Genomic DNA, 71,837 nt, shown 5'->3' on the forward strand with positions numbered 1-71,837 from the left:
ATACATAAGACTTGCATACATATGGCGTAGGGAGGGCTACATAAACATGAACATAGTGAGACGAAAGGAAGAAACATAAGCTGTCATGTGGGGATCGAGTTCAGTTGGAGTACCGCTTGGGGGAAGAAGGTACTCCAGCGTCTGGTGGTTCTGGTGGGGACAGCCCTGTAGCGGCGGCCCAGCGGAAGGAGCTTGAAAAAACGGCTGCCCGGGTGGGAGGGGTCGGTCGAGATATTGATGGCCCTCGTCCTCATTCTGGTCGTGTGGAGGAGATCGAGGGGTGGCAGTGGCAGACCGATGATCTTTTCTGCAGTGCTGATTACTCTGTGGAGTTTGTACTTGTCGCTAGCAGATGCCCCTGCGTACCAGACGATGAGGGATGAGCAAAGGATGGACTTCACGGTGGCAATGTAGAAGCTCCTAAGCAGCTCGCGTGGGATGCCAAATTTTTTCAGTTTACGCAAGAAAAATAACCTCTGCTGAGCCTTTTTCTGGGTTATGGTGGTGTTCTCCTACCATTTTAGGTCCTTGGTGATGGTTATGCCGAGGAACCGAACGCAGTAGAGTATTGTACCGTGTTAGCCATCAGTAAAAGCAAGAAGTTTTGAATCGGGATGATACCACCCATGTGCGGTGCAGAGCATGGGCGCAGCATCAGCGGTGCAGAGCATGGGCGCAGCATCAGCGGTGCAGAGCATGGGCGCAGCATCAGCGGTGTAGAGCCTGGGCGCAGCATCAGCGGTGCAGAGCATGGGCGCAGCATCAGCGGTGCAGAGCATGGGCGCAGCATCAGCTGTGCAGAGCATGGGCGCAGCATCAGCGGTGCAGAGCATGGGCGCAGCATCAGCGGTGCAGAGCATGGGCGCAGCATCAGTGGTGCAGAGCATGGGCGCAGCATCAGCGGTGCAGAGCATGGGCGCAGCATCAGAGGTGCAGAGCATGGACGCAGCATCAGCGGTGCAGAGCATGGGCGCAGCATCAGCTCTCACTTGCTGGGCTTTTAGGCTCTCCAAACTTACTGTCTACAGTATAAAGGCATGCATTTGATTGATCTGAGGAAGTGGACGGTGCTCCCCCAAACACGCTATCATTTAAAGTGTCTGGTGAATTATAAATCTTTTTGTTTGAAATTGGCATTGCCCCTTCTTTTAGAGGTAAGCCATTTTTATTATTATTTTTGTATTATTTTTAGTCACATAATATAGCTATATCTGTCATCCACTACCACCTATTTTGGGGCGCCTTCTCCCTCCCAGATGTTTATAGGGTTGCAATGGAGGGGATGGGGTTTCCAAAGGTTTGGAGCCCCATGGAATTTTTATTGGGGGCCACATGGTTTGTAGTTACAGTTCTGGTGAAAATTATGGTATTGTCAAAATAATCTGGATCCCCTCCCCTTTTTTGAATATATCCCTAATATTCGTACACAGATGTGACTACCTCTACACAGTGGTGTAGCAATTATGGATACAGAGGTGGCGGCCGCACTGGGGCTCCTGGACCAGAGGGACCCTCCTTCATCCATCTTATTAGCTTTTCATTGGTGTTATGCTGGTAATGAACACCTCTATATGTATATATTATATTACTGTACTATATTGAATAGTGGTAATCCTTAACAAACTGTTTCCTTACTTTAACCACTTGCCGACCGCACGCTTATACCGCGCGTCGGCAAAGTGGCAGCTGCAAGACCAGTATTGCGTCGCCAGCTGCAGGCTGATTAATCAGGAAGCAGCCGCTCGTGCGAGCGGCTGCTTCCTGTCAATTCACGGCGGGGGGCTCCGTGAATAGCCTGCGGGCCGCCGATGGCGGCTCGCAGGCTAAATGTAAACACAAGCGGAAATAATCCGCTTTGTTTACATTGTACGGCGCTGCTGCGCAGCAGCGCCGTAAGGCAGATCGGCGATCCCCGGCCAATCAGCGGCCGGGGATCGCCGCCATGTGACAGGAGACAGCCTGTCACTGGCTGCACAGGACGGATAGCCCGGATCTCCAGGGGGGGGGGCAGGTAGGAGAGGGAGGGGGAGGATTTCGCCGCGGAGGGGGGCTTTGAGGTGCCCCCCCCCCCCCCCCGCAACACCCGGCAGGCAGGAGCGATCAGACCCCCCCAGCACATCATCCCCCTAGTGGGGAAAAAAGGGAGGGCGATCTGGTCGCTCTGCCTGCACGCTGATCTGTGCTGGGGGCTGCAGAGCCCACCCAGCACAGATCAGCTAAAACAGCGCTGGTCCTTAAGGGGGGGTAAAGGGTGGGTCCTCAAGTGGTTAAATACACCTCTCTGACACTGTAGCTGTCCTTGGTAAGTTTTGAGGCTCCATATCATTAGAGTGCTTGAGGCCCCATGTAAAACTCGCACTAGGGCCCCAAGCTCCTTAGTTACGCCACTGCCTCTACACTATTTTACAAATAGAGTTTAAATGGGAAACTCCTAAACTGGAATATTGTACATTAACATAGATACAGTAGGTTGACCTATAGGGCTCGATACACAAAGCGGTGCTAACCCAGCAAAAGACTTTAGGCGTGATAACCATTGCACCACGCTGGTGAAAAGCCAGTTTAGGCGTGATAAGTTTAGATAAGTTTAAATCGCGTGCAAGGTCCCGCGCGCAGAGCAGCGCCATTCAATTCTATGCAAAGTGCACCAGACTTTGCTAGCGCAATACTTTTGATCAGCTGTGCACTGCGGTGCTAACCCAGTTGGTGCTTAAACTTATCATGCCTAAACTTATCACGCCTAAACTTATCAGGCCTAAACTGAGTTTAGGTGTGATAAGGGGCTTTTCACCAGGGTGCTAACTGTTAGCACCGCTTTGTGAATCAAGCCTATACACTAGTTATACAATAAATTAATATATTACAACACCTAATATCTGGTCAGGGTCTGTATGCAGTGACACTAAATCCCCCCCCCCCCCCAACACACACACACACACACACACACAGACACTTTTCCACACCACCAAATAGAGGTTGCGAAAACATGAATTAATACATCCTCAGAACAGATGGACAAAGCAGTGTGTATTGCCTGACAGCCGTTTCACAAGCCAGGCCAAAAGTACAGTTACATTTCCACACCACACAGATTCTGTAGCCTTCTAGTCATGAGCGAAACTGAGGGTCATCCTTAAAGGACGGATGCATCGATAAAGAAAAATATCTACTTACCCATGGCTTCCTCCAGCCCCTGGCAGCTGATATGAGCCTCGCCGCAGCTCCGCTTCCAGCCAGTGGCCCGGGGTCCCCTCCGTTGCAGGTGCCGACCAGCATCTACTGCGCATGTGCAAGCGAGCGATCGTGCTCACGTGGCTTGAAGCATTCTGCGCAGGTGCAGAACACTTCAGACCACTTGAGTGCGATTGCAAAGGGCGTGGCCGCACGCTCGCGCAGGCACATAAGATGCCGACTGGTGAGGTCAGGATTTGCAGTGAAGGGCCACCAGCTGGAAGTGGAGCTGCAGCAAGGGACATATCGGCTGCCGGGGCTGGAGGAAGCCCTGGGTAAGAAGAACTTTTTATTTTATTTTAAGTAAACCTGTACCTATCTGTTAATAGCCATAGGCCGCAGCAGAGAGGGTTTACGTGCCTCTGTTGCAACCTCTGACCACTTTAGTCCACGCTGCCCTCAGCATACATTTAAAAAAGTCGCAGTCAAATTTGGGCGCGATTTACAGACAAAAATAAAAATATTGGTAATTTAGAATTATCAATAAATAACAGTATTTGTAATGTAAAATCGTTAATTCCGATTATTACCGGTACGTTAACGAAATTGATTAATGAAATATACCATTTTAAAACAGATTGGAGTTGATAACGAAAAAATATTAATGTTAAATATCGTAATGTAATTCAATAATACAGCTTAACCCAACTATACTCTCACACAGAACCATCCCTTGGTGATGCCTAACCCCAACTACCCCCCTGGTGGTGCCTAACCCTAACTACCCACCTGGTGGTGCCTAACCTCCTATGGTGGTGCCTAACCCTAACCAACCCTCATTTTGGTGCCTAACCCTAACTATACCTAGCCCTACTCTCACACAGAACCCTCCCTGCACCTATCCCTGACCCCTAGACGTCCCTGGTGGTGCCTAACCCTAAAACTCCCCTGGTGGTGCCTAACCCTAAAACTCCCCTGGTGATGTCTAACCCTAAAACCCCCCCGGTGATTCCTAACCCTAACCACCCCCTGGTGGTGCCTAACCCTTACCACCTCCCTTGTGGTGCCTAAACCCTAAGGCTCCTTTTACACTTGATCCACTGCGTTGGGCATGCGTTTGCGTTAGTGCGTGTTTTTTCCTGAAATGTAACAAAAACCTATTTGTTACAATCCCCACATGCTGGCATCCGCAAAAAAAGAGTGCTGCACTCTTTTTTGCGGATGCCAGCATGTGGGGATTGTAACAAATAGGTTTTTTATACATTTCAGGGAACAACGCTCACTAACGCGTACCAACGCGCGCTAACACAAACGCATGATCAACGCAGCGGATCAAGTGTAAAAGGAGCCTAGCCACCCCCATGGTGGTGTCTAACCCTAACCACCCACCCGGTGGTGCCTAACACTAACCACTTCCCCTGCATAAACACCCTTTTACACATAGAAAAAATAATATCGTAATAACACATATCGTAAATAAATCATTACATATAAGGACCTATTATTGTAATTACATCATTACACATCTTTATTTATCGTAATGTCACATATATCGATATCATTTACATATATCGATATAATAGCCAAATATTGTAATAAACATACACAATATCAGACACTGAAAGTCTAGTTTTAGTTTCACAAACCTCTATTTATCAATCGTACGTTATCGTTTTACATAAAAATTTCGATATTTCGCAACGGCGCTCAAATATTTGCAATGTTGAGCAAAAATTTACAAAAACCTATAATTAACATTAAAAAGATAACTGCGCCCAAATCTATTAAGCGCTATAATTAGCTGATCCGCTGCCCTCCATCATCCTGACTCCCTGCCCTCCATCATCCTGATTCCCAGCTATGAAGATGAAAGTTTCAGAAAGAGAGCAGCGTGCAGCGCAGCAGTGAGAGGCGGCACAGAGGCGAGCTATCCCTCTCTGCAGCCTGTGGGCACTAAAAGGCCGATTCAGGTTCCATTCAGCCAACCTGAGAGACAAACCTAAAGTTTTGCTCATCCCTGCAGCCAACCACACATAGCACACCCCACAGACTTGTTGTTCTCTGCAATTTGAAAGGTTCCAAAAACATGTTTTTACTAAATAAGGAACAAATAATGTTCAGGCATTACAATGTTATGCCACTAGATGTCTCTGTTGTCCTATGATTAAATATGTTACTAAATCTATTGTTTCACTGAATAATGCTGGATCCAAACAATACAATGTTTTGTCAGATTTACCTGCCAGATCGATTATTTCCAGCACATTCAATCTGAGAATCAATCGTTTTTTGAATTTTCTGATAGATTTCCGCTGGTTTCTATGGAAATCGACCAGAAAATCGCAAAAAAAACTATCGATCCTCAGATTGGACATCCTGGAAATAATCGATCTGGCAGGTAAATTGGCCAAAAATTTGTGTGGTGTGGATCCAGCATAAGGCCTCTTTTCCACGGACCGTTACCAGGCAGTGAAATGCCTCTCAATTCCTCACAACTGCTCACTGTTGCCTGGTAACTGCTTGCTGAGAACACAGCTCAACAGTCCGTGTAAAAGAGGCCTAAGTCACAAAAATGGAATGGATTGAAATTTTCAAGATAGCAATGCTTAAAATAGCCCACAAGATGGCGCATGTGAGAGGCTACATAATACAATTTGAATAATGCGGAAATTAATATTCATGTGTTGATGACAATGAAAGCCCACAAGAGGACGCTCCAATGACAGATAATACACACGTTCAGCAGTCAATTGTTCGGACAATTTATAAAGCACCAACATATTCCGTGGAACTGTACAAAGTAAGAAACAAACATTATGGGGTAAATAATAATACAGACAATGTTATACACCGATATACTGTACAATCAGAGGCGTAACATTTATGGGGGCCCCCCAGCAGAACTTTTTTCACACCCAGTAGCGTAAGTAGCTAAAGAGCTAAGGGCGCCTGTACAAGTTTTACATTGGGGCCCTCCAATCACTATACATAGCAACAGGTGCAAGAAGGGGATCGGGAACAGTTTGTTAATGATTATTATTATTATTCAAAGCATCTATAGAAGTGATTATTACCAGCACAGGACCAATAAAGAGCTAATACTGTGGTTGAGGGAGGATCCCTTGTGGCCCCCTCTGGCTAAGGGCCGTGGTGCAGTCACAACCTCTGCATCCCTATTGCTACGCCACTGTTTACACCCATTCACTTGCCTACTCTTGGTGTCTTTCACGACATTGGGACCCATCTCACAAGGGTCATTAAACAAGTGTGGCCATCCTCCAATCACAGATGCTGTTTTCCTCTAGTTACATCCCTGTGTACAATAATGCAGAATTGGTACAAAATGTAGAAGTGGTACACAATACAGAATTGGTAATTACAGTGACAAAATGACTAAATATGAATAAATGTGTAACAAATTCCAAGAGACAAAAGGGTTATAAAGCACTGCCCTTGCTAGCTTACAATCTAAAGCAGGGGTAGGGAACCTATGGCTCTGGAGCCAGATGTGGCTCTTTTGATGGCTACATCTGGCTCACAGACAAATCAGTAAGGGTTTATTCACGAAGCTGCACTGCTCAAGCAGCACAGCTTTGTGTGGCAGCGCAAGTAACATTTTCCAAGTAGGCACGTTACTTAGGGTGACCATATTTTGATTTCCAAAAAAGAGAACGATCACAACAGCATGTGGGCATGGTCATGGGTGGGGCCAAATATACAAGACCTTAGCAGTGTGCTGTCCAACTTCGCGGGCATGGAGGCAGGCCGTTTTTTTTCCAGACCACATGGTGGAGGGCAGGCCTGACCACAAAATGCAATCAGCTTTGCAGATTTCCCCACAAAATGCAATGAGACTGGCAACAGATTTCCCCACAAATGGAATCAGATTGGCAGCATATTTCTATACAAACTTAATGAGATTGGCAGCATATTTCCCCACAAATGGAATCAGATTGGCAGCATACTTCCCACAAATGCTATGAGATTGGCAGCAGATTTCCCCACAAATGCTATGAGATTGGCAGCAGATTTCCCCACAAATGCTATGAGATTGGCAGCAGATTTCCCCACAAATGCTATGAGATTGCCAGCAGATTTCCCTACTAGACTGAGATGATATGACAGTTGTGTGAGCAGATACATGCTGCTGCTGCCCCTACCTCACACACTCGCTGCGCAGGTTGCCGACCAGCTCGGAGTGGCCGGCTCCCTCTGACTTCCAGGCCATGACTGCACACAGCGCATTGAGCAGGTACTCTGCTGCTTTCAGCGCGGCGACTGCGCCCAGCAGCTTGCCCAGGAAGCCCAGCACCTCCAACCAGGAGCCGTCATCCAGGGGCCCGCCAGAGGAGGGGGCGAGGCCACAAACTCAGGGGCGCTCGCAATGCCCAGCTCGCTCGCACATGACGTATTGGTAGCTACACCCAGCGCAGGCATTGGCTCACGTGACAGCGCCTCACGCACGCGCTGGGCGGCTAGTGCTGGGAGCGAATGTTGTTGGCAGCTGCTGGTAACAGGGCGCCAGGGGCGTTGCTAGGTTCCTTTAGGATCCGTGGCACTCTTGGGTACCCCTGCAGCGCACGCAGCGTGCCGCACCAAAAAATTGGTGTGGTCACGCACTTGAATGTGGAAGTGGACATGGGTGGAGCCAGTTAGGTACGCACACACCTCAGACACATGCACGCACCTCTGACACACACATACACCTCTGAGACACACACATGCACCCAGTGCTTCTAGGATTTAGTCAGGAAAATAATGGACACAGGACCCTGGAGTAGTGTTCACGGGTTCAAAAATTGTTGGAATTCAGAATGATGTTCTTAATCATATGAATCAGAACTTGAATCATACACATGCGGAACACGGCAAGGGGTTTGATTGTCCCTTGTTGCCGACTCCAGCTGCAGTGCTCTACATTGCGTTGCAGCTCTCCAATAGCTGGAATGTAACATAGAGTACAGCACCAAAGTCTGCAACAAGGGACAGTTAAACCCTGTAGTCCGCATGTGTATGATTCAAGTTCTGATCCATTTCATTCAGAACACCATTCTGAATGTGAATACTACAGTGGACACCATTTAGATATATGTTACAGCACATGGACTGGGCAATCTTTTTCACAGTTTTTTTCCCCATTATTAAAAGCAGTGCTGTTGAACTGTCTCCCCCTTCACTATGTGCTGAAACACTTCTCAGCTCTCCCAACTCCCTATCTTTATCAGATGACCCCAAGGAAAAATATGCAGGCTACAGCTATGGGGGGGGGGGGGGGGGGGGGGCAGAGAGTCATAAACTCATTAAGACTTTCCCCATGCTGTTCTGGCTAATATTGAACACGCTGAAAAGCACTGACCTGCGAAGGCAAAAGAAAGATCAAGCAGCTACCTGTCTGTTTACTGCAGCTGATAATGCTGAATACCAGGCAGCAGATCTTCTGTACTCAAGTGAATACTGCTAATGAGGATGGGGGCGGGACAACTGCGTGCACACCAGGAAGGTGACTCTATCTGTGGGGCTAGCAACGCGCCTGCAGGGCGCTATGGAGTCCTCGCATTGAGCCGATGCTCCAACAATCTAACCTACAGTGTCGACCTAGCCTACATCCCATAGACTTTTACTATCCCCTCCCCTCCCCCAACCCTAACCCTAACCCTCCTGGTATACATTTGATAGTGAATGTAGGCTGATTCGACGTGTAGGTTATTACGTCGGAACACCCGGCTCTTTGGGAGCCGAGCCAGAAGAGCCGATGCTTAAGAGCCGGAATTCCCATCACTAGACTCTCAGTCTAGTGATTGGAACTCCGGCTCTTTAAAGCATCGGCTCTTCTGGCTTGTGCTTGGCCGCTTGGCTCCCAAAGAGTCGGCTCGTGTTCGGCTCTCTTCACCTGCTATCCGGACATTTCAAAAACCCCTGAGGACACCCCGGACAGGTCGGAAAAAGTGGACCTGTCCGGGCAAAAGAGGATGCCTGGTCACCCTAACGTTACTGCTGTAGCATGCACTACTAACTTACTCACACCACCCCAAAATGAACCCAACGGCTGCTCCAATAGTCCCACTCTGTATCCAGTCAGGTCCAGTGACTTTGTGGGAAGAGATCCCCGCACTTTGATTGGGCCAATAGGTACACTGACCAGACGTCCCATTTTACCTGGGACACGTCCCAGGTTCAGGGTCCCCTGTCCCAGGCTGCAGTGTGTCCCAGGTTATGTCCCACTTTTGGCCGCTGGGTGTCCCAGGCATGAGACTCTGTGGCCGCATGAGGTAATGTTTGCCTCATTTACCGTTTGCGGAGTCAGAGTAATCGTTTTCTGCTGCATTTCATGGGTCAGAGATAAAGCTAGTTGCATTTCATGTGTCAGAGGTTGCTGCAGTTATTATTTGATGGCCATAGAGACTGCATTTGCTTTTGGGGTTATTGTTTCAGCATTTGGCATTTTGGGGGCTCAAAATTATTAAATGGCATGCTAATACTGTAGCATTACCAGTTTCTGCAGATTTTGCAGACAATTCAATCCCACTATAGTCATAGTCTAATGTCCAACAATATTATTATGTATTTATATAGCACTGGCATCTAAGGCAGCACTTTACAGAGAATGTAGTCATGTCCTTGGCAGAGCTAACAATCTAATCCCGGCCATAGCCAAAGTGTAATGTCCCGCCATATCATTATTATGTATTTATGTAGCACTTGCATCTTCTACAGCACTTTACAGAGTACACAGTCATGTCATGGACTGACATCTAAGATGCAAATCTCCCATTTCACCACATCATTGTGGCAACACTGCTTTCTTATGTGTTTTGGGAACATTGCATTTGGGAACATTACATTACAGCTCGCTCCACCCACATCATGTCATGGACATGCCCATTTTTTTCACGCGGCACGCTTCATGCGCCGCTCTAGCACCCCCCCTCCGTCCCAGGTTGAGCCAAGAAAAATCTGGTCACTGTACAATAGGCTGGCTGTCACTTGACAGGCAGCTTATTGGGCCAAGGTGCCAGGATCTCGGCCTACAAAGTGAATCAACCTCCAAATATGCTAGCTAATTGTATAAGCTGTTAGTCGGTATATCTCCTCTCTGGCTCTCGGGAAAATTGCTGAGAAGCTGAAGACGTTTTTGACACTGCCGCTGCCTGTCGGATCAACTGTATACACATCACCATGGCAACAGGGACGTGAGCCCTACTGTCTCAGTTTGAAACATAATGTATGGCTCTCACAGAATTACATTTTAAAGAGAACCAGAGATGAAGCAACCTCATGTATTTTACCTTATAAATCAGTGGGAACATGACAGTAAACACCTAATCTGCTCTTTGTTACATTGTTCTCTGTTTAATTTGCCTGGTATCACCTCTAAGATAAGAATCCCGACTAAGCAGTCGGCTGGCTTTGCTACAGAATAATTATAGCTGAGACTGTGTTCTTTTGTGTCTTTTCAAGTCCAAGCCTGCCCCCTGCTGGCTTTGCTCAGGAATCATTATAGCTGAGTCATTATAGCAAAGCCAGACTCAATGCTCAGTCCGGGATTCTTATCTCAGCTAGATAACAGACACTTTTAGCAGTGAGGATGGAACAGAGAGCAGGGTAAATGTTTTCTCTAATGTTCCCACTGATTTCTATGGTAAAATACACAAGGGTGCTTCGTCTCTGGTTCACTTTAAAATAGGTGGCGTTTATGGCTCTCTCAGCCGAAAAAGTTCCTGACCCCTGATCTAAAGGAATGGGGGGAACAAGAGGTTGGGTAGTATACAATTATTGATACCTAGACTCAGTGTATTTTAGGTTATCTAGTAGGAGCACAACTGAACAGATGTCAAAGGGGAAATGGCCTAAGGTAGAACATATGCTCGATGGAAAAAGTCAGTTTCAAGGGAAAATTTAAAGATCTCAGAGGTTGGAGAGTGACGGATGTGTTGTGGCAGGGGTTTCCAGAGAAGGGGGAAGCACGTGCAAAATTTTGTATACATGAATGCGAGGTGATTCTAGAGGAGGACAAAAGAAAGTCATGTGTAGGTCTGAAACTGAGGTTGGGTTGGTATCTGGAAACTAGTGAGGAGATGTACAAAGGAGAGAGATTGTGGAGAGCTTTGTAAGTTAGAGTCAGAACCGGGACAAGGTCCTCCAGCATCCAAGGCTGATACACCAAAGTGCGCCCCTTCATCCCTCCCACCCAGCCGTCACACACTGATTGCTATTAGACTAAGAGGCACCCCAGGGCCCCCAACACTTTAATCTCTAGTTATCTGGCTTGCAGTCACTGCCGTGTATCCCCTTTTCTTGTTTCTCTCTGCTTCAAACACAATAGGGGAATGATAGCTGAATGAGTTGTGTACCCCCTCCTACACTGTGCCCTGAGGCTGGGGCCTCTCTCGCCTCTGCCCGACCCTGGTTAGAGTTAAGAGTTTGAACTAGAGCCTCTGGTTAATTGGTAGCCAATGAAGAGCTTGACAGAGAGGAGCAGCAGAGGAAGAGCAATAAGAAAGATGAATGAGACAAGCAGCCGAGTTCAGTACAGATTGGAGCAGTGACAGTCTGTTAGTTGGAAGTCCACAAAGTAGTATGTTACAATAGTCCAGACAAGAATTTATAAGTGCATGTATTAACATTTTAGTTGTGTCCTGAAGTCAGCGGCGCCTCTAGCCATTTTGTCACTCCAGGCGAGAAAACCTGTGGTGCCTATGCCTAGAGGCTCCCCTGCCTGAAGTAAATTTGATAGTATTATAACACAATAGCCTCCTGGATACCATTTTGCCACACTCCCTTTGTTCTATACATTTTTATTTATTTACTCTTCTTTCACACAGTTTCTTGGGTTTGGAATGTGTTACTAGGGATGACTTGTGTTGTCATGTAGATAAGAGATGGCGCCGTGCCTGCATCTCACCAGTCAAACTAACCTTAAAGAGACTCTGAACCGACTTTTAAAACAGCTTTTTACCTTAAATTCTACATGGGCATGTTTGTCCCTGCTAAAACGCCGCTCTCCCGCGGCAGAATGAGGGGTCTTTACCCCCCAAATCCCCCCTTGCAAAATCCACAACCAACTTGGTCGTAGATTTTGCTGCTCCTGGAGGCAGAGCTTTCGGCTGTAGCTCTGCCTCCATGCGCGTCTATCAGCCGCGGATCTCCGCCTCTCCCCCGCCCCTCTCAGTAAAGGAAGACTGAGAGGGGCGGGGAGAGGCGGCGATCAGCGCTAATAGATGCGCTGAGAGGCAGGGCTGTGGCCGTTAGCCCTGCCTCAAGCAGGAAGCGATCCCCAGGCACTATGGAGGGGATTTGGGGGATAAAGACCCCTCGTTCTGCCGCGGGAGACCGGCATTTTAGCAGGGGCAAACATGCCCATGTAGAATATAAGGTAAAAAGCTGTTTTAAAAGTCGCTTCAGAGTCTCTTTAAATTAAACAAGCTACTGCTGAAGCAAATACGTTTAATAATAATTAACGACTAACCAATCTCATCTACTTAAGTATTAATATGTATTCATTTATGCAGTGATTGTGTGTTCCAATAATTTTCTTAGATATTTTGTAAAGACCTAATCAGAGTCAAGGTAGGAGGAATGATTGAAATGTGCAATTTGGAGTATATAACTTCTGTTCCTTTCTGAGTGAGAAAAGGTCGGATGCGAGATATATTTTTGAGTTGGAGATGACAGAAGCTGGTTAGGGAGTGAATGTGAGGAATAAAAGAAAGAGAAGAGTCGAATATTACCTAAGCACCATGCTTCGAGAACTGAAGTTATAGGGGTGTTAACATTTATTGTTATATCATGCAGTGAAGTTGACAGAGACAGAGGAAAAATGATTAATTCTGTTCTACTCATATTAAGTTTTAAGATGCGAGAGGTCATGAAAGAGGATATAGCAGACAAGCAGTCAGGAACACGTGTGAGGATGAAGTTAAGGGGCCGAGAGGTACAGACTGTTCTATGTCCTAAGGAGAGCTAAAGAGAGGAAATATCTTGGAACCATTAAGTTATTGATCTTTTAGCCTTGTTTGGAAAATAAATTGCTCAGTATTGGAGCATAAGTGTATGCGGTGCATAATATTCATAACAATCCAAGACCAGGAACGTTGAATCAGGACCAGTACACTCCATGTCTCATGTTTGATAGGTGGGGAAGGTGCAATAATGGTGCTGCTTGTTGAATAAAAAAGGTGTATTTGATGAGATGGTTGAAAACACTAAAATATTAAGTGCAATTTAAGTCGTGCCTGTTTTTTTATTTTTTTCTGTAGTGTGTCCCAAGGTTTGTAATGCCCAATAACTATCACTGACTGATGAGTGGAGGGTTGCACTAACTGTTGATCAGTCCTGTGCTTTGACGTAGAGGAATTTTAGCCTATTCCTAAGTACAGAATAGCTTCAGTTCTTGGATGTTGTTGGTGAGTTTTCTCATATGAGCCCCTCATTTTAGGTCTCTCAACAACAGTTCAATTTTACTAAGGTCATAACTTTGACTTGGTTACTCCAGAACATTCATGTTATTGTTCTTTAAAGTAAATCTGAGATGGGGCAGGAGAAAAAAATTCGACATACTTGGGGCTTCCTCCAGCCCCCTCCAGGCTGTAATCTGCGCTGCCTAGATCCTCCGCAGTTGGCCCTGTGAAGTCCTCCAGTCAAGAGCATACTGCGCATGCGCAGACTGGCCACACTCCCGTCGCTGGGAGTGTTCTGCACCTGCGCAGTACTTTCGCAGGCCCTGACTGAGTGCTCTTGGTGACGGGAGCGTGACATGGAGCGTGCGGCCGGACTACGCCTGCACCGACTGGCTTCGACTAGAGGATTTTCCAGTGCCAATTGTGGAAGATCCAGGGTGCAGAGGAGGACAGCAAGGGAGCAATCAGCCTAAGGTATATATAATTTTTTTTCTTTACCATCTCAGGTACACTTTAACTATTCTTTGGTAGAACAACATATGCATTTAGGATCATTGTGTGTGGGCAGTGTTTGCGAGGTTAAATACATTAGGGATGGCCCTGCTTAGGAGAACTCATGGAGAAGCATGTAATCAGTTTGATCAGCTGATAGATTTGTAAGGTTCTGATTTGCTGGTCCTGATCATGTGTTAAATCAGGAAGTCATCACAGCAAATCAGGACCTTACAAATATATCAGCTGATCAAACTTATCACATGCTTCTCCATGAGTTCTCCTAATAAGGGCTATTCCTAAAATACATACCTGTTGTGACGTCTTCAAAACACAGATGAAACGCATACTTAAAGAACAAGCGACACCCATGCTAACCTAGAAATAAAAAACACATATATAAGTAGATAAATACTACTTCTACTTACATAACAGATGTATTGTGCTATCCACGTAATGATTCCTGTGAATTTTATAAAGGAAAAGCAGAAAATCCTATTTTAGGCAGTGGCCATCTTGCCAAGCTAATGCTGACATCATATCCTCCCTGACTCTTTGTTTTCCCCCCTCCCTTTACTTGCTCATTGTGTATTAAAGGTAACCTTAAGCCCAAAAAAATGAGTTTTACTCACCTGGGGCTTCCAATAGCCCCCTGCAGCTGTCCGGTGCCCTTGCAGCCTCGCTCCGATCCTCCTGTGCCCGCCGGCGACCACTTCCAGTTTCGCCGTCAGGAGCCGACAGGCTGGAAACGCGAGTGATTCTTCGCGTTCCCAGCCACAATAGCTCCCGCTACGCTACTATAGCAGCCCTCTATGCTGCTATAGCAGCCCTCTATGCTGCTATAGCAGCATAGAGGGAGCTATTGTGGCTGGGAACGCGAAGAATCACTCGCGTTCCCAGCCTGTCGGCTCCTGGCGGCGAAACCGGAAGTGGTCGCCGGCGGGGACATGAGGATCGGAGCGAGGCTGCGAGGACACCAGACGGCTGCAGGGGGCTATTGGAAGTAAAACTTATTTTTTTTTTTTTGGCTTAAGGTTACCTTTAATTAGCTGCCCTCCTCCCAGAGTCTTCAGACACTCCCACTGAGGTGTATACTGACAACTGCACTATCTTATCCTCCAATCCTTGAGTCACCTCAGCCTTGCTTGTAAACACAAGTAATCAGAGGGTGTTTCTGATAAGGAGCTAGGCAGGGAAATAAATGGAAGAGGAGGAATATATTATAGATAAAAAGTACTCCCAGCATTCAACTCTTTGGCACTGTTTGGCAATAGGGCCAGTGCTCCTAAAGTATCCGATAACTACAAACCATAACAGCAGAAAAAGTTTTGCAAGTTTTGAATGCAGGATTAGCATCTTTATCACTTAATACACTCAGACCAGTTGCTGTTGAAATGTGATTTTTATGGTGACAATACCGCTTTAAAGAGAAACCGTGACCAAGAATTGAACTACATCCCAATCAGTAGCTGATGCCCCATGTGACGCCAGGCAACGCCCAGTCGGCCAAAACGCAATTGTGCTCGGTTTGCGACACAAATCGTTAAACCAAGATGTGATGTGTAGTCTCCCTCTGACTAGGAACAGCTGGGGGATTTGTCTTAGCTGAGAGAATCCCTGTAAAATCCTGGGGGAAGGTGTTAATTAGCTTGGACATATTCCCTGTGGAAGGCAGAATAACATGGAGGCATTAATTCAATTTTCTGTTCTGGGAACCTGGTGACACCTAGCTGATTTCACGCTTAGATGTTAATTAGCCAGAGGTGTAAAACACCAAAAGTTTGTTCAGCTAGAGGAGGCTTCCCCAGGAGCCAGCAAAGAGCTCACTCTGCCTTTTGGGAAAAGACAGGATGAGCTCACAGCAGGAGATCAGACTACCCAGCCAAGCCGTCTCCATGATTTAAAATGGTGATGCATGTGATTTATGATTTCTGCTTATTAAAGGAAAACCGAGTATCATCCAGAGGTGGGAGGAGTGTATTCGGATTCGTTGAAATTGGACCAACGTCTCGGTATACAAATCATGATCATACCTCATTCGGTTAAGGAGTTATGGACCCCTCGGTAACCATACGCCCTAACACCCGCATCCAAGGTATCATATTAATCAGTAGGTTCTAGGGATCGAGAATATGTAATTATTATTTGTGTGACGGTCGCGTAGGTCGGTCTAGAGAAATGTCAGGGTTATGGGTCATTGTATTTTGGGAAATAGCTGTTTACAGCTGTGTCCAACTGCCAAAAAAGCAAGCAGACATCACCGGCCAGCAGTAAAAATGTCACCATGTGATAAATGTCAGCAGGGCCGGATTTGTATTCTTTACCACCCTAGGCCACTGTCACCAGCTGCCCCCCCTTCAGTAGGTAGCGAGATGACCTTTCCCTCTAGTATATGTAGCTTGATGACCCCCCCCCCCCCCCCCCCCAGTATAGGTAGCCAAATGACTCCTCCCCCCTTTCCCTCCAGTATAGGTAGCCAGATAACCCTTTCCCCTTCCCTCTAGTATATGTAGCCAGATGACTCCTCCCCCTTTCCCTCCAGTACAGTATGGGTAGCCAGGTAACTCCCTTAATCCCTCCTCCCCCCCCACACACACCTTTCTGTATAGGTAGCCAGCTCACCTTCACACCGCAGCAGCCATTTGTGTCACTCATTTCTCCGCTCGTCTCCAGTGCAGAAGCTTCCTCTTCCTTTCCGTCTCCAATGCTGCCCAAGTGCATAGCCGCCAGCCACAATGCAAACGTGCAGCAAAGTGGCTGCTGCACAGGTGGCTAACAGCGGCTAGCAGCATAGTACCGCGGTCAGGTGTTCGCATGATCTCCCTGCATTTGCAAGCTTGCAAATGCTGCACCAGTTTAGCCTGCTGTTTTGGTGCTCCTCCTGTGGTGCCATAGACCATGACCTAGGTGGCCTAGGCCTAAATCCGGCTGTAAATCAAAGAGAGAAAAGCTTTTACAATGGGCAAACTCTGACTAAATCCTTTATACATAATTATTGTAAAAATAAAGCACTTTTTTATTACATAATTTTCACTGGAGTTCCTCTTCAAGGATCCTTTTACACTTAATGCGCTGGTATTCGTTGGTATGCGTTAGTGTGCGTTAGTATGTGTTTTTTCCATAGCAGTGCATTGTGAAAAAGCTTTCAATAAAGACGCATATAGTGGGAACTGAGCGATAGGAAAACATGGCTCAGTTTTCTATCGGTTATAACTGAGAGCAACTGATTAAGTGTAAAAGGGCCCTAAGTGACACAGTACTCATGAACTGGATTAAATAATAATAAGAGTAATCTATTTGGTGACATTGCTGAAGATCAGTGAAATAGCTGTTGCTTGTTTATGGTTTAAATACTTGCAATGAAATAAAATGGCAAGATCTAGGCTGATTATGTAACAAGAATGTTTCCTTTAAAAACAGAAATGAGAACCTCTGATCTAATAGACTGATGGGAGTCATCCAGCTTCATGTTAGCAGGACTAGTTGGATCTGGACCTCCGAATGCCAGAATTTTCCACTGCAATGGAATGTGTTGTTCAGAAGAGGATGTCAGACTACAGATCTGACGTTTACTGACCGCTGAGCTACTCAGGACGACCCAGACTTCACACACAGCGTTAGTCTGACTCATTTTTTTCTCAGGAAAATCTGCATAACTGGAACTCCTTATCATAGCACCTGGCAAAGTCTCAGAAATTAAGACAGATTCATTTTTATTTTTTTTGCTTGGGCACTTCCAACTGCCTCACTTCTGCTGTAATTATTGTGCTCTAGTTTTTTTTCTTTTTCTACATATTCCCAAATGGGGCCCCTAACCCCTCACTCTCAGTTTGGCTCTAAGTATTGCACAGGTTAATTAATAAACATTATTTCAGCTTCTTTACTGGGTTTTTATGTGCTTTTATCTATCTATATAATAGAGTAAGTGCCTCAACCTTCAAGCAAGAAGAAGAAGTAGTGCCCTGCCCCCAGGGCCGGTCCAAGCAAGAAGAAGGGGCTGATCCAAGCAAGAAGAAGAAGTAGTGTCATATCAAACCAAGGGCAAAAAGGGATAATTTGCATATTCAGTAGCAGTGCATTGTGGGTAACCACAAATGTTCACTTATAACTGAATTATTGCAGATTTGCTTCTGTTTTAAGAAGGAAATTTACACCAAGCTTTGCTTTTTTTAGTAGGAGGGCTTTTTGGTCTCTTTTTTTTATCCTCCTATACATTCTTAGTAGTTTGGGTCACCCTGAGCTGCTTGGTTAGTCTGTTGTACTGGTCCAAGCCCTATCTCATACAGCCTTATCAATCCCTGCTATGTACTGATGAGGACCAAATGTCTGAAATAGGCTGGTGCATGTGGGTTTGATATGACTGTGTAAAACTTAAAGCTATAGGCATGCTTGACTTACCATGGGTGAAAAGGAATTATTTGCATATTTAGTAGCAGTGCATTGTGGGTAACCACAAATGTTCACTTATAGCTGAATTATTGCATATTTCCTTCTGTTTTAGGAAGGCAAATTACACCAAGCTTTGCTTTTTTTAGTAGGAGGTCTTTTTGGTCCCTTTTATCCCCCTATACATTCCGAGTGGTTTGGGTCACCCTGAGCTGCTTGGTTACTCTGTTGTACTGGCCCTATCTCATACAGCCATATCAATCCCTGCCATGTACTGATGAGGACCAAAAGTCTGAAACAGGCTGTCTACATGTGGGTTTGATATGACTGTGTAACATTTAAAGCTATATGCTTGCTATACACCAGCAGCTCTGGATGCTTGCTTGACTTACCAAGGGGGGAAAGGGGTAATTTGCATATTTAGTAGCAGTGCATTGTGGGTAACCACAAATATTCACTTATAGCTGAATTATTGCAGATTTCCTTCTGTTTTAAAAAGGCAAATTACACCAATACAGTGTGCGGCATTGCAGGAAGTGACGACAGTGGAACGCACAATGGAACACGGAAGAGGCGAGTCATCCCCACCCGCTGCCCCTTACTAATAGTGGCGGCTGCTACTGTGCTTAAGCAGGAGGGGGAGCGCACATGAGGGACCCAGGTGAGGGGAGGGGGGGGGAGGGTTCCTGCTGAGCTTAAGCTGGAGGTAGAGCACACATGGGGGACACAGTTGAGGGGGGGTCCAATCCCCTCCCCGCCGCTGTGCCCAATACCCCCTTCCTGCTCTCTACCCTCTTATGCGGCGTATGCTACGCCGCGGGTCGGCTAGTAACATAATAATTTCACATAGCTACTACCAAAACAGAAAAGAGAGACATAATGTGCTGCCAGTCAATATATTTATTTTTATTTATTTATTTAAGTATTTCTATAGCACCGACTTATTACGCAGCGTTGTACAGAGTATATTGTCTTGTCACTAACTGTCCCTCTGAGGGGCTCACAATCTAGTCCCTACTATAGTCATATTAGTTAGACTGAAATCTTGCTCGGAGCACATCCGTCACATTGCAGACAGGGTGTCATGTCCCATTGCTTGTAATGGCCATTGCGACAAGCTGCGGTAGGAGAGAGTACCGAATGTGGTAAGGGCCCGTTCTCACTGGGGCGATTAGCGGGCGATTCCCGCTAATCGCCAAAGCGCTAGTACGATATTAACTAATGGCAGTGATTCAACTCAGTCAAAAACTTAAGAATTTAGAGCAGGGGTCCCCATACTTTTTTGGTCAAGGACCAGGTCAACATATTTCAGACTGCTCTGGGGCCAGGGTATACATAAAATGATGTAGAAAAACATTACATTAAACCTAAGTATTGTAGACGCGTTGTCACGTGCAGCCCTCATGTCTCCAATTTAACCAGAGCAGATGCTATACCCCCAACTCAGAAAGTGCAGTTATTATGCCATCAACAAAGCAAATGCAGATATCGTGACCCTAACATAGCAAGTCATATGTGAGCCATAATGACATGCAACCCCCCACATGCAAAGTAATCAAAAGTATTGAATTATTATTAAGTATTAAAGTATTTTCAAAAGTGTCCACCCCCCTCCAAAGCTACCCCCTTTCCCTAGTAATTACATGAACTGCAAATTATCCACCCCTACACATGCACACACGCTTCCTTTACATTACATTACCTCTAGTCCCAAGTATGCCCAGCAGCAGCCATTTATTTACGCAATGCCTAAAGAAGTCTTTGAGTGCCAGACAGTAAAGGATACCCAGATGACAACCTGCCGTCCAATTGGATAGCAGTGGCAACTTATGTACAATTGGATTGGAAGCAGGGGCGTAGCTATAAATGACTGGGCCCCATAGCAACATTTTTTTTATGCCCCCCCCCCATGACCTTCCAACCCCATGGACTTCGAACCTCCCACCCAAACATTCCTCCAGGACCCTCCACCCCAACATTCCCACACCCCTGTAAGTACAGTTTAAGTAGCCAGGTCTATAGGTGTCCCCAGAATAGGTGGCCGGGGGTATAGATGTCCCCAGAACAGGTAGCCAGGGGTATATGTGCCCAGTATATGTAGTCAGGGGTATATGTGCCCAGTATATGTAGTCAGGGGTATATGTGCCCAGTATATGTAGTCAGGGGTATATGTAGTCAGGGGTATATGTGCCCAGTATATGTAGCCAGAGGTATATATGCCCAGTATATGTAGCCAGAGGTATATATGCCCAGGATATGTAGTCAGGGGGGTATATGTGCCCAGTATATGTAGTCAGGGGGGTATATGTGCCCAGTATATGTAGCCAGGGGTATATGTGCCCAGTATATGTAGCCAAGGGTTTATGTGCCCAGTATATATAGCCAGGGGTATATGTGCCCAGTATATGTAGCCAGGGGTATATGCGCCCAGTATATGTAGCCAGAGGTATATATGCCCAGTATATGTAGCCAGAGGTATATATGCCCAGTATATGTAGTCAGGGGGGTATATGTGCCCAGTATATGTAGTCACGGGGGGTATATGTGCCCAGTATATGAAGTCAGGGGGGTATATGTGCCCAGTATATGTAGCCAGGGGGTATATGTGCCCAGTATATGTAGCCAGGGGTATATATGCCCAGTATATGTAGTCAGGGGGGTATATGTGCCTAGTATATGTAGTCAGGGAGGAATATGTGCCCAGTATATGTAGCCAGGCGGTAAATGTGCCCAGTATATGTAGCCAGGGGGTATATGTGCCCAGTATATGTAGTCAGGGGGGTATATGTCCCCAGTATATGTAGCCAGGGGTATATGTGCCCAGTATATGTAGCCAGGGGTATATGTGCCCAGTACATGTAGCCAGGGGTATATGTGCCAGTATATGTAGCCAGGGGGGCCCACCCACCCACCTCCGTCCACAGCAGCCATCAAGTCCCCCGGCCAGACCATTCCCCAACCACCTCCATCCACACAGCAGCCATCAAGTCCAGGATGTTCCCCAGCCCCCACCCACCCTCCACAGCAGCCAGCAGCATTAGACAGGCAGGCACATTTAGTATTACTTACAAATGGCTGGCAGCTTGCGTGGGGTCGGGTCGCTCCGCTCTCCTAGGCTCCTCTCCGCTCCGGCCTCCAGTCCAGACAGGCACAGGTCAGCAGTGCAGCACAGCACACTACTAGGCAGGCGCCGCACTGTCTGCAGCCGGTCCGCTCCCTCCCTCGCACACACGCACGTGACGTCAGTGACATCACTCCTCCCTGGCTGGCCGGGCCGGAAGCCGGAACTATAGAGTAACTGTCGGGCCCGGCCGCCAGGAGTATATTGCGCCGTCAAGTAGTCCCCCTCCTCACCAGCCACCTTATCAGAGGAGGGCCCCACAGTTGTAAAATTATCGGGGGGGGGGGGGGTGGGCGGACCGAACCTAAACTAAAAAAAAAAAAAGTTAACAAAGAAAAAAGGTTCTGATGTACGGGCGGGCCCCCTGTGGCGTAGGACCCCATAGCAGCGCTATAGCTGCTGTACTTATTGCTATGCCACTGATTGGAAGCCAGCAAATGACTGCTTTCTGGCTTTCATGTGGAAGGGTGGTGCCAGCACTGCTATTTTATGTGTGGGCAGCATCTATAACTAATACATTTTGTGTGGGGGTGGGGAAGATGATAAAAAAGCCTCAGGGGGCCACATTCGGCCCAGGGGCCTTAGTGTGAGAACCACTGATGTAGACTGTGTACAGCGGCCCCCTGATGCCCCTGGCATGTCAGAGTGTGATCAGCCAGGCAGATACTCAGCCAAACACTGGCCAAGAGTAATGATCTCCCGACTCAACCCGCTCCCTCTGAGATGCTCCTTTGGACCTCCCCACATAGCAACTAGGGATGATCAAGGATATGCAAATATGTCTGTGTTTATGCAAATGTATGTAAAATGTATGCAAATATATGCTTGAAAATGGACCAATCAAGTCTCACCCAGCTTTAACTGCTTGAGGACCACAGGCTTACACACCCCTAGTGACCAGGCCATATTTTACAATTCAGCACACAGTGCGCTGCACACCCACACAACTTAGCACACAAATGAGTCTTGCCTCCTTTTCTTGCCACCAACAGAGCTTTCTGATTTGGCATCCTGGGGGCAGAGATTGCAGGGGAGCTCCGATCTGATCGCCGCTAGGAGACTGCTAGACGGCAAAATCATGTCCATTTACATCGTACAGCGCTGCGATCTACGGCAGCGCTGTACTGGGGACAGCCATGTCACTCGGCTATCCCCTGGGGAGGCACAAGAGCGATTGGCTCTCATAGGCTGATGCCTATGACAGCCGAACGCTGTCATTGGCTGGTGGGAGGAGGGAGGGAGTAAACAAAAAAAATAGGTAAATTTATTTAAAAAAATAATAACAATTTAACAAGCTGACACATCATTGCAATCCAGCGGTTCTGGAGGTGTGTTTAGCTTCTAAGGGTACAATGGTTAATTTGCATATATTCAGCAGTGGTGCTCTGGGAGACATCTCGAGCTCACTCCAACCTGAATTATCGCAAATTCTTTCTGTTTTAGGAAAGCAAATTTTTGTTTTTATTTAAAAAAAATAAACAAATAAATCAATAAAAAAAATAAACATTGTGGGAGAAATCAGAGCCCACCAATAGAAAGCTTTCTGTTGGTGGCCAGAAAAGTTGTATAGCCCTGCAGCAAGCCCTTAAAGCTGCAGTGGTGTAAATTGTGAAAAATAGCCTGGTCACTAGGGGGGTGTCACGGAACAGCCGTGAGAAACGAGAACGCAAACGCAATCGGTTTATTGCACCGATTGCCAGTGACGTGTTATATGTGGATTGATTGTGTAGGAGCATCTGCAGTCTTTTCTCAGCAGAGAGATAGCATCAGCTTAACTACAGGATGGCTCTTTTGATATGCTAATGACCAGGAACAAACCCTCCTGTTCAGGAAGATAATCCCAGCAGGGGGCTATTCAAAACCTGCTTTCCCCCCAGACTGGCAAGAGCCATATAGACAGAATATCAAAGCATGGAGTTTAGGATTTTGAGCATGTTTAAGCAATACCGTTCAGGTGAGAAATGTGGAATTTATATCATTCTGCTGGTCCGGATCTTGTGAGTATTTTGATATTAACTTGGGGCCAATGGCATAACCAGAACTCGGGGGATTCCACCGTTTTTTAACCGGGCATGCAAACATGCCCAAGTTTGGTATCATATGAACTGGCCTAGTCTGAGAAATATGAATATGTCATTATTATTTGTGTGCTGGCCGCATTGCTCGGCCTACAGAAAATGTCAGGGTTATGGGGCTGGTGAAAGCCCCTGCCCAGATGTGATTACCATAACCCGGCCCAGGGGTCGACTCTGGAAGTCCGCCTCATCTCAATTAAAAGAAATGAGCTGCCCGGGCAACTCAGTCCTCCACATTCCATCTATATGAGAGCTGTCTGGTGCTAGCCAGAGGACACATGGCTAGCGGCCATCTTGATCGGCCATCTTGTCTGAACTGAAACAAAGGACATTAGCCATTTTGTTTGGACTTTGAACTTTGCTGAAACTGAACAAAAGGAACTCTACAAGTTTTCCCAGAATGGACATATTTCCACAAACCCTAAGTATTTTCTCCTTTTTTTATTTCATACTGGCTACTAATGTTTCCATAATTGTTGATTTTAATAATTGTCTGTATATATTATTTATTTATATTGCCGTGAATAAAAGACTTTATCAAAGTCATTCACTGTTCCGCTACCCTGCTTTTCAGCCATACACAGAAACTGATCCCAGGTCTCTGGAGAGACGCTACTACTATTGTTGATATCTAGACAGAATAGAGTGTGTTTTAACCGTTTTATTTGCAGGATCAGTAAGTCAGTCGGTAGGGTCCACTGGCCCATACCAGTGGTGGTGGCAGATATACCCTGAAATAGTGTGTAAGTTGTATTTCCGTAACCCCACAGGCTCCCTTCTGGTTTGTCTGCGGCCAGTTCCCAACGGTTCCTACGCATTGACTGCGACCAGAGTTCGCACGATCCGTGCGCTGGCACCGTTTGGAAGGCATTTCGCTTTCTGACCGACTAGGGCTCCTGTGACAGTGTTTGACAGCGGTTGGGACCTGTGTTGTGCTGAAAGTATCTAAGATAGCGCTAGCGCTATCAAGAAACGAACTAATTCGTTGGTGTAGCTGGAAGGCAATATCTTTTTTATATATACAGAGAGACTGTGTAGCCAGTACCCCTCCCCAAAAGTTTTATTTTATTTGGCGTGGAAATGTCCGGGAACTACAAGAACATGTGCCTGGCGGACCTGCAAACTCTTTGCCAAGCGAGAGGCATTGAAGTCAGCCGCAAGAAACACCAGGACCTGGTAATGGACTTGTTTCAATGGGATACCCAGCAACCGCTGGATGTGTCTGCTGAGGTAGATGCCGACCCATCTGACTCAAGGCAAGGGGAACCAGAGGCTGAAGATCCTAGGCGTACAGAGGTTGAGCAACCTGCGGGCAATGCGGCAACAGTTACGCAAGAGGCTGTCAGTGTGGTCCCCAATCCCAGCGTTTCTGAAAGTACTTGCCCGGAACCGGCCAGTACTGGACTGTCCGTTTGTACTGATCCGCTTATGCAGCAGGCATTACGACAGCTGATGGAGACTGACCTGGACAAGTACCTGCAGTACATGCGAGAGGAACGGGAGCGCCAACGACAGCATGAGCTAAACATGGCAAAAGTGCAACAGGCCAGCCAGGGTTCTCCGCCCAGCCTCCCTGCTGAGGAGCTGCACCACCCGTAAGTGCAAAATTTAAATTTGCTAATATTGAAAAAGTCACTGACAGTGACCTGTTTCTGCGGTCTTTTGAAAAAGCATGCCGTTAGTATCGTCTGTCCCAAGACCAGTGGGCCAGACATCTGACATCTGACACCTTTGCTGCGCTACAAAGCGCTTGATGCTTTCGCAAAGTTACCTGCGGAAAAGGATAATGATTATGCTGCTATAAAAGATGCTATCATTACCAAATACCAGCTGACGCCAGAAGCCTATCGCAAAAAGTTCAGGGCCTGGCAGAAAAAGTCTTCTGATTCGTACCGAGATGTGGTCAGCAGCTTGCTCACCACACTCCGCCAGTGGACTCTAGGCCTCACCAAAGGGTCTTATGATGTCCTGGAGGACTTGATAGTCCTAGAACAATTTCTGAACATTTGCCCTGCTGATGTACGACAGTTTGTGCTGGAGCGCAAGCCTGCGTCAGCAACTGTCACTGCAGACCTCACTGAGACCTTTGCAACTACCCGGGTGCCTGATACACACAGAACTGTCCCATCCAGCTGGAGAGGAGGTCAGCCCAACACCCCGGCAGACTCTCCTGCCCCTGTGAGCCGTCAGCCACCGAGGCCACCCAGCGCAGCTGCTGCACCCAGGTCTGCAGCCCCTGGAGAGGTCACCTGTCACTACTGCCGCCAGCCCGGACACATGAAATTCGACTGTCCGGAGCGGAGACAGACACCACCAGCACCTGAAGCACCTGTATCACCTGTACCTCACCCACAGCAGAGGCAACCCGCCAGCGAACCACAGCCTGGATCATCAGCTTTTGTTCTGTTTGCCCGCGGAAAGGAAATCCGCGACCGAACAGACCAGCAGCAACTTGTTAGAGTGAACGGCAAAGTTGTCACCGGATTCCGAGACACTGGGGCTAACATCACGTTAGTTCACTCACACCTTGTGCCAAAGGAGAGCATCAGCTCCAGCCAATCCTTTGCCCTTACTGGAGTAGAGGGCACCCTTTTACACGTAGCCCACGCGAGCGTGAAAATCGACTGGGGGGAGGGAGTCCAAGAAAGGGTTGTTGTGAAGGGTCTCCCAGTCCCTGTGTTGCTGGGGACTGATTTGGGCAAGCTTGTGTTCTACTACGAACCTGCCACGACCGCCTTGTCGCTCACGGAAGGAGACGGACTCTCCACCCACCACCAGGTACTTTATACACTTGGGGGAGCACCAGGGGGAGGTGGGTTGAATGTTCCCAGTTCAAGGGTACCAGGTTCAATAGTGCCTGCTTCAAAGGCACCTGAGTTTGATGCACGAACAGTCTGTCGTGATGATGTAACTGTACCTGTGTTTAGTGTACCAACTGTCTGTAATGAAAATGTGTCTATGCCTGTCACTGTCATTAATGCATGCAATTATGATTTGAGTAATGCCAGTCTGTGCCATTCTGAAGGTATACCTGTGCTAGCAGTACCGCGCCGCTGTACTGCTCAGAACCTGAGCTCAGAACAGGTGGAGGGGGTTCCAGCCTCCTCCCCCTCCTCTGACCATAAGGATGAGACCTTTCAGCCGCTGGCCTCGTGTGACATGAGCCAGTTGGCTGAAACTGACAGCGTATTCACAGCAGCACTACAAAGGGACCCAAGCCTGGAGGTGCTCAGGCAGCAAGCCTCTGAGCCCCTCGCAGACGGGCCGCTTTCAAGGTGTACTGGGAAGGTGGGAGACTGTACAGCCAGTCTGTACAGCCCCCTACAGGTAAATCACATGCAAATACTAAATGGCTTGTGGTCCCGGGTGCGTTCAGGGGACATGTGCTGAAATCTGCACATGCTAATCCTCTGACAGGGCACTCAGGTGTCCGCAAGACACTTGCCTGTATTCGGAAACAGTTTTATTGGCCCAGGATGAACAGGGATGTAGCCAAATACTGCAAAGCATGTGCCGTTTGTCAGGAGCGGGGAAGGTCCAGGGATTCCCGTGGGGTTCCCTTAGGTCCACAGCCACTTAGCAGGGAACCCCTGCGTGGGCTCGCTGTTGACCTACCCAAACCACTGCCCGTTGTCAGCAGTCCCGGCAGACACCACATCCGACCGCAGTGGCACAAACGCCCCGTCCGGAACGGTCCATGTCAGGTCAAACCTGAGGTGAGCGGACAGCGACCTGTCCAGGGGAACCGAGCCGCAGGTTCCAATGGGTTTTCCTGCCGTGCCGGCAGCTCGAGACCCGTCAGCCAGGTTGGCCGACACAACGCGGGCAGCCGACACCGGATCGCTGATGTGCTGTCCCGGTGTCAGGGGGAACTAGACCCAACAGCGCCAATGGCTGCTACGGAGGATGTCTTGTTAACAACCCCCTACACAGCTTCAGGAAGGGGAGGTGTCACGGAACAGCCATGAGAAACGAGAACGCAAACGCAATCGGTTTATTGCACCGATTGCCAGTGACGTGCTATATCTGGATTGATTGTATAGGAGCATCTGCAGTCTTTTCTCAGCAGAGAGATAGCATCAGCTTAACTGCAGGATGGCTCTTTTGATATGCTAATGAGCAGGAACAAACCCTTGTGTTCAGGAAGCTAATCCCAGCAGGGGGCTATTCAAAACCTGCTTTCCCCCCAGACTGGCCGGAGCCATATAGGCCTCGATTCATAAAAGTGCTGTCGGGAAGGTAACGTCGAGCGGGGAAACACCGCTGTCGGTATTTCCGCCTTCAGGGTGGTAATTCATAAAAATTTTGCTAGTTGTGACAGGCGTGCGGAGATATTCCGCTGTAGGCAGGCGTTAGGCTGTCGGGAGACATGCGGAAACAGGAGAAGCAGGCGGAATCCCTCCGTGCGGTGTTCTCTCTGCAGCTGCTTGGGAGGTCTGTCCCATTCACTGCAATGTATTCCGCACGCTTCTCGCCACATCAGAGGTAGCGGTAATACCCGTCCACATACCGCTACCTCTAATCTTTATGAATTGACTACTTGTTACTTTTGCTATGATAATCACCGCGCAAGGCGGTGATTGATCACTCTGCTCGCGAAAGTCGGCTTTTCATGCGGAAAAAGCCTTTATGAATAAAGATTCTGCTGTGTGGTCGGTAAAGTGTGCTGTTTTCAGCATTCCCGCATGCGGGAGCTTAGACAGAATAAGAAAGCATGGAGTTTAGGATTTTGAGCATGTTTAAGCAATACCGTTCAGGTGAGAAATGTGGAATTTATATAATTCTGCTGGTCCGGATCTTGTGAGTATTTTGATATTCATCAAAGGTCATTGCAGGTTTAGAAAGTCATTATATGTAGGGAATGGTAAATTCTTCACCACAATATATCAAATGCTCAGAGGTAGGTATCCGCCAAACATCAAAACTAGAAAAGGCTTACCAGCTCCCAACAACCTACATTATAAGGTTGTAAAATGGCTCAGGTCACAGATAACGTCCAGGGAACATCAGACGTCGTGAAGATCCAGTGGACATCCGTATGGAGGTAACGTTTCAGGAATTTATAATGAAAAACAAAAACGGCAATATCTAAGCGTAACCCGTTTATTTAGATAAAATCTCTTTAAAAGGCAGTAGATATAAAAACAATAACTCACATACGGGACCCATAAACAGGGAACCCCGGAAGATTAGCGCGCATGTAATGGTGTAATGGTCAATCGTAGATCAATAGACAATGGTGCCGCCTGTTACCTTCCCCTTCTCTCGCGATGGCATGTCTTGCGATATCTTGCGATGTCTTGTCTCTAGATGTCTTGTGTTGCAATGTCTTGTCTTGTGATGTCTTCTCATGTCTCTCGATGTCTTGTCTCTCGATGTCTTGTCTCTCGATGCCTTGTCTCTCGATGTCTTGTCTCTCGATAGCTTGTCTCTCGATAGCTTGCGATGTATTGTCTCTCGATATCTTGTCTTGCAATGTTTTGTCTCTCAATGTCTTGTCTTTTGGTGTCTTGTCTTGCGATGTCCTGTCTTGCGATGTCTCGTCTCTCAATGTATTGTCCTTTGATGTGTTGTCTTTCGGTGTCTTGTCTTGCAATATCTTGCCATGACTTTTCTTGCAATGTCTTGTCTCTCGATGTCTTGTCTCTCGATGTCTTGTCTTGCGATATCTTGGGATGTCTTGTCTCTCGATGTCTTGTGTTGCGATGTCTTGTCTTGTGATGTCTTCTCATGTCTTGAGATGTCTTGTCTCTCGATGTCTTGTCTCTCGATAGCTTGTCTTGCGATATCTTGCGATGTATTGTCTCTCGATATCTTGTCTTGCAATGTTTTGTCTCTCAATGTCTTGTCTTTTGGTGTCTTGTCTTGCGATGTCCTGTCTTGCGATGTCTCGTCTCTCAATGTATTGTCCTTTGATGTGTTGTCTTTCGGTGTCTTGTCTTGCAATATCTTGCCATGACTTTTCTTGCAATGTCTTGTCTCTCGATGTCTTGTCTCTCGATGTCTTGTCTTGCGATATCTTGGGATGTCTTGTCTCTCGATGTCTTGTGTTGCGATGTCTTGTCTTGTGATGTCTTCTCATGTCTTGAGATGTCTTGTCTCTCGATGTCTTGTCTCTCGATAGCTTGTCTTGCGATATCTTGCGATGTATTGTCTCTCGATATCTTGTCTTGCAATGTCTTGTCTCTCAATGTCTTGTCTTTTGGTGTCTTGTCTTGCGATGTCCTGTCTTGCGATGTCTCGTCTCTCAATGTATTGTCCTTTGATGTGTTGTCTTTCGGTGTCTTGTCTTGCAATATCTTGCCATGACTTTTCTTGCAACGTCTTGTCTCTCGATGTCTTGTCTCTCGATGTCTTGTCTTGTGATTTCTTGCGATGTCTTGTCTTGCGATGTCTTGTTTTGTGATGTCTTCTCATGTCTTGCGATGTCTTTTCTTGCGATGTCTTGTCTCTCGATGTCTTGTCTCGCGATGGCTTGTCTCTCGATGGCTTGTGTTGCAATATCTTGCGGTGTCTTTTCTTGCGATGTCTTGTCTTGCGATGTCTTCTCATGTCTTGCGATGTCTTTTCTTGTGATGTCTTGTCTCTCGATGTCTTGTCTCTCGATAACTTGTCTCTCGATGGCTTGTCTTGCGGTGTCTTGTCTTGCGATATCTTGCGATGTCTTGTCTCTTGATGTCTTGTATTGCGATATCTTGCGTTGTCTTTTCTTGCGACGGCTTGTCTTGCGATGTCTTGTTTTGTGATGTCTTCTCATGTCTTGCCATGTCTTTTCTTGCGATGTCTTGTCTCTCGATGTCTTGTGATTTCTTGCGATGTCTTGTCTTGCGATGTCTTGTTTTGTGATGTCTTCTCATGTCTTGCGTTGTCTTTTCTTGCGATGTCTTGTCTCTCGATGTCTTGTCTCGCGATGTCTTGTCTCGCGATGGCATGTCTTGCGATATCTTGCGATGTCTTGTCTCTCGATGTCTTCTCTTGTGATGTCTTGTCTTTTGATGTCTTGTTTTGCGATGGCTTGTCTTGCAGTGTCTTGTCTTGCGATATCTTGTCTCTCGATGTCTTGTGTTGTGATGTCTTGTGATATCTTCTCATGTCCTGCGATGTCTTTTCTTGCGATGTCTTGTCTCTCGATGTCTTGTCTTGCGATTTTTTGCGATGTCTTGTCTTTCGGTGTCTTGTCTTGCTGGTTCTGGGGCCCCGGGCAGTGAGAGCTCCCGGGGCCCCAGGCTGGCTTGTGCACCATTGTTTTTAATTTTATTGTAGATTCCCATGCAGTTTAGTTAGGAGGGGGGCAGATGAGAGGGAATATCCTGCACGCTGGTGCCCCCTGCTGGTCATATAGCCATTGTCTATATGCAACTGAAGCCCTCTCCAATGATTGGCTGACCTGCTCAGCTTCTGCTTGATTAATCACTGCAGACTAGGTGTAACGTGTGTGTGCACTTCTTATTGGCTTATAAGCAGCCTGCAGGCTTTATAAAGCAGCAGAGGACTGTTTGGGAGTGAGTATTTCCCTTTGTGTGTTTAGTAAGTTTCAGAGCAGTTGGGGACAGGCTCTTGGGGGTGGCAGCTCCAGGGCTTGACTGCGCTCACATATGGTGTTACATGCTGGTTCTGGGGCCCCAGGCAGTGAGAGTTCCCGGGGCCCCAGGCTGGCTTGTGCACCATTGTTTTTAATTTTATTGTAGATTCCCATGCAGTTTAGTTAGGAGTGGGGAAGATGAGAGGGAATATCCTGCACGCTGGTGCCCCCTGCTGGTCATATAGCCATTGTCTATATGCAACTGAAGCACTCTCCAACGATTGGCTGACCTGCTCAGCTCATGTTTTGCGATGTCTTTTCTTGCGATGTCTTGTCTCTCAATATCTTGTGATGACTGGTCTTGCGGTGTCTCACATATCCCTGTTGATCCAGAGGAAGGCGAAAAAACCCTTACAAGGCATGGTCCAATTAGCCCCAAAAGGGAAAATTCCTTCCCGACTCCAGATGGCAATCAGATAGAATCCCTGGATCAACATCATTAGGCATAACCTAGTAATTGTAGCCATGGATGTCTTTCAACGCAAGGAAAGCATCTAAGCCCCTTTTAAATGCAGGTATAGAGTTTGCCATAACGACTTCCTGTGGCAATGCATTCCACATCTTTATCACTCTTACTGTAAAGAACCCTTTCCTAAATAAATGGCTAAAACGTTTTTCCTTCATGCGCAGATCATGTCCTCTAGTCCTTTGGGAAGGCCTAGGGACAAAAAGCTCATCCGCCAAGCTATTATATTGCCCTCTGATGTATTTATACATGTTAATTAGATCTCCTCTAAGGCGTCTTTTCTCTAGACTAAATAAACCCAGTTTATCTAACCTTTCTTGGTAAGCGAGACCTTCCATCCCACGTATCAATTTTGTTGCTCGTCTCTGCACCTGCTCTAAAACTGCAATATCTTTTTTGTAATGTGGTGCCCAGAACTGAATTCCATATTCCAGATGTGGCCTTACTAGAGAGTTAAACAGGGGCAATATTATGCTAGCATCTCGAGTTTTTATTTCCCTTTTAATGCATCCCAAAATTTTGTTAGCTTTAGCTGCAGCGGCTTGGCATTGAGTACGATTATTTAACTTGTTGTCGATGAGTACTCCTAAGTCCTTCTCCAAGTTTGATGTCCCCAACTGTATCCCATTTATTTTGTATGGTGCTAGACCATTGGTACGACCAAAATGCATGACTTTGAATTTCATCTGCCATGTATGTGCCCATATAGCCATGCTATCCAGATCCTGTTGCAATATGACACTATCTTCCTGAGAGTTGATGATTCTGCACAATTTTGTATCCTCTGCAAAAATAGCAACATTGCTCACTACTGCATCTACTAGGTCATTAATAAATAAATTGAAGAGCACTGGACCCAGTACAGACCCCTGTGGGACCCCACTGCTAACAGTCTCCCATTTTGAGTACGATCCATTGACCACAACTCTTTGTTTTCTGTCCATTAGCCAGTTCCCTATCCATGCACACAAACTCTTCCCCAGTCCTTGCATCCTCAACTTTTGCACCAGACTTCTGTGGGGAACAGTGTCGAAGGCCTTTGCAAAGTCCAAGTATATCACATCTACAGCATTCCCAATATCCATATTAGCATTCACTACCTCATAAAAGCTGAGCATGTTAGTCAAACAGGACCTGTCTTTAGTAAACCCATGTTGATGCTGAGAAATAAGATTATTTTCTACTATGAAGTCATGTATAGTATCTCTTAGTAACCCCTCAAATAGTTTGCATACAACTGATGTTAAGCTTACAGGTCTATAATTTCCTGGATCTGATTTTTTTGCCCTTCTTAAATAATGGGAAAACGTGGGCTGTACGCCAATCCACTGGTACTCTGCCAGTTGCAAGAGAGTCACAAAAGATAAGATAAAGGGGTTTATCTATAACTTAACTTAATTCCCTTAGGACCCGAGGATGCATGCCATCCGGGCCAGGTGCCTTGTCTATTTTTAATTTATTTAGTCTTGCCTTCACTTCTTCCTGCGTTAAGTATTTAATATTACAGTTAGAAGATTGAGACTCTTCTGCCTCTGTAATTTGCAACAGTGCTGTTTCCTTTGTGAAGACAGAAGCAAAGAAAGCATTTAATAACTCTGCCTTACCTTGGTCATCCACCATTGAGTTCCCACCCTCATCCTTTAGGAGTCCTATACAGTCAACCTTTCTTTTTTTAGAGTTGGTGTACTTGTAAAACTTTTTTGGGTTAGATTTGATATCCCTAGCGATTTGATTTTCAGCTTCGATCTTTGCCAGCCTAATTTCTTTTTTACAATTTTTATTGCACTCCTTATAATTGCTTAGTGCAGCCTCGGTCCCCTCCTGTGTTAGGACCTTATAGGCATTCCTTTTCCTCTTCATTTTATCCCTAACCTTTCTATTCATCCATAGAGGCCTTTTTTTATTCCTAGACATTTTGTTTCCATATGGGATATACATACTACAATATTGATTTAGAATAAGTTTAAAAGCTTGCCATTTCCCTTCAGTGTCCTCCCCTTGTAGTATATTTTCCCAGTTCACCAAACTTAGTGCCTGCCTAATTTGATTGAACTTTGCTTTTCTAAAATTCATAGTTTTAGTGGTCCCGCTGCCCCGTGGCCTATCAGTCACCAGATCAAACGTTATCATGTTGTGATCACTATTTCCCAAATGTCTTGTCTCTCGATGTCTTGTCTTGCGATGGCTTGTCTTGCATTGTCTTGTCTTGCGATATCTTGCGATGTCTTGTCTCTCGATGTCTTGAGTTGCGATGTCTTGTGATGTATTCTTATGTCTTGTGATGGCTTGTCTTTTGGTGTCTTGTCTGTCGATGTCTTGTCTCTCAATGTCTTGTCTTACGATGGCTGGTCTTGCAGTGTATTATCTTGCGATGTCTTGTTTCTCGATGTTTTGTGTTGTGATGTCTTGTCTTGTGATGTCTTCTCATGTCTTGCGATGTCTTTTCTTGCGATGTCTTGCCTTGCGATGTCTTGCCTTGCGATGTCTTGTCTCTCGATGTCTTGTCTTGCGATGTCTTGACTCTCGATGTCTTGTCTCTCGATGTCTTGTCTCTTGATGTCTTGTCTTGCGATGGCTTGTCTTGCAGTGTCTTGTCTTGTGATATCTTGCGATGTCTTGTCTCTCGATGTCTTGTGTTGTGATGTCTTGTCTTGTGATGTCTTCTCATGTCTTGTGATGTCTTTTCTTGCGATGTATTGTGTCTCGATAACTTGTCTCTCGATGTCTTGCCTTGCGATTTTTTTCGATGTCGTGTCTTGTCTTGCAATATCTTGCGATGTCTTGTCTTGCGATGTCTTGTCTTGCGATGTCTTGTCTTGTCTTGCGATGTCTTGTCTTGCGATTACTTGTCTTTTAATGTCTTGTCTTGCAATATCTTGCAATGTCTTTTCTTGCGATGTCTTGTCTCTCGATGTCTTGTGTTGCAATATCTTGCAATGTCTTTTCTTGCGATGTCTTGTCTAGCGATGTCTTGCTTTGTGATGTCTTGTCTCTCAATGTCTTGTCTCGCCATGCCTTGTCTTGAGATGGCTTGTCTTGCAGTGTCTTGTCTTGCGATATCTTGCAATGTGTTGTCTCTTGATGTTTTATGTTGTGATGTGATGTCTTGTCTTGTGATGTCTTCTCATGTCTTGCGATGTCTTTTCTTGCGATGTCTTGTCGCTCGATAACTTTTCTCTCGATGTCTGGTCTTGCAATTTTTTTGCGATTGACTTGTCTTTCGGTGTCTTGTCTTGCAATGTCTTGTCTTGCGATGTCTTGTCTTGTGATGTTTTGTCTTGCGATGTCTTGTCTTTCGGTGTCTTGTCTTACAATATCTTGCGATGTCTTGTCTCTCGATGTCTTGTCTTGCGGTGTCTTGTCTTGCGATGTCTTGTCTCGATGTCTTGTGTTGCAATATCTTGTGATGTCATTTCTTGCAATGTCTTGTCTTGCAATTTCTTCTCATGTCTTGCGATGTCTTTTCTTGCGATGTCTTGTCTAGCGATGTCTTGTTTTGTGATGTCTTATGTCTTGCGATGTCTTTTCTTGTGATTTCTTGTCTCTCGATGGCTTGTCTCGCGATGGCTTGTCTCGCGATGGCATGTCTTGCAATATCTTGTCTCTCGATGTCTTGTCTCTCGATGTCTTGTCTCTCGATGTCTTGTCTCGTGATGGCTTGTCTCGCGATGGCTTGTCTTGCGATGGCTTGTATTGTAGTGTCTTGTGATATCTTGAGATGTCTTTTCTCTCGATGTCTTGTGTTGCGATGTCTTGTCTTGTGATGTCTTCTCATGTCTTGCGATGTCTTGTCTCTCGATGGCTTGTCTTGCGATATCTTGCGATGTCTTGTTTTTTGGTGTCTTGTCTTGCGATGTCTTGTCTCTCGATGTATTGTCTTGCGATTACTTGTCTTTCTGTGTCTTGTCTTGCAATATCTTGCCATGACTTTTCTTGCGATGTCTTGCCTCTTGATGTCTTGTCTTGTGATATCTTGCGATGTCTTGCCTTGCAATGTCTTCTCATTTCTTGCGATTGTCTTTTCTTGCGATGTCTTGTCTCTCGATGTCTTGTCTTGTGATAACTGATCTGACAACAGGCTACGGCAACTGCGGAGACGAAAGGAGGCTGCACATAAGTCCGGCAACCAGGAGGACTACAGGAAGGCTAGAAACAATCTTAAGCGGGAGCTGAGTGCTGCCAAAAAAGAGTATGCTGAGAGGATAAAAGACAACCTGCGTTCAAATGACTCACGCGCTGTATGGAAGGGGCTGAAGGCCGCCACCAACTACAAGCCCCAACCCCAGCATGCAACACCCAGCCCGGCACTAGCAGAAGAACTGAGCAGATTCTACTGCAGGTTCGAGCACCAGGAAGAACCGGAGAGGAACCAAGTACGGACTCCCCCACCTCCATGCCCAGCAAGCAACACCCTGAGACTGCCCGTTCCCACGATGGTGAGTGAAGCCGAGGTCCTGCGCCTCCTATCTACCTTAAATTCCAGGAAAGCCCCCGGCCCCGACGGAGTATCTCCAGCTTGCCTGAAAACCTGCTGTCGGCAACTTGCTCCCATCCTCTTCGCTATCTACACCAAGTCCCTGGGCGAGGGCAAGGTCCCTGCGTGCTTCAAGAGGTCAACCATCATACCTGTCCCTAAGAAACAAGGAGTCACCGAACTTAACAACTTTAGGCCCGTGGCCCTGACGTCCGTCATCATGAAAACCATGGAGCGGGCGGTCCTTGCCTACCTCAAGCTCTCCACTTCGCCCCTCCTAGACCCCTTCCAGTTCGCCTACAGAGCAAATAGGTCCACCGATGATGCGATCAATATCTGCCTGGAGCTCATCAACGAACACCTTGACAGGCCAGACACGTATGCCAGAATACTACTCCTAGACTTCAGCTCGGCTTTTAACACCATATGCCCAAGCATTCACCAACGGGACCTAGCTGCACTTGGAGTCCACCCAAGTCTACAAAGTTGGATCACAGACTTTCTTACCAACAGGTCCCAAGTTGTCAGACTGGGCAATATCCACTCCCAAGCAGCGACCACGAACACTGGAGCCCCCCAAGGCTGCGTCCTGTCACCACTGCTGTTCTCCCTCTACACAAACAATTGCAGATCGGAGGCAGACTCTATCAAGGTCATCAAGTTCGCCGATGACACCACCATCGTGGGCCTTGTCACCAAGGAAAATGTCCAGGAGTACCATCAGCAGGTGGAGAGAATTTGCAACTGGAGTAAGGAGAACAGGCTGGTGCTAAACACTGCTAAGACCGTTGAGTTAATCATTGACTTCAGGAAGTCTGCTCCCACCCCACCTCCAATCTACATTGACGGCAATGAGGTAAACAGAGTACCCTGTGCCCGGCTTCTGGGTACAATCATCTCGAGCGACCTCAGCTGGAAGCCCAACATCACTGTCACCCAACGGAAAGCCCAGCAGAGGCTCTTCTTCCTCCGCCAGCTGAGAAAGTTCGGAATGTCTCAAGAAATTCTAACCAGCTTTTACTCCGCCACCATTGAGTCGATCCTCTGCTCCTCCATCTTGGTGTGGTATGCTGGCACCACTGTCGAAGACAAGGACAAACTACAGAGAGTCATCAGGTCAGCAGAGAGGATCATTGGGTGCCCCCTCCCCTCTCTTGCCCTACTACACAATAAAAGACTTAGATCCAGGGCACTGAGAATTGCAAGTGATCCCTCACACCCAGGCTACCGCTACTTCAACCTTATGCCCTTGGGCCGGAGGCTACGAGCCATTTCCACTAAGACCATGAGACACAAGAACTCATTCTTCCCCTCGGCAGTCAGCCTCCTTAATTCCCTCCACATCCTACCACCAAAGCAAGTCCCAAGGAGTGGCGACGCCGGCTGCGCTATGGCTGACCAGTCTACCAACCCACAGGACTAACTATTGACATCTCAGGGACACTCTGGGAATGTGTTGTATATTACAAACGTATTGTTAACCTGTCGCCTGTTGTTCACTGCTGTCTTTCTCTATGTACTCTTCCCGTGCTATTTGTACTGTACTGTGCCAAAAACAATTCCGGGCATGACCCCTCATGCTTGGCGAAATACATTTTTTCTGATTTCTGATTTCTGATCTTGTGGTGTCTTGTCTTGCTTTATTTTGCGATGTCCTGTCTTGCGATGTCTTTTCTTGCAATGTCTTGTCTTACGATGTCTTCTCATGTCTTGCTTTTCTTGCGATGTCTTGTCTCTCGATGTCTTGTCTTGCGATGTCTTGTCTCTCGATGTCTTGTCTTTTGGTGTCTTGTCTCTCGATGACTTGTCTTGCGATGGCTTGTCTTGCAGTGTCTTGTCTTGCGATATCTTGCGATGTCTTGCATCTCGATATCTTGTCTCTCGATGTCTTGTCTTTCGATGTCTTGTCTTGCGATATCTTGCGATTTCTTGTCTTGCGATGTCTTGTTTTGCAATGTCTTTTCATGTCTTGCGATGTCTTGTCTCTCGATGTCTTGTCTTTTGGTGTCTTGTCTTTCGATGTCTTGTCTTGCGATATCTTGCGATTTCTTGTCTTGCGATGTCTTGTTTTGCAATGTCTTTTCATGTCTTGCGATGGCTTGTCTCTCGATGGCTTGTCTCTCGATGGCTTGTGTTGCGGTGTCTTGTCTTGTGATATCTTGCGATGTCTTGTCTCTCGATGTTTTGTGTTGTGATGTCTTGTCTTGTGATGTCTTCTCATGTCTTGCAATGTCTTTTCTTGTGATGTCTTGTCTCTCGATGTCTTGTCTTGCGACGGCTTGTCTTGCAGTGTCTTGTCTTGCAATATCTTGCTATGTCTTGTCTTGCGATGTCTTCTCATGTCTTGCAATGTCTTTTTCTGTGATGTCTAGTCTCTCGATGGCATATCTTGCGATGTCTTGTCTCTCAATGTCTTGTGTTGCGATATCTTGCGATGTCTTGTCTAGCGATGTCTTGTTTTGTGATGTCTTCTCATGTCTTGCAATGTCTTTTCTTGTGATTTCTTCTCTCTCGGTGGCTTGTCTCTCGATGGCTTGTCTCGCGATGGCATGTCTTCCGATATCTTGCGATGTCTTGACTTTCGATGTCTTGTCTCTCGATGTCTTGTCTCGCGATGGCTTGTCTCGCGATGGCTTGTCCTGCAGTGTCTTGTCTTGCGATATCTTGTCTCTCGATGTCCTGTGTTGCGATGTCTTGTGATGTCTTCTCATGTCTTGCGATGTCTTGTCTCTCGATGGCTTGTCTTGCGACATCTTGCGATGTCTTGTCTCTCGATGTATTGTCTTGCGATTACTTTTCTTTCGGTGTCTTGTCCTACAATATCTTGCCATGACTTTTCTTGTGATGTCTTGCCTCTTGATGTCTTGTCTTGCGATGTCTTGTCTTGAGATGTTTTGAGCTGTCTTGTCTTGCGCTGTCTTGTCTTGCGATGTTTGGCGATGTCTTCTCATGTCTCTCGATGTCTTGTCTCTTGATGTCTTGTCTCGCGATGTCTTGTCTTATGATATCTTGCGATGTCTTGTCTTGCGATGTCTTCTCATGTCTTGCTTTTCTTGCGATGTCTTGTCTTGCGATGTCTTGTCTTGCGATGTCTTGTCTTGCGATGTCTTGTCTTGCGATGTCTTGACTCTCGATGTCTTGACTCTCCATGTCTTGACTCTCCATGTCTTGTCTTTTGGGGTCTTGTCTCTCGATGTCTTGTCTCTCGATGTCTTGTCTCTCGATGTCTTGTCTTGTGATGACTTGTCTTGCGGTGTCTTGTCTTGTGATATTTTGCGATGTCTTGTCTTGCAATGTCTTTTCTTGCAATGTCTTGTCTTGCGATGTCTTCTCATGTCTTGCTTTTCTTGCAATGTCTTGTCTCTCGATGTCTTGTCTCTCGATGTCTTGTCTCTTGATGTCTTGTCTCTCGATGACTTGTCTTGCGATGGCTTGTCTTGCAGTGTCTTGTCTTGCGATATCTTGCGATGTCTTGTCTCTCGATGTCTTGTCTTGCGATGTCTTGTCTTGCGATGTCTTGTCTCGCGATGTCTTGTCTCGCGATGTCTTCTCATGTCTTGCGATGTCTTGTCGCTCGATGGCTTGTCTCTCGATGGCTTGTCTTGTGGTGTCTTGTCTTGCGATATCTTGCGATGTCTTGTCTCTCAATGTCTTGTGTTGCGATATCTTGCGATGTCTTGTCTAGCGATGTCTTGTTTTATAAAGTCTTCTCATGTCTTGCAATGTCTTTTCTTGTGATTTCTTCTCTCTCGATGGCTTGTCTCTCGATGGCTTGTCTCTCGATGGCTTGTTTCTCGATGGCTTGTCTCGCGATGGCATGTCTTGCAATATCTTGCGATGTCTTGACTTTCGATGTCTTGTCTCTCAATGGCTTGTCTTGCGATGGCTTGTCTTGCAATGGCTTGTCTTGCGATGGCTTGTCTTGCAGTGTCTTGTCTTGCAGTGTCTTGTCTCTCGATGTCTTGTGTTGCGATGTCTTGTGATGTCTTCTTATGTCTTGCGATGTCTTGTCTCTCGATGGCTTGTCTTTTGGTGTCTTGTCTTGCGATGTCTTGTCTCTCGATGTATTGTCTTGAGATTACTTTTCTTTCGTTGTCTTGTCCTGCAATATCTTGCCATGACTTTTCTTGTGATCTCTTGCCTCTTGATGTCTTTTCTTGTGATGTCTTGTCTTGAGATGTCTTGTCTTGAGATGTTTTGAGCTGTCTTGTCTTGCGCTGTCTTGTCTTGCGATGTTTGGTGATGTCTTCTCATGTCTTGCGATGTCTTTTCTCTCGATGGCTTGTCTTGCGATGTCTTGTCTCGCGATGTCTTGTCTTGCGATGTTTTGTCTTGCGATGTCTTGTCTATCGATGTCTTGTCTTGCAATGTCTTGTTTTGCGATGTCTTCTCATGTCTTGCGATGTCTTGTCTCTCGATGTCTTGTCTCTTGATGTCTTGTCTTGCGATGGCTTGTCTTGCAGTGTCTTGTCTTGCGATATATTGCGATGTCTTGTGTTGTGATGTCTTGTCCTGTGATGTCTTCTCATGTCTTGCGATGTCTTTTCTTGCGATGTCTTGTCGCTCGATAACTTTTCTCTCGATGTCTTGTCTTGCAATTTTTTGCGATGTCTTGTCTTTCGGTGTCTTATCTTGCAATATCTTGCGATGTCTTGTCTCTCGATGTCTTGTCTCTCGATGTCTTGTGTCTCGATGGCTTGTCTTGCGGTGTCTTGTCTTGCGATTTTTTGCGATGTCTTGTCTCTCGATGTCTTGTGTTGCAATATCTTGCGATGTCTTTTCTTGCGATGTCTTGTCTCTCAATGGCTTGTCTTGCGGTGTCTTGTCTTGTCTCTCGATGTCTTGTGTTGCGATATCTTGCGATGTCTTGTCTAGCGATGTCTTGTTTTGTGATGTCTTCTCATGTCTTGCGATGTCTTTTCTTGTGATTTCTTGTCTCTCGATGGCTTGTCTCGCGATTGCTTGTCTTGCGATGGCATGTCTTGCGATATCTTGCGATGTCTTTTCTCTCGATGTCTTGTCTTGCGATGTCTTGACTTTCGATGTCTTGTCTCTTGATGTCTTGTCTCTTGATGTCTTGTCTCTCGATGGCTTGTCTCGCGATGGCTTGTCTTGCGATTGCTTGTCTTGCAGTGTCTTGTCTTGCGATATCTTGCAATGTCTTGTCTCTCGATGTCTTGTGTTGCGATGTCTTGTCTTGTGATGTCTTCTCATGTCTTGCGATGTCTTGTCTCTCGATGGCTTGTCTTGCGATATCTTGCGATGTCTTGTCTCTCGATGTCTTGTCTTTCGGTGTCTTGTCTTGCAATATCTTGCCATGACTTTTCTTGCGATGTCTTGTCTCTTGATGTCTTGAGATGTTTTGAGCTGTCTTGTCTTGCGCTGTCTTGTCTTGCGATGTTTGTCGATGTCTTCTCATGTCTTGTCTCTCGATGTCTTTTCTTGCGATGTCTTGTCTCTCGATGTCTTGTCTTGTGATGACTGGGTCTTGCGGTGTCTTGTCTTGTGATATTTTGCGATGTCTTGTCTCTCGATGTCTTGTCTTGCGATGTCTTGTCTCTCGATGTCTTGTCTTGCGATGTCTTGGCTTGCGATGCCTTGACTCTCGATGTCTCGTCTCTCGATGTCTCGTCTCTCGATATCTTGTCTTGCGATGGCTTGTCTTTCAGTGTCTTGTCTTGCAATATCTTGCAATGTCTTGTCTCTCGATGTCTTGTCTTGTGGTGTCTTGTCTTGCAATGTCTTTTCTTGCAATGTCTTGTCTTGCGATGTCTTCTCATGTCTTGCTTTTCTTGCGATGTCTTGTCTCTCAATGTCTTGTCTCTCGATGTCTTGTCTCTTGATGTCTTGTCTCTCGATGACTTGTCTTGCGATAGCTTGTCTTGCAGTGTCTTGTCTTGCGATATCTTGTCTCTCGATGTCTTGCCTTGCGATGTCTTGTCTTGCGATATCTTGCAATGTCTTTTCTTGCAATGTCTTTTCTTGCGATGTCTTGTTTTGCGATGTCTTCTCATGTCTTGCGATGTCTTGTCTCTCGATGTCTTGTCTCTCGATGGCTTGTCTCTTGATGGCTTGTCTTGCGGTGTCTTGTCTTGTGATATCTAGCGATGTCTTGTCTCTCGATGTTGTGTTGCAATGTCTTCTTTTGTGATGTCTTCTCATGTCTTGCAATGTCTTTTCTTGCGATGTCTTGTCTCTCGATGTCTTGTTTCTCGATGGCTTGTCTTGCAATGGCATGTCTTGCGATGTCTTGTCTCTCGATCTCTTGTCTTGCGATGTCTTGTCTCTCGAAGTCTTGTCTCTCAAAGTCTTGTCTTTTGGTGTCTTGTCTGCTGATGTCTTGTCTCTCGATGTCATGTCTTGCGATGGCTGGTCTTGCAGTGTCTTTTTTTGCGATTTCTTGTCTCTCGATGTTTTACGTTGTGATGTCTTGTCTTGTGATGTCTTTTCTTGCGATGTCTTTCCTCTTGATGTCTTGTCTTGCGGTGTCTTGTCTTGTGATGTCTTCTCATGTCTTGCGATGTCTTGTCTCTCGATGGCTTGTCTTGCGATGTCTTGTCTCACGATGTCTTGTCTTGCGATGTCTTGTCTATCGATGTCTTGTCTTGCAATGTCTTGTTTTGCGATGTCTTCTCATGTCTTGCGATGTCTTGTCTCTCGATGTCTTGTCTCTTGATGTCTTGTCTTGCGATGGCTTGTCTTGCAGTGTCTTGTCTTGCGATATATTGCGATGTCTTGTGTTGTGATGTCTTGTCTTGTGATGTCTTCTCATGTATTGCGATGTCTTTTCTTGCGATATCTTGTCGCTCGATAACTTTTCTCTCGATGTCTTGTCTTGCAATTTTTGCGATGTCTTGTCTTTCGGTGTCTTATCTTGCAATATCTTGCGATGTCTTGTCTCTCGATGTCTTGTCTCTCGATGTCTTGTGTCTCGATGGCTTGTCTTGCGGTGTCTTGTCTTGCGATTTCTTGCGATGTCTTGTCTCTCGATGTCTTGTGTTGCAATATCTTGCGATGTCTTTTCTTGATATGTCTTGTCTCTCGATGGCTTGTCTTGCGGTGTCTTGTCTTGTCTCTCGATGTCTTGTGTTGCGATATCTTGCGATGTCTTGTCTAGCGATGTCTTGTTTTGTGATGTCTTCTCATGTCTTGCGATGTCTTTTCTTGTGATTTCTTGTCTCTCGGTGGCTTGTCTCGCGATTGCTTGTCTCGCGATGGCATGTCTTGCAATATCTTGCGATGTCTTTTCTCTCGATGTCTTGTCTTGCGATGTCTTGACTTTCGATGTCTTGTCTCTTGATGTCTTGTCTCTTGATGTCTTGTCTCTCGATGGCTTGTCTCGCGATGTCTTGTCTTGCGATTGCTTGTCTTGCAGGGTCTTGTCTTGCGATATCTTGCAATGTCTTGTCTCTCGATGTCTTGTGTTGCGATGTCTTGTCTTGTGATGTCTTCTCATGTCTTGCGATGTCTTGTCTCTCGATGGCTTGTCTTGCGATATCTTGCGATGTCTTGTCTCTCGATGTCTTGTCTTTCGGTGTCTTGTCTTGCAATATCTTGCCATGACTTTTCTTGCGATGTCTTGCCTCTTGATGTCTTGTCTTGTGATGTCTTGTCTCTTGATGTCTTGAGATGTTTTGAGCTGTCTTGTCTTGCGCTGTCTTGTCTTGCGATGTTTGTCGATGTCTTCTCATGTCTTGTCTCTCGATGTCTTTTCTTGTGATGTCTTGTCTCTCGATGTCTTGTCTTGTGATGACTGGGTCTTGCGGTGTCTTGTCTTGTGATATTTTGCGATGTCTTGTCTTGCGATGTCTTGTCTTGCGATGTCTTGCCTCTCGATGTCTTGTCTCTCGATGTCTTGTCTCTTGATGTCTTGTCTTGCGATGTCTTGTCTCTCGATGTCTTGTCTTGCGATGTCTTGTCTTGCGATGTCTTCACTCTCGATGTCTCATCTCTCGATGTCTCGTCTCTCGATGTCTTGTCTTGCGATGACTTGTCTTTCAGGGTCTTGTCTTGCAATATCATGCAATGTCTTGTCTCTCGATGTCTTGTCTTGTGGTGTCTTGTCTTGCAATGTCTTTTCTTGCAATGTCTTGTCTTGCGATGTCTTCTCATGTCTTGCTTTTCTTGCGATGTCTTGTCTCTCAATGTCTTGTCTCTCGATGTCTTGTCTCTTGATGTCTTGTCTCTCGATGACTTGTCTTGCGATGGCTTGTCTTGCAGTGTCTTGTCTTGCGATATCTTGTCTCTCGATGTCTTGTCTTGCGATGTCTTGTCTTGCGATATCTTGCAATGTCTTTTCTTGTGATGTCTTTTCTTGCGATGTCTTGTTTTGCGATGTCTTCTCATGTCTTGCGATGTCTTGTCTCTCGATGTCTTGTCTCTCGATGGCTTGTCTCTTGCTGGCTTGTCTTGCGGTGTCTTGTCTTGTGATATCTAGCGATGTCTTGTCTCTCGATGTTGTGTTGCGATGTCTTCTTTTGTGATGTCTTCTCATGTCTTGCAATGTCTTTTCTTGCGATGTCTTGTCTCTCAATGTCTTGTTTCTCGATGGCTTGTCTTGCAATGGCATGTCTTGCGATGTCTTGTCTCTCGATCTCTTGTCTTGCGATGTCTTGTCTCTCGAAGTCTTGTCTCTCGATGTCTTGTCTTTTGGTGTCTTGTCTTTTGGTGTCTTGTCTCTCGATGTCTTGTCTTGCGATGGCTGGTCTTGCAGTGTCTTATCTTGCGATTTCTTGTCTCTCGATGTTTTACGTTGTGATGTCTTGTCTTGTGATGTCTTTTCTTGCAATGTCTTTCCTCTTGATGTCTTGTCTTGCGGTGTCTTGTCTTGTGATGTCTTCTCATGTCTTGCGATGTCTTGTCTCTCGATGGCTTGTCTTGCGATGTCTTGTCTCGCGATGTCTTGTCTTGCGATGTCTTGTCTATCGATGTCTTGTCTTGCAATGTCTTGTTTTGCAATGTCTTCTCATGTCTTGCGATGTCTTGTCTCTCGATGTCTTGTCTCTTGATGTCTTGTCTTGCGATGGCTTGTCTTGCAGTGTCTTGTCTTGCGATATATTGCGATGTCTTGTGTTGTGGTGTCTTGTCTTGTAAAGTGTCTTCTCATGTATTGCGATGTCTTTTCTTGCGATATCTTGTCGCTCGATAACTTTTCTCTCGATGACTTGTCTTGCAATTTTTTGCGATGTCTTGTCTTTCGGTGTCTTATCTTGCAATATCTTGCGATGTCTTGTCTCTCGATGTCTTGTCTCTCGATGTCTTGTCTTGCGATGTCTTGTCTCTCGATGTCTTGTCTTTTGGTGTCTTGTCTCTCGATGACTTGTCTTGCGATGGCTTGTCTTGCAGTGTCTTGTCTTGCGATATCTTGCGATGTCTTGCATCTCGATGTCTTGTCTCTCGATGTTTTGTCTTTCGATGTCTTGTCTTGCGATATCTTGCGATTTCTTGTCTTGCGATGTCTTGTTTTGCAATGTCTTTTCATGTCTTGCGATGTCTTGTCTCTCGATGTCTTGTCTTTTGTTGTCTTGTCTTTCGATGTCTTGTCTTGCGATATCTTGCGATTTCTTGTCTTGCGATGTCTTGTTTTGCAATGTCTTTTCATGTCTTGCGATGGCTTGTCTCTCGATGGCTTGTCTCTCGATGGCTTGTCTCTCGATGGCTTGTCTTGCGGTGTCTTGTCTTGCGATATCTTGCGATGTCTTGTCTCTCGATGTTTTGTGTTGTGATGTCTTGTCTTGTGATGTCTTCTCATGTCTTGCAATGTCTTTTCTTGTGATGTCTTGTCTCTCGATGTCTTGTCTTGCGACGGCTTGTCTTGCAGTGTCTTGTCTTGCAATATCTTGCGATGTCTTGTCTTGCGATGTCTTCTCATGTCTTGCAATGTCTTTTTCTGTGATGTCTAGTCTCTCGATGGCATATCTTGCGATGTCTTGTCTCTCAATGTCTTGTGTTGCGATATCTTGCGATGTCTTGTCTAGCGATGTCTTGTTTTGTGATGTCTTCTCATGTCTTGCAATGTCTTTTCTTGTGATTTCTTCTCTCTCGGTGGCTTGTCTCTCGATGGCTTGTCTCGCGATGGCATGTCTTCCGATATCTTGCGATGTCTTGACTTTTGATGTCTTGTCTCTCGATGTCTTGTCTCGCGATGGCTTGTCTCGCGATGGCTTGTCCTGCAGTGTCTTGTCTTGCGATATCTTGTCTCTCGATGTCCTGTGTTGCGATGTCTTGTGATTTCTTCTCATGTCTTGCGATGTCTTGTCTCTCGATGGCTTGTCTTGCGACATCTTGCGATGTCTTGTCTCTCGATGTATTGTCTTGCGATTACTTTTCTTTCGGTGTCTTGTCCTACAATATCTTGCCATGACTTTTCTTGTGATGTCTTGCCTCTTGATGTCTTGTCTTGCGATGTCTTGTCTTGAGATGTTTTGAGCTGTCTTGTCTTGCGCTGTCTTGTCTTGCGATGTTTGGCGATGTCTTCTCATGTCTCTCGATGTCTTGTCTCTTGATGTCTTGTCTCGCGATGTCTTGTCTTATGATATCTTGCGATGTCTTGCCTTGCGATGTCTTCTCATGTCTTGCTTTTCTTGCGATGTCTTTTCTTGCGATGTCTTGTCTTGCGATGTCTTGTCTTGCGATGTCTTGACTCTCGATGTCTTGACTCTCGATGTCTTGACTCTCCATGTCTTGACTCTCCATGTCTTGACTCTCCATGTCTTGACTCTCCATGTCTTGACTCTCCATGTCTTGTCTTTTGGGGTCTTGTCTCTCGATGTCTTGTCTCTCGATGTCTTGTCTCTCGATGTCTTGTCTTGTGATGACTTGTCTTGCGGTGTCTTGTCTTGTGATATTTTGCGATGTCTTGTCTTGCGATGTCTTTTCTTGCAATGTCTTGTCTTGCGATGTCTTCTCATGTCTTGCTTTTCTTGCAATGTCTTGTCTCTCGATGTCTTGTCTCTCGATGTCTTGTCTCTTGATGTCTTGTCTCTTGATGTCTTGTCTCTCGATGACTTGTCTTGCGATGGCTTGTCTTGCAGTGTCTTGTCTTGCGATATCTTGCGATGTCTTGTCTCTCGATGTCTTGTCTTGCGATGTCTTGTCTTGCGATGTCTTGTCTTGCGATGTCTTGTCTCGCGATGTCTTGTCTCGCGATGTCTTCTCATGTCTCGCGATGTCTTGTCGCTCGATGGCTTGTCTCTCGATGGCTTGTCTTGTGGTGTCTTGTCTTGCGATATCTTGCGATGTCTTGTCTCTCAATGTCTTGTGTTGCGATATCTTGCGATGTCTTGTCTAGCGATGTCTTGTTTTATAAAGTCTTCTCATGTCTTGCAATGTCTTTTCTTGTGATTTCTTCTCTCTCGATGGCTTGTCTCTCGATGGCTTGTCTCTCGATGGCTTGTTTCTCGATGGCTTGTCTCGCGATGGCATGTCTTGCAATATCTTGCGATGTCTTGACTTTCGATGTCTTGTCTCTCGATGGCTTGTCTTGCGATGGCTTGTCTTGCAATGGCTTGTCTTGCGATGGCTTGTCTTGCAGTGTCTTGTCTTGCAGTGTCTTGTCTCTCGATGTCTTGTGTTGCGATGTCTTGTGATGTCTTCTTATGTCTTGCGATGTCTTGTCTCTCGATGGCTTGTCTTTTGGTGTCTTGTCTTGCGATGTCTTGTCTCTCGATGTATTGTCTTGCGATTACTTTTCTTTCGGTGTCTTGTCCTGCAATATCTTGCCATGACTTTTCTTGTGATCTCTTGCCTCTTGATGTCTTTTCTTGTGATGTCTTGTCTTGAGATGTCTTGTCTTGAGATGTTTTGAGCTGTCTTGTCTTGCGCTGTCTTGTCTTGCGATGTTTGGTGATGTCTTCTCATGTCTTGCGATGTCTTTTCTCTCGATGGCTTGTCTTGCAATGTCTTGTCTCGCGATGTCTTGTCTTGCGATGTTTTGTCTTGCGATGTCTTGTCTATCGATGTCTTGTCTTGCAATGTCTTGTTTTGCGATGTCTTCTCATGTCTTGCGATGTCTTGTCTCTCGATGTCTTGTCTCTTGATGTCTTGTCTTGCGATGGCTTGTCTTGCAGTGTCTTGTCTTGCGATATATTGCGATGTCTTGTGTTGTGATGTCTTGTCCTGTGATGTCTTCTCATGTCTTGCGATGTCTTTTCTTGCGATGTCTTGTCGCTCGATAACTTTTCTCTCGATGTCTTGTCTTGCAATTTTTTGCGATGTCTTGTCTTTCGGTGTCTTATTTTGCAATATCTTGCGATGTCTTGTCTCTCGATGTCTTGTCTCTCGATGTCTTGTGTCTCGATGGCTTGTCTTGCGGTGTCTTGTCTTGCGATTTTTTGCGATGTCTTGTCTCTCGATGTCTTGTGTTGCAATATCTTGCGATGTCTTTTCCTGCGATGTCTTGTCTCTCAATGGCTTGTCTTGCGGTGTCTTGTCTTGTCTCTCGATGTCTTGTGTTGCGATATCTTGCGATGTCTTGTCTAGCGATGTCTTGTTTTGTGATGTCTTCTCATGTCTTGCGATGTCTTTTCTTGTGATTTCTTGTCTCTCGATGGCTTGTCTCGCGATTGCTTGTCTTGCGATGGCATGTCTTGCGATATCTTGCGATGTCTTTTCTCTCGATGTCTTGTCTTGCGATGTCTTGACTTTTGATGTCTTGTCTCTTGATGTCTTGTCTCTTGATGTCTTGTCTCTCGATGGCTTGTCTCGCGATGGCTTGTCTTGCGATTGCTTGTCTTGCAGTGTCTTGTCTTGCGATATCTTGCAATGTCTTGTCTCTCGATGTCTTGTGTTGCGATGTCTTGTTTTGTGATGTCTTCTCATGTCTTGCGATGTCTTGTCTCTCGATGGCTTGTCTTGCGATATCTTGCCATGACTTTTCTTGCGATGTCTTGTCTCTTGATGTCTTGAGATGTTTTGAGCTGTCTTGTCTTGCGCTGTCTTGTCTTGCGATGTTTGTCGATGTCTTCTCATGTCTTGTCTCTCGATGTCTTTTCTTGCGATGTCTTGTCTCTCGATGTCTTGTCTTGTGATGACTGGGTCTTGCGGTGTCTTGTCTTGTGATATTTTGCGATGTCTTGTCTCTCGATGTCTTGTCTTGCGATGTCTTGTCTCTCGATGTCTTGTCTTGCGATGTCTTGGCTTGCGATGTCTTGACTCTCGATGTCTCGTCTCTCGATGTCTCGTCTCTCGATATCTTGTCTTGCGATGGCTTGTCTTTCAGTGTCTTGTCTTGCAATATCTTGCAATGTCTTGTCTCTCGATGTCATGTCTTGTGGTGTCTTGTCTTGCAATGTCTTTTCTTGCAATGTCTTGTCTTGCGATGTCTTCTCATGTCTTGCTTTTCTTGCGATGTCTTGTCTCTCAATGTCTTGTCTCTCGATGTCTTGTCTCTTGATGTCTTGTCTCTCGATGACTTGTCTTGCGATAGCTTGTCTTGCAGTGTCTTGTCTTGCGATATCTTGTCTCTCGATGTCTTGCCTTGCGATGTCTTGTCTTGCGATATCTTGCAATGTCTTTTCTTGCGATGTCTTTTCTTGCGATGTCTTGTTTTGCGATGTCTTCTCATGTCTTGCGATGTCTTGTCTCTCGATGTCTTGTCTCTCGATGGCTTGTCTCTTGATGGCTTGTCTTGCGGTGTCTTGTCTTGTGATATCTAGCGATGTCTTGTCTCTCGATGTTGTGTTGCAATGTCTTCTTTTGTGATGTCTTCTCATGTCTTGCAATGTCTTTTCTTGCGATGTCTTGTCTCTCGATGTCTTGTTTCTCGATGGCTTGTCTTGCAATGGCATGTCTTGCGATGTCTTGTCTCTCGATCTCTTGTCTTGCGATGTCTTGTCTCTCGAAGTCTTGTCTCTCAAAGTCTTGTCTCTCAAAGTCTTGTCTTTTGGTGTCTTGTCTGCTGATGTCTTGTCTCTCGATGTCATGTCTTGCGATGGCTGGTCTTGCAGTGTCTTATCTTGCGATTTCTTGTCTCTCGATGTTTTACGTTGTGATGTCTTGTCTTGTGATGTCTTTTCTTGCGATGTCTTTCCTCTTGATGTCTTGTCTTGCGGTGTCTTGTCTTGTTATGTCTTCTCATGTCTTGCGATGTCTTGTCTCTCGATGGCTTGTCTTGCGATGTCTTGTCTCGCGATGTCTTGTCTTGCGATGTCTTGTCTATCGATGTCTTGTCTTGCAATGTCTTGTTTTGCGATGTCTTCTCATGTCTTGCGATGTCTTGTCTCTCGATGTCTTGTCTCTTGATGTCTTGTCTTGCGATGGCTTGTCTTGCAGTGTCTTGTCTTGCGATATATTGCGATGTCTTGTGTTGTGATGTCTTGTCTTGTGATGTCTTCTCATGTATTGCGATGTCTTTTCTTGTGATATCTTGTCGCTCGATAACTTTTCTCTCGATGTCTTGTCTTGCAATTTTTGCGATGTCTTGTCTTTCGGTGTCTTATCTTGCAATATCTTGCGATGTCTTGTCTCTCGATGTCTTGTCTCTCGATGTCTTGTGTCTCGATGGCTTGTCTTGCGGTGTCTTGTCTTGTCTCTCGATGTCTTGTGTTGCGATATCTTGCGATGTCTTGTCTAGCGATGTCTTGTTTTGTGATGTCTTCTCATGTCTTGCGATGTCTTTTCTTGTGATTTCTTGTCTCTCGGTGGCTTGTCTCGCGATTGCTTGTCTCGCGATGGCATGTCTTGCAATATCTTGCGATGTCTTTTCTCTCGATGTCTTGTCTTGCGATGTCTTGACTTTCGATGTCTTGTCTCTTGATGTCTTGTCTCTCGATGGCTTGTCTCGCGATGTCTTGTCTTGCGATTGCTTGTCTTGCAGGGTCTTGTCTTGCGATATCTTGCAATGTCTTGTCTCTCGATGTCTTGTGTTGCGATGTCTTGTCTTGTGATGTCTTCTCATGTCTTGCGATGTCTTGTCTCTCGATGGCTTGTCTTGCGATGTCTTGTCTCTCGATGTCTTGTCTTTCGGTGTCTTGTCTTGCAATATCTTGCCATGACTTTTCTTGCGATGTCTTGCCTCTTGATGTCTTGTCTTGTGATGTCTTGTCTCTTGATGTCTTGAGATGTTTTGAGCTGTCTTGTCTTGCGCTGTCTTGTCTTGCGATGTTTGTCGATGTCTTCTCATGTCTTGTCTCTCGATGTCTTTTCTTGCGATGTCTTGTCTCTCGATGTCTTGTCTTGTGATGACTGGGTCTTGCGGTGTCTTGTCTTGTGATATTTTGCGATGTCTTGTCTTGCGATGTCTTGTCTCTCGATGTCTTGTCTCTTGATGTCTTGTCTTGCGATGTCTTGTCTCTCGATGTCTTGTCTTGCGATGTCTTGTCTTGCGATGTCTTCACTCTCGATGTCTCATCTCTCGATGTCTCGTCTCTCGATGTCTTGTCTTGCGATGACTTGTCTTCCAGGGTCTTGTCTTGCAATATCATGCAATGTCTTGTCTCTCGATGTCTTGTCTTGTGGTGTCTTGTCTTGCAATGTCTTTTCTTGCAATGTCTTGTCTTGCGATGTCTTCTCATGTCTTGCTTTTCTTGCGATGTCTTGTCTCTCAATGTCTTGTCTCTCGATGTCTTGTCTCTTGATGTCTTGTCTCTCGATGACTTGTCTTGCGATATCTTGTCTCTCGATGTCTTGTCTTGCGATGTCTTGTCTTGCGATATCTTGCAATGTCTTTTCTTGCGATGTCTTTTCTTGCGATGTCTTGTTTTGCGATGTCTTCTCATGTCTTGCGATGTCTTGTCTCTCGATGTCTTGTCTCTCGATGGCTTGTCTCTTGCTGGCTTGTCTTGCGGTGTCTTGTCTTGTGATATCTAGCGATGTCTTGTCTCTCGATGTTGTGTTGTGATGTCTTCTTTTGTGATGTCTTCTCATGTCTTGCAATGTCTTTTCTTGCGATGTCTTGTCTCTCAATGTCTTGTTTCTCGATGGCTTGTCTTGCAATGGCATGTCTTGCGATGTCTTGTCTCTCGATCTCTTGTCTTGCGATGTCTTGTCTCTCGAAGTCTTGTCTCTCGATGTCTTGTCTTTTGGTATCTTGTCTGCTGATGTCTTGTCTCTCGATGTCTTGTCTTGCGATGGCTGGTCTTGCAGTGTCTTATCTTGCGATTTCTTGTCTCTCGATGTTTTACGTTGTGATGTCTTGTCTTGTGATGTCTTTTCTTGCGATGTCTTTCCTCTTGATGTCTTGTCTTGCGGTGTCTTGTCTTGTGATGTCTTCTCATGTCTTGCGATGTCTTGTCTCTCGATGGCTTGTCTTGCGATGTCTTGTCTCGCGAGGTCTTGTCTATCGATGTCTTGTCTTGCAATGTCTTGTTTTGCGATGTCTTCTCATGTCTTGCGATGTCTTGTCTCTCGATGTCTTGTCTCTTGATGTCTTGTCTTGCGATGGCTTGTCTTGCAGTGTCTTGTCTTGCGATATATTGCGATGTCTTGTGTTGTGGTGTCTTGTCTTGTAAAGTGTCTTCTCATGTATTGCGATGTCTTTTCTTGCGATATCTTGTCGCTCGATAACTTTTCTCTCGATGACTTGTCTTGCAATTTTTTGCGATGTCTTGTCTTTCGGTGTCTTATCTTGCAATATCTTGCGATGTCTTGTCTCTCGATGTCTTGTGTCTCGATGGCTTGTCTTGCGGTGTCTTGTCTTGCGATTTCTTGCGATGTCTTGTCTCTCGATGTCTTGTGTTGCAATATCTTGCGATGTCTTTTCTTGCGATGTCTTGTCTCTCAATGGCTTGTCTTGCGGTGTCTTGTCTTGTCTCTCGATGTCTTGTGTTGCGATATCTTGCGATGTCTTGTCTAGCAATGTCTTGTTTTGTGATGTCTTCTCATGTCTTGCGATGTCTTTTCTTGTGATTTCTTGTCTCTCGATGGCTTGTCTCGCGATTGCTTGTCTTGCGATGGCATGTCTTGCAATATCTTGCGATGTCTTTTCTCTCGATGTCTTGTCTTGCGATGTCTTGACTTTCGATGTCTTGTCTCTTGATGTCTTGTCTCTTGATGTCTTGTCTCTCGATTGCTTGTCTTGCAGGGTCTTGTCTTGCGATATCTTGCAATGTCTTGTCTCTCGATGTCTTGTGTTGCGATGTCTTGTCTTGTGATGTCTTCTCATGTCTTGCGATGTCTTGTCTCTCGATGGCTTGTCTTGCGATATCTTGCGATGTCTTGTCTCTCGATGTCTTGTCTTTCGGTGTCTTGTCTTGCAATATCTTGCCATGACTTTTCTTGTGATGTCTTGCCTCTTGATGTCTTGTCTTGGGATGTCTTGTCTCTTGATGTCTTGAGATGTTTTGAGCTGTCTTGTCTTGCGCTCTTGTCTTGCGATGTTTGGCGATGTCTTCTCATGTCTTGTCTCTCGATGTCTTTTCTTGCGATGTCTTGTCTCTCGATGTCTTGTCTTGTGATGACTGGGTCTTGCGGTGTCTTGTCTTGTGATATTTTGCGATGTCTTGTCTTGCGATGTCTTGTCTTGCGATGTCTTGTCTCTCGATGTCTTGTCTCTCGATGTCTTGTCTCTCGATGTCTTGTCTTGCGATGTCTTATCTCTCGATGTCTTGTCTTGCGATGTCTTGTCTTGCGATGTCTTGACTCTCGATGTCTCGTCTCTCGATGTCTCGTCTCTTGATGTCTCGTCTTGCGATGACTTGTCTTTCAGGGTCTTGTCTTGCAATATCTTGCAATGTCTTGTCTCTCGATGTCTTGTGTTGCGATGTCTTGTGATGTATTCTCATGTCTTGCGATGTCTTGACTCTCGATGTCTTGACTCTCGATGGCTCGTCTTGCGGTGTTATGTCTTGAGATATCTTGCGATGCCTTGTCTCTCGATGTCTTGTCTTGTGATAACTGGTCTTGCGGTGTCTTGTCTTGCGATGTCTTGTCTCTCGATAGCTTGCGATGTCTATTCTTGCAATGTCGTGTCTTGCGATGTCTTCTCATGTCTTGCTTTTCTTGCAATGTCTTGTCTCTCGATGTCTTGTCTCTTGATGTCTTGTCTCTCGATGTCTTGTCTTGCGATGGCTTGTCTTGCAGTGTCTTGTCTTGCCATCTCTAGAGATGTCTTGTCTCTCGATGTCTTGTCTCTCGATGTCTTGTCTTGCGATGGTTTGTCTTGCGATATCTTGCGATGTCTTGTCTCTCGATGTCTTGTCTTGCGATATCTTGCGGTGTATTTTCTTGCGATGTCTTGTCTTGCGATGTCTACTCATGTCTTGCAATGTCTTGACTCTCGATGTCTTGTCTCTCGATGGCTTGTCTCTCGATGGCTCGTCTTGCGGTGTTTTGTCTTGAGATATCTTGCGATGTCTTGTCTCTCGATGTTGTGTTGCGATGTCTTCTCATGTCTTGCAATGTCTTTTCTTGTGATGTCTTGTCTCCCAAAGTCTTTTCTCTCGATGTCTTGTCTTTCAGTGTCTTGTCTGTCGATGTCTTGTCTCTTGATGTTTTGTCTCTCGATGTCTTGTCTCTCGATGTCTTGTCTCTCGATGTCTTGTCTCTCGATGTCTTGTCTCTCGATGTCTTGTCTTTTGGTGTCTTGTCTCTCGATGTCTTGTCTCTTGATGTCTTGTCTTGTGATGGCTTGTCTTGCAGTGTCTTGACTCTCGATGTCTGGTGATGGCTTGTCTTGCGATATCTTGCGATGTCTTGCCTTGCGATGTCTTGTCTCTCGATGTCTTGTCTTGTGATGACTTGTCTTGCGGTGTCTTGTCTTGCGATATTTTGTGATGTTTTGTCTTGCGATGTCTTTTCTTGCAATGTCGTGTCTTGCGATGTCTTCTCATGTCTTGCTTTTCTTGCAATGTCTTGTCTCTCGATGTCTTGTCTCTCGATGTCTTGTCTCGCGATATCTTGCCGTGTATTTTCTTGCGATGTCTTGTCTTGCGATGTCTTCTCATGTCTTGCAATGTCTTGACTCTCGATATCTTGGCTCTCGATGTCTTGTCTCTCGATGGCTTGTCTCTCGATGGCTCATCTTGCGGTGTTTTGTCTTGAGATATTTTGCGATGTCTTGTCTCTCGATGTTGTGTTGCGATGTCTTGTTTTGTGATGTCTTCTCATGTCTTGCAATGTCTTTTTTTGTGATGTCTTGTCTCTCAAAGTCTTTTCTCTCGATGTCTTGTCTTTCAGTGTCTTGTCTGTCGATGTCTTGTCTCTTGATGTTTTGTCTTGCGATGTCTTCTCATGTGTTGCTTTTCTTGCGATGTCTTGTCTTGCGATGTCTTGTCTTGCGATGTCTTGTCTCTCGATGTCTTGTCTCTCGATGTCTTGTGTCTCGATGGCTTGTCTTGCGGTGTCTTGTCTTGCGATTTCTTGCGATGTCTTGTCTCTCGATGTCTTGTGTTGCAATATCTTGCGATGTCTTTTCTTGATATGTCTTGTCTCTCGATGGCTTGTCTTGCGGTGTCTTGTCTTGTCTCTCGATGTCTTGTGTTGCGATATCTTGCGATGTCTTGTCTAGCGATGTCTTGTTTTGTGATGTCTTCTCATGTCTTGCGATGTCTTTTCTTGTGATTTCTTGTCTCTCGGTGGCTTGTCTCGCGATTGCTTGTCTCGCGATGGCATGTCTTGCAATATCTTGCGATGTCTTTTCTCTCGATGTCTTGTCTTGCGATGTCTTGACTTTCGATGTCTTGTCTCTTGATGTCTTGTCTCTCGATGGCTTGTCTCGCGATGTCTTGTCTTGCGATTGCTTGTCTTGCAGGGTCTTGTCTTGCGATATCTTGCAATGTCTTGTCTCTCGATGTCTTGTGTTGCGATGTCTTGTCTTGTGATGTCTTCTCATGTCTTGCGATGTCTTGTCTCTCGATGGCTTGTCTTGCGATGTCTTGTCTCTCGATGTCTTGTCTTTCGGTGTCTTGTCTTGCAATATCTTGCCATGACTTTTCTTGCGATGTCTTGCCTCTTGATGTCTTGTCTTGTGATGTCTTGTCTCTTGATGTCTTGAGATGTTTTGAGCTGTCTTGTCTTGCGCTGTCTTGTCTTGCGATGTTTGTCGATGTCTTCTCATGTCTTGTCTCTCGATGTCTTTTCTTGCGATGTCTTGTCTCTCGATGTCTTGTCTTGTGATGACTGGGTCTTGCGGTGTCTTGTCTTGTGATATTTTGCGATGTCTTGTCTTGCGATGTCTTGTCTTGCGATGTCTTGTCTCTCGATGTCTTGTCTCTCGATGTCTTGTCTCTCGATGTCTTGTCTTGCGATGTCTTGTCTCTCGATGTCTTGTCTTGCGATGTCTTGTCTTGCGATGTCTTCACTCTCGATGTCTCATCTCTCGATGTCTCGTCTCTCGATGTCTTGTCTTGCGATGACTTGTCTTCCAGGGTCTTGTCTTGCAATATCATGCAATGTCTTGTCTCTCGATGTCTTGTCTTGTGGTGTCTTGTCTTGCAATGTCTTTTCTTGCAATGTCTTGTCTTGCGATGTCTTCTCATGTCTTGCTTTTCTTGCGATGTCTTGTCTCTCAATGTCTTGTCTCTCGATGTCTTGTCTCTTGATGTCTTGTCTCTCGATGACTTGTCTTGCGATATCTTGTCTCTCGATGTCTTGTCTTGCGATGTCTTGTCTTGCGATATCTTGCAATGTCTTTTCTTGCGATGTCTTTTCTTGCGATGTCTTGTTTTGCGATGTCTTCTCATGTCTTGCGATGTCTTGTCTCTCGATGTCTTGTCTCTCGATGGCTTGTCTCTTGCTGGCTTGTCTTGCGGTGTCTTGTCTTGTGATATCTAGCGATGTCTTGTCTCTCGATGTTGTGTTGCGATGTCTTCTTTTGCGATGTCTTCTCATGTCTTGCAATGTCTTTTCTTGCGATGTCTTGTCTCTCAATGTCTTGTTTCTCGATGGCTTGTCTTGCAATGGCATGTCTTGCGATGTCTTGTCTCTCGATCTCTTGTCTTGCGATGTCTTGTCTCTCGAAGTCTTGTCTCTCGATGTCTTGTCTTTTGGTGTCTTGTCTGCTGATGTCTTGTCTCTCGATGTCTTGTCTTGCGATGGCTGGTCTTGCAGTGTATTATCTTGCGATTTCTTGTCTCTCGATGTTTTACGTTGTGATGTCTTGTCTTGTGATGTCTTTTCTTGCGATGTCTTTCCTCTTGATGTCTTGTCTTGCGGTGTCTTGTCTTGTGATGTCTTCTCATGTCTTGCGATGTCTTGTCTCTCGATGGCTTGTCTTGCGATGTCTTGTCTCGCGATGTCTTGTCTATCGATGTCTTGTCTTGCAATGTCTTGTTTTGCGATGTCTTCTCATGTCTTGCGATGTCTTGTCTCTCGATGTCTTGTCTCTTGATGTCTTGTCTTGCGATGGCTTGTCTTGCAGTGTCTTGTCTTGCGATATATTGCGATGTCTTGTGTTGTGGTGTCTTGTCTTGTAAAGTGTCTTCTCATGTATTGCGATGTCTTTTCTTGCGATATCTTGTCGCTCGATAACTTTTCTCTCGATGACTTGTCTTGCAATTTTTTGCGATGTCTTGTCTTTCGGTGTCTTATCTTGCAATATCTTGCGATGTCTTGTCTCTCGATGTCTTGTGTCTCGATGGCTTGTCTTGCGGTGTCTTGTCTTGCGATTTCTTGCGATGTCTTGTCTCTCGATGTCTTGTGTTGCAATATCTTGCGATGTCTTTTCTTGCGATGTCTTGTCTCTCGATGGCTTGTCTTGCGGTGTCTTGTCTTGTCTCTCGATGTCTTGTGTTGCGATATCTTGCGATGTCTTGTCTAGCAATGTCTTGTTTTGTGATGTCTTCTCATGTCTTGCGATGTCTTTTCTTGTGATTTCTTGTCTCTCGATGGCTTGTCTCGCGATTGCTTGTCTTGCGATGGCATGTCTTGCAATATCTTGCGATGTCTTTTCTCTCGATGTCTTGTCTTGCGATGTCTTGACTTTCGATGTCTTGTCTCTTGATGTCTTGTCTCTTGATGTGTTGTCTCTCGATTGCTTGTCTTGCAGGGTCTTGTCTTGCGATATCTTGCAATGTCTTGTCTCTCGATGTCTTGTGTTGCGATGTCTTGTCTTGTGATGTCTTCTCATGTCTTGCGATGTCTTGTCTCTCGATGGCTTGTCTTGCGATATCTTGCGATGTCTTGTCTCTCGATGTCTTGTCTTTCGGTGTCTTGTCTTGCAATATCTTGCCATGACTTTTCTTGTGAGGTCTTGCCTCTTGATGTCTTGTCTTGGGATGTCTTGTCTCTTGATGTCTTGAGATGTTTTGAGCTGTCTTGTCTTGCGCTCTTGTCTTGCGATGTTTGGCGATGTCTTCTCATGTCTTGTCTCTCGATGTCTTTTCTTGCGATGTCTTGTCTCTCGATGTCTTGTCTTGTGATGACTGGGTCTTGCGGTGTCTTGTCTTGTGATATTTTGCGATGTCTTGTCTTGCGATGTCTTGTCTTGCGATGTCTTGTCTCTCGATGTCTTGTCTCTCGATGTCTTGTCTCTCGATGTCTTGTCTTGCGATGTCTTATCTCTCGATGTCTTGTCTTGCGATGTCTTGTCTTGCGATGTCTTGACTCTCGATGTCTTGTCTCTCGATGTCTCGTCTCTTGATGTCTCGTCTTGCGATGACTTGTCTTTCAGGGTCTTGTCTTGCAATATCTTGCAATGTCTTGTCTCTCGATGTCTTGTGTTGCGATGTCTTGTGATGTATTCTCATGTCTTGCGATGTCTTGACTCTCGATGTCTTGACTCTCGATGGCTCGTCTTGCGGTGTTATGTCTTGAGATATCTTGCGATGCCTTGTCTCTCGATGTCTTGTCTTGTGATAACTGGTCTTGCGGTGTCTTGTCTTGCGATGTCTTGTCTCTCGATAGCTTGCGATGTCTATTCTTGCAATGTCGTGTCTTGCGATGTCTTCTCATGTCTTGCTTTTCTTGCAATGTCTTGTCTCTCGATGTCTTGTCTCTTGATGTCTTGTCTCTCGATGTCTTGTCTTGCGATGGCTTGTCTTGCAGTGTCTTGTCTTGCCATCTCTAGAGATGTCTTGTCTCTCGATGTCTTGTCTCTCGATGTCTTGTCTTGCGATGGTTTGTCTTGCGATATCTTGCGATGTCTTGTCTCTCGATGTCTTGTCTTGCGATATCTTGCGGTGTATTTTCTTGCGATGTCTTGTCTTGCGATGTCTACTCATGTCTTGCAATGTCTTGACTCTCGATGTCTTGTCTCTCGATGGCTTGTCTCTCGATGGCTCGTCTTGCGGTGTTTTGTCTTGAGATATCTTGCGATGTCTTGTCTCGCGATGTCTTCTCATGTCTTGCAATGTCTTTTCTTGTGATGTCTTGTCTCCCAAAGTCTTTTCTCTCGATGTCTTGTCTTTCAGTGTCTTGTCTGTCGATGTCTTGTCTCTTGATGTTTTGTCTCTCGATGTCTTGTCTCTCGATGTCTTGTCTCTCGATGTCTTGTCTCTCGATGTCTTGTCTTTTGGTGTCTTGTCTCTCGATGTCTTGTCTCTCGATGTCTTGTCTCTTGATGTCTTGTCTTGTGATGGCTTGTCTTGCGATGGCTTGTCTTGCAGTGTCTTGACTCTCGATGTCTGGTGATGGCTTGTCTTGCGATATCTTGCGATGTCTTGCCTTGCGATGTCTTGTCTCTCGATGTCTTGTCTTGTGATGACTTGTCTTGCGGTGTCTTGTCTTGCGATATTTTGTGATGTTTTGTCTTGCGATGTCTTTTCTTGCAATGTCGTGTCTTGCGATGTCTTCTCATGTCTTGCTTTTCTTGCAATGTCTTGTCTCTCGATGTCTTGTCTCTCGATGTCTTGTCTCGCGATATCTTGCCGTGTATTTTCTTGCGATGTCTTGTCTTGCGATGTCTTCTCATGTCTTGCAATGTCTTGACTCTCGATGTCTTGTCTCTCGATGGCTTGTCTCTCGATGGCTCATCTTGCGGTGTTTTGTCTTGAGATATTTTGCGATGTCTTGTCTCTCGATGTTGTGTTGCGATGTCTTGTTTTGTGATGTCTTCTCATGTCTTGCAATGTCTTTTTTTGTGATGTCTTGTCTCTCAAAGTCTTTTCTCTCGATGTCTTGTCTTTCAGTGTCTTGTCTGTCGATGTCTTGTCTCTTGATGTTTTGTCTTGCGATGTCTTCTCATGTGTTGCTTTTCTTGCGATGTCTTGTCTTGCGATGTCTTGTCTTGCGATGTCTTGGCTCTCGATGTCTTGTCTCTCGATGTCTTGTCTTTTGGTGTCTTGTCTCTCGATGTCTTGTCTCTCGATGTCTTGTCTCTCGATGTCTTGTCTTGCAGTGTCTTGTCTTGCAATATCTTGCGATGTCTTGTCTCTCGATGTCTTGTGTTGCGATGTCTTGAGATGTATTCTCATGTCTTGCGATGTCTTGTCTCTCGATGTCTTGTCTTGTGATAACTGGTCTTGCGGTGTCTTGTCTTGCGATATTTTGCGATGTCCTGTCTTGCGATGTCTGGCGATGTTATGTCTTGTGATGTCTTGTCTCTCGATGGCTTGTCTTGCGATGGCTTGCGATGTCTTTTCTTGCAGTGTCTTGTCTAGCGATGTCTTGTCTCTCGATGTCTTGTCTCTCGATGTCTTGTCTCTCGATGTCTTGTCTCTCGATGTCTTTTCTCTCGATGTCTTGTCTCTCGATGTCTTGTCTTGTGATGTCTTGAGGTGTCTTGCGATGTTTTGCGATGTCTTGTCTTGCAGTGTCTTGTCTTGCGATATCTTGTCTCTCGATGTCTGGTGATGGCTTGTCTTGCGATATCTTGCGATGTCTTGTCTCCCGATGTCTTGTCTTGCGATGACTTGTCTTGCGATATCTTGTGATGTCTTGCCTTGCGATGTCTTTTCTTACGATGTCTTGTCTTGTGATGACTTGTCTTGCGGTGTCTTGTCTTGCGATATTTTGTGATGTTTTGTCTTGCGATGTCTTCTCATGTCTTGCAATGTCTTGACTCTCGATGTCTTGACTCTCGATGTCTTGTCTCTCGATGGCTCGTCTTGCGGTGTTTTGTCTTGAGATATCTTGCGATGTCTTGTCTCTCAATGTTGTGTTGCGATGTCTTGTTTTGTGATGTCTTCTCATGTCTTGCAATGTCTTTTCTCTCGATGTCTTGTCTTTCAGTGTCTTGTCTGTCGATGTCTTATCTCTTGATGTTTTGTCTTGCGATGTCTTCTCATGTCTTGCTTTTCTTGCGATGTCTTGTCTCTCAATGTCTTGTCTTGCGATGTCTTGTCTTTTGGTGTCTTGTCTCTCGATATCTTGTCTCTCGATGTCTTGTCTCTCGATGGCTTGTCTTGCGATGGCTTGTCTTGCAGTGTCTTATCTTGCGATGTCTTGTCTCTCGATGTCTTGTGTTGCGATGTCTTGTGATGTATTCTCATGTCTTGTGATGTCTTTTCTTGCGATGTCTTGTCTCTCGATGTCTTGTCTTGTGATGACTTGTCTTGCGGTGTCTTGCGATGTTTTGTCTTGCGATATCTGGCGATGTTATGTCGTGATGTCTTGTCTCTCGATGGCTTGTCTTGCGATGGCTTGCGATGTCTTTTCTTGCAGTGTCTTGTCTTGCGATATCTTTTCTTGCGATGTCTTGTCTCTCGATGTCTTGTCTCTCGATGTCTTGTCTTGCGATGTCTAGTCTTGCGACGGCTTGTCTTGCGACGTCTTGTCTTGCGGTGTCTTGTCTTGCGATGTCTTGTAATGTCTTGTGATGTCTTGTCTTGCGATGGCTTCTCTTGCGATGTTTCGTCTTGCGATGTTTTGTCTTGCGATGTCTTGTCTTGTGATGTCTTGTGATGTCTTTTCTTGCGATGTCTTGTCTCTCGATGTCTTGTCTTGCGATGTCTTGTCTTGTGAGGTTTGTGGTGGGTAGGAGGCGCCCGGTCTAAGTTGTATCGTATTATAAATAGTACTGTATAGACGTATCTAACGGTGATTATGCATATCACCTATAACATGGAAAGATAAAATCATCCTACCTTGTAGGTGATTGGTAGAATATAAAAGCAAGTAAAGGTTTATGATTAAGAACTCAGTTTTTATTGGTGCACTTCGACAACGTGTTTCTCGGCCAACAGCCCCTTCCTCAGGTCAATACAAGTGCCTTTAAGAACATGGAAAAATCGACGGAAAAATAGTTTTTCTGGAAGCAGCGACCATCTAAGGAATAAAAGGCCGAGTGGGGACGGTTTTTCCACAATCAGCGAATACGAGTGGTTGCCTTGTTGCAACCCAGCTTTGTGAGTATATACTCAATTGTTTTTTGAACATACCCTTACCAACTAACGATATTGCACCAGATTGGGCTCCCAGACTTGTTTGTGTTCTTTCCCTCACTACCCTATAGCTTGTCTTGTGATGTCTTCTAATGTCTTTTCTTGCGATGTCTTGTCTTGCGATGTCTTCTCATGTCTTGCAATGTCTTTTCTTGCGATGTCTTGTCTCTCTATGCCTTGTCTCTCAATGTCTTATGATGTCTTGTCTTTTGGTGTCTTGTCTTGCGATATCTTGCGATGTCTTGTCTTGCGATGGCTTTTCTTGCGATGTCTTCTCATGCCTACGATGTCTTTTCTTGCGATGTCTTGTCTCTCGATGTCTTGTCTCTCGATGTCTTGTCTTGCAATGTCTTGTCTTGCGATGTCTTGTTGCCCGATGTCTTGTCTTGCGATGTCTTGTCTTGCGAGGTCTTACGATGTCTTGTCTTGCGATGTCTTGTCTTGCGCTGTCTGGCGATGTCTTGTCTTTTGGTGTTTTGTCTTGCGATATCTTGTCTTGTCTTGCGATCTCTGGCGATGTCTTGTCTTTTGGTGTTTTGTCTTGCGATATCTTGCGATGTCTTGTCTTGTGATATCTGGTGATGTTATCTCTTGTGATGTCTTGTCTCTCGATGGCTTGTCTCTCGATGGCTTGTCTTGTGATATCTTGCGATGTCTTGTCTTGCGATGTCTTGTCTTGTGATGTCTTCTCATGTCTTCAATGTCTTTTCTTGTGATGTCTTGTCTCTCGATGTCTTGTCTTGCGATGTCTTTTCATCATGTCTTGCAATGTCTTTTCTTGCTATGTTTTGTCTCTCGATGTCTTGTGTTGCGATATCTTGTCTTGCAATGTCTTATCTCTTGATGTCTTTTCTTGCGATGTCTTGTCTCTCGATGTCTTGTCTTGCGGTGTCTTGTCTTGTGATATTTTGGGATGTCTTGTTTTGCGATGTCTTTTCCTACAATGTTTTGTCTTGCGATGTCTTGTCTTGCGATGTCTTGTCTTGCAATATCTTGCGATGTCTTGTCTTGTGATGTCTTATCTCTCGATGTCTTTTCTTGTGATGTCTTGTCTTGCGATGTCTTTTCATGTCTTGCAATGTCTTTTCTTGTGATTTCTTGTCCCTCGATGTCTTGTCTTGCGATGTCTTGTCTTTTGGTGTCCTGTCTTGTGATATCTTGTGTTGCGATGTCTTGTCTTGCGATATCTTGCGATGTCTTATCTTGTGATGTCTTATCTCTCGATGTCTTTTCTTGCAATGTCTTGTCTCTCGATGTCTTGTCTTGCAATGACTTGTCTTGCGGTGTCTTGTCTTGCGATATTTTGAGATGCTTCTTTTGCGATATCTTGTCTTGCGATGTCCTTTCCTACAATGTCTTGCGGTGTCTTCTCATGTCTTGTGATGTCTTGTCTTGCAGTGTCTTGTGATGTCTTGTCTTGCAGTGTCTTGTCTTGCAGTGTCTTGTCTTGTGATGGCTTCTCTTGCGATGTCTTGTCTTGCGATGTCTTCTCATGTCTTGCAATGTCTTGTCTTGCGATGTCTTGTCTCTCGATGTCTTGTCTCTTGGTGTCTTGTCTTGCGATATCTTGCGATGTCTTGTCTTGCGATGGCTTTTCTTGCGATGTCTTCTCATGCCTACGATGTCTTTTCTTGCGATGTCTTGTCTCTCGATGTCTTGTCTCTCGATGTCTTGTCTTGCGATGTCTTTTCTTGCGATGTCTTGTTGCTCGATGTCTTGTCTTGCGAGGTCTTGCGATGTCTTGTCTTGCGCTGTCTTGTCTTGCGCTGTCTGGCGATGTCTTGTCTTTAGGTGTTTTGTCTTGCGATATCTTGCGATGTCTTGTCTTGTCTTGCGATCTCTGGCGATGTCTTGTCTTTTGGTGTTTTGTCTTGCGATATCTTGCGATGTCTTGCGATCTCTGGCGATGTTATGTCTTGTGATGTCTTGTCTCTCGATGGCTTGTCTTGCGATGGCTTGCGATGTATTTTCTTGCAGTGTCTTGTCTTGCGATGTCTTTTCTTGCAGTGTCTTGTCTTGCGATGTCTTTTCTTGCGATGTCTTGTCTCTCGATGTCTTGTCTCTCGATGTCTTGTCTCTCGATGTCTTGTCTTGCAATGTTTTGTCTGTCGATGTCTTGTCTTGCGATGTCTAGTCTTGCGATGTCTTGTCTTGCGATGTCTTGTCTTGTGATGTCTTTTCTTGCGATGGCTTGTCTTGTGATGTCTTTTCTTGCGATGGCTTGTCTTGTGATGTCTTGTCTTGCGATGGCTTGTCTTGTGATGTCTTTTCTTGCGATGTCTTGTCTCTCGATGACTTGTCTTGCGATGTCTTGTCTTACGATGTCTTGTCCTGCGATGTCTTCTAATGTCTTGCGATGTCTTGTCTTGTGATGTCTACTCATGTCTTCGATGTCTTTTCTTGCGATGTCTTGTCTCTTGATGTCTTGTGATGTCTTGTCTCTTGAAGTCTTGTGATGTCTTGTCTCGCGATGTCATGTCTTGCGATGTCTTCATGTCTTGCGATGTCTTTTCTTACAATGTCTTGTGATGTCTTGTCTCTCGATGTCTTGTCTTGCGATGTCTTTTCCTGCGATGTCTTCTAATGTCTTGCGATATCTTTTCTTGCAATGTCTTGTCTCTCAATGTCTTGTGATGTCTTGTCTTTTGGTGTCTTGTCTTGTGATATCTTGCGATGTCTTGTCTCATCTTGTGATATCTGCCGATGTTATCTCTTGTGATGTCTTGTCTCTCGATGTCTTGTCTCTCGATGGCTTATCTTGCGATATCTTGCGATGTCCTGTCTTGCGATGTCTTTTCTTGTGATGTCTTGTCTCTCGATGTCTTGTCTTGCGATGTCTTTTCATCATGTCTTGCGATGTCTTTTCTTGCTATGTTTTGTCTCTCGATGTCTTGTGTTGCGATATCTTGTCTTGCAATGTCTTATCTCTTGATGTCTTTTCTTGCGATGTCTTGTCTCTCGATGTCTTGTCTTGCGGTGTCTTGTCTTGTGATATTTTGGGATGTCTTGTTTTGCAATGTCTTTTCCTACAATGTTTTGTCTTGCGATGTCTTGTCTTGCGATGTCTTGTCTTGCGATGTCTTGTCTTGCGATATCTTGCGATGTCTTGTCTTGTGATGTCTTATCTCTCGATGTCTTTTCTTGTGATGTCTTGTCTTGCGATGTCTTTTCATGTCTTGCAATGTCTTTTCTTGTGATGTCTTGTCCCTCGATGTCTTGTCTTGCGATGTCTTGTCTTTTGGTGTCCTGTCTTGCGATATCTTGTGTTGCGATGTCTTGTCTTGCGATGTCTTGTCTTGTGATGTCTTATCTCTCAATGTCTTTTCTTGCAATGTCTTGTCTCTCGATGTCTTGTCTTGCAATGACTTGTCTTGCGGTGTCTTGTCTTGCGATATTTTGAGATGCTTCTTTTGCGATATCTTGTCTTGCGATGTCCTTTCCTACAATGTCTTGCGGTGTCTTCTCATGCCTTGTGATGTCTTGTCTTGCAGTGTCTTGTGATGTCTTGTCTTGCAGTGTCTTGTCTTGCAGTGTCTTGTCTTGCAGTGTCTTGTCTTGCAGTGTCTTGTCTTGCAGTGTCTTGTCTTGCAGTGTCTTGTCTTGCGATGTCTTGTCTTGCAATGTCTTGTCTTGCAATGTCTTGTCTTGCAATGTCTTGTCTTGCAATGTCTTGTCTTGCAATGTCTTGTCTTGCAATGTCTTGTCTTGCAATGTCTTGTCTTGCAATGTCTTGTCTTGCAATGTCTTGTCTTGCAATGTCTTGTCTTGCAATGTCTTGTCTTGCAATGTCTTGTCTTGCAATGTCTTGTCTTGCAATGTCTTGTCTTGCAATGTCTTCTTATGTCTTGCAATGTCTTTTCTTGCGATGTCTTGTCTCTCGATGTCTTGTCTTGCGATGTCTTGTCTTGCGATGTCTTGTCTTGCGATGTCTTGTCTTGCGATGTCTTGTCTTGCGATGTCTTTTCTTGTGAGGTCTTGTCTTGCAATATCTTGTCTTGTGATATCTTGCGATGTCTTCTAATGTCTTGTGATGTCTTTTCTTGCGATGTCTTGTTTTGTGACGTCTACTCATGTCTTCGATATATTTTCTTGCGATGTCTTGTCTCTCAATGTCTTGCGATGTCTTATCTTTTGGTGTCTTGTCTTGCGATATCTTGCGATGTCTTGTCTTGCGATATCTGGCGATGTTATCTCTTGTGATGTCTTGTCTCTCGATGTTTTGTCTCTCGATGTCTTGTCTTGCTATGTCTTGTCTTGCTATGTTTTGTCTCACGATGTCTTGTCTTGCGATATCTTTTCTTGCGATGTCTTGTCTTGCGATATCTTGTCTTGCAATGTCTTATCTCTTGATGTCTTTTCTCTCAATGGGCTTGATTCACAAAGCGGTGATAACTCAGTTATCACGCCTAAAAGACTTTAGGCGTGATAAGCGGTGCAAAGCTGAGTTATCACCGATTTGTGCTGCTCTTCGCGCGAAGCTTCCGCGCGCAAAGTTTTGCACGCGTAGCGCACCGCGCTGCGCGTGCGCAAAGTCCCATAGGGCTCAATGGACACTGCGCGCGAAGCACGGCACACTGCGCGCGCAGCGCGCTACGCGCGCAAAACTTTGCGCGCGGGAGATCGCGCGAGTTTCTTCTTATCACGCCTAAACTGAGTTTAGGCGTGATAAAGGGCTTTTCACAGGCGTGCAAACACTTTGCACCGCTTTGTGAATCAAGCCCAATGTCTTGTCTTGTGATATTTTGGGATGTCTTGTCTTGCGATGTCTTGTTTTGCGATGTCTTTTCCTACAATGTTTTGTCTTGCGATGTCTTGTCTTGCGATGTCTTGTCTCTCGATGTCTTGTCTTGCGATGTCTTCTTATGTCTTGCGATGTCTTTTCTTGCAATGTCTTGTCTCTCGATGTCTAGTCTTGCGACGTCTTGTCTGGCAGTGTCTTGTCTTGCGGGGTCTTGTCTTGCGGTGTCTTGTCTTGCGGTGTCTTGTCTTGCGGTGTCTTGTCTTGCGGTGTCTTGTCTTGCGGTGTCTTGTCTTGCGGTGTCTTGTCTTGCGGTGTCTTGTCTTGTGATATTTTGGGATGTCTTGTTTTGCGATGTCTTTTCCTACAATGTTTTGTCTTGCGATGTCTTGTCTTGCGATTTCCTTTCCTACAATGTCTTGCGGTGTCTTCTCATGTCTTGCGATGTCTTGTCTCTCGATGTCTTGTTTCTCAATGTCTTGTCTCTCGATATCTTGTCTTGCGATGTTTTGTCTTGCAATGTCTTATGTTGCGATGTCTTGTCTTGCGATATCTTGTGATGTCTTGTCTTGCGATGTCTTCTCATGTCTTGCGATGTCTTGTCTTTTGGTGTGTTGTCTAGCAATATCTTGCGAGGTCTTGTCTTGTGATGTCTTGTTTTGCGATATCTTGCGATGTCATGTCTTGTGATGTCTTCTCTCGATGTCTTGTCTTGCGATGTCTTGAATTGCGAGGTCTTGTCTTGCGATGTTTTGTCTTGCAATGTCTTGTGATGTCTTGTCTTGCGATGTCTTCTCATGTCCTGCGATATTTTTTCTTGCGATGTCTTGTCTCTCGATGTCTTGTGTTGCGATGTCTTATCTTGCGAAGTCTTGTCTTGCGATGTCACACAGCACCAGTACCGAGACATTAAAAGTATCGCAGACCAGGTGAGGGGTACTTTAAAGAGGACTTTCATGCAGAAAATAAAAATCAGTCAGCGCTGCTGTAATGAATAGTTATATTTACCTCCGGAGTCTCGTCCCACAAAGATGCCCTGAAGTCCCTGCATCACTCCACTTCTGCCGCTTGGCCTCTCTCTCCTCTGAGAAAGAACGCCAAGCTATTTACTGCAGTAAATAGCTTGGCGTTTTTTCTCGGAGAAGAGAGGTAGGTGAGGCCAAGAGGTGGAAGCATAGTGATGTGGGGACTTCGAGGCGGCTTTGTGGGACGAGACTCTGGAGGTAAATATAAACTGTTCATTACAGCAGCGCTGACTGATTTTTATTTTCTGGATGGAGGTCCTCTTTAAGGTTACCCTTAAAGGGGAACTGAAGTAAGAGGTATACGGAGGCTGCCATATTTATTTCCTTTTAATCAATACCAGTTGCCTGGCAGCCCTGCTGATCCTCTGCCTCTAATACTATTAGCTATAGCCCCTGAACAAGCATGCAGCAGATCAGGTATTTCAGACTTTAAAGTCAGATCGGACAAGACTAGCTGCATGCTTGTTTCTGGTGTTATTCAGATACTACTGCAGAGAAATAGACCAGCAGGGCTGCAAGGCAACTGGTATTGATTAAAAGGAATTAAATATGGCAGCCTCCGTATACCTCTTACTTCAGTTCCCCTTTAATGTTGAATTTGACTTTACTTTACTTTACATTTACTTTAACATGATGACATTTCCTATTGCTAGATCTACCTTGCCAAATATTCAAACTATTTTTTATTAATATGAAATGTTAAAGGACAAGGCTGCCATATTTATTTCTTTTTAAACTATACCAGTTGCATCCTGCTGATCTTTCATTGCATCAGTAGTGTCTGAATCTCACACCTGAAACAAACGTAGTCACACTTAAAGGGAACCTAAACTGAGTGGGATATGGACGGTTCCTTTTAAACAATACCAGTTACCTGGCAGTCCTGCTGATCTCTTTGGATGCAGTAGTGGCCGAACCACAGACCTGAAACAAGCATGCAGCTAATCCAGCCTGACTTCAGTCAGAGCACCTGATCTGCATGCTTGTTCAGGGGCTGTGACTGAAAGTATTAGAAACACAGGATCAGCAGGAGAGTCAGGCAACTGGCATTATTTTAAAAGGAAAAATCCATATCCTTCTCAGTTTGTGTTCCCTTTAAAGGACTTCCGAGGCGACAGTTAAAATCTATGGTTAGTCACCTTTGGCTTCTTCCAGCCCCTAGGAGCCGTTTCAGTCCCTCGCCACAGCCCCGTCCTCTTTGATGTCCCACTTGGCGCCCGTAATGATCAAAACCCGCCAGTGGGGTCGGCTATTCATCCACGTCATCTGGCGCGTACTGTGCATGCGCACAACTACTGCACAGTACGTGCCAGATGATGTGGGCACGAATGCATGCGCAGAAGAGCTGACCCTACCGGGTGGGTCGCAATCATTATGAGCGGCCAGCAGGACACCGAGGAGGACTGGGGCAGCGGCGAGGAACTGAAACAGCTGCTAGGGGCTGGAAGAAGCCCCAGGTGAGTAAATATAGATTTTCACTGTCATCTCGGCAGTCTTTTAAAAGGAAGAAACTATGGAAAGATGTATACCATTTTGAAGCTCTCTTTCTCCTCTTTCCAACGATATATAAACCGCCGCCCTACGCCTTTTCGTTATTTTCGGGATCGAAATCGCGGCAAACACGAATTCAATCGCGAAAATAATGAAAACTAAAAGGCGTAGGGCGGTGGTTTATCTGTCGTTGGAAAGAGGGGAAAGAGAGCTTCAAAATGGTATGCATCTTTTCATAGTTACTTGTAGCGGTGGCTGGATGGTGTAATGGTTAAGGGCTCTGCCTCTGACACAGGAGACCTGGGTTTGAATCTCAGCTCTGCCTGTTCAGTAAGCCAGCAGCTATTCAGTAGGAGACCTTAGGCAAGTCTCCCTAACGCTGCTACTGCCTATAGAGCGCGTCATAGTGGCTGCAGCTCTGGCGCTTTGAGTCCGCCAGGAGAAAAGCGCGATATAAATGTTCTGTGTTTGTTTTGTTTGTATTACACAGGACGACTTTTCCCCAAAGTCGGCAGCTGAATGGAGCTGGTGACTTTGGGGAAAAGTTGTCCTGTGTAAAATAAGTAACTATGAAAAGATGCATGCCATTTTGAAGCTCTCTTTCTCCTCTTTCCAACGACACATAAACCGCCGCCCTACGCCTTTTAGTTTACAATATTTTCGCGATTGAAATTGCATTTGCCGCGATTTCGAGCGCGAAAATAGAGAAAACTAAAAGGCGTAGGGTGGCGGTTTATATATTGTTGGAAAGAGGAGAAAGAGAGCTTTAAGATGGTATGCATCTTTCCATAGTTACTGCACTGCACGGAGTCCCTTTAAAGTTATCCTGAAGCATATTTAAAATAATAATAATTAAAAAAATCAGATACTTTACTAAGGAGTGGGAAGGCTCTGGGCTCTATGAGTTCTTCCTGTACCTCCCATGGTCCCCTTGTTTCTATGCTGCCTCCCCTGTTAGCTATCTCCAACCAATGGGTTGGAGACTGCTGTCCTCCGCCATGGGAGGCTTTGGAAGTCTTCAGGAGCCCAAGTGCCCCCTTTATAGGGTATCTAGGTAGAGTTGCCCCCCCCAGTATAGGTAGCCAGTTTAGTTTCCCCAGTTTAGCTAGTATAGTTGCCCCAGTATAGGTAGTATAGTTTCCCTTAGTGCCTGCACCCTCCACAGCCACCTCTTGTGTTACCTTATGAGCTGGCGGTCGCTTCCTCTTTTATATTCCCAGGTCGGCCCCTCTCCTCTATGCTCCATCTTCTTTTACAGCAGCACGTCCTGCAGCTGCTGTGAAGAGGAAGACAGCAGGACAGTGGTTCCCATGGTAACGGCGATTTACATTGCCGCTCCAGGAAGCCGCTGTCCTGCTTCCTTCCTCTTCACAGCAGCCGCGGGACACACTGCTGTGAAAGAAGAGGGAGGAGAGGGGCTGACTGGGAATATAAAAGAGGAAAGGGCCGCCAGCTCATAAGGCAACACAAACAGTGTGGGGCGAGAGGCCAGACCCGCGAACCAGCAGAAAACAGCCCACAGACCAGCAGTGGGCCACCGGACCAGGAGTTGGGGACCCCTGCTCTATAGGACCCAGAGCCTTCCCTCTCCTTAGGTAAGTTTCTTTTACTTTAAATATGGTTCAGGTTTTCTTTAAGTCTAACATCTTATCTGCATGCTTGTTCAGGCTCTATGGCTAAAGGCGGCCATACATCTGTCGATTTTATTATATGGGATGAAAATCTGTGCCGCACCAACCATGCCCGATTGATGATTTGGCAGATTTTGGGCTAATATCAGTCGAATGTATCGATAAAACATGCTGGGAAATCTCAGGCCGACATGGCTGATCACGTGTATGGTGGTAATGGCATGTCATATCGGGACGATCACGACAGAACCCCTGGCCGCTGTCCCTATATGGGTGGTCATCTCTGGCTACCTGTACTGAGTGGGCTGCTTCTGGCTACCTATACAGGGAGTCATCTTTACTTACCTTGGACTTCTTCCTGTAGTCTTTTAGGTCCCTTCCCATCTTCTCTGTTCAGCACCGCTATGTTATTGTCACTCCATGCACTGTCGCAGCCGTGGTCGCCTCCTCAATCATGCTCATGTAGCCAGGAGCATTTTGCTCCTGCACAGTTTAGAAAACTTGCAACTTAGAGCCTGTTTCCACCGTGAAGTGATGTGAGTGCGGCTACCTCGCCGCATCTCATCACTTCCACTTGCAGTTGCTTCACTTCC

The sequence above is a fragment of the Hyperolius riggenbachi genome, chromosome 12 (genome assembly GCF_040937935.1).
Source record: "Hyperolius riggenbachi isolate aHypRig1 chromosome 12, aHypRig1.pri, whole genome shotgun sequence".
Lineage (NCBI taxonomy): Eukaryota > Metazoa > Chordata > Amphibia > Anura > Hyperoliidae > Hyperolius > Hyperolius riggenbachi.